Source organism: Phalacrocorax aristotelis, chromosome 10, assembly GCF_949628215.1.
Source record: "Phalacrocorax aristotelis chromosome 10, bGulAri2.1, whole genome shotgun sequence".
Classification (NCBI taxonomy): Eukaryota; Metazoa; Chordata; class Aves; order Suliformes; family Phalacrocoracidae; genus Phalacrocorax; species Phalacrocorax aristotelis.
In genome coordinates, this window is record NC_134285.1 from 5735281 (window position 1) to 5790769 (window position 55489).

The window sequence follows — 55489 nt, forward strand, 5'->3', positions numbered from 1 at the left end:
CATTCCCGCTCCCTGGAGAGAGGTGCACGGAGAGGTGGGACACACACCCCTTGGGAGGGGTTCCTGTTTTGAGGGAAGAAGAAAAGGACACGGACGTGGTGGTCAGGGATGTACTGTTGGCTCTGCTAATAGAAACCCTCTGTATAAACAGAGAGAGGATCCAACAGAGATCAGAGATGGTTTTTCTTTCAAGAAAATTAAACATTTAAAACATTCGAGAACACACGCCCTCACCCCCCGGACAGTAATTAACTTCTTCCTGTGCAGAGCATGGAGCACTTTCCAAAAACAGAGTTAGATGGATTATTTTTCAAAGGAAATGTTGTTGAAAGGATCTTCTGTTATGTCCTAAAGTGGGAAAACAGTCACAGTGACCGAGGAAGAGCTTGCTCCATGCATGTGCTATATTGTGGCTGCCCGAGGAGGTGGTGACACTGGCTGCTCCAGGTTTGGGGGCCACGTTGTGGCTGAGCAGCAGTCACTTTGTTCAACGGAAAAAACTCCTTCTTTGGCCATTTTATCATCCTAAAAATCAATGCAAAGTAAACTAGTCACCAAAAGTGAAAAAAAATCTCAAACTCAACCTGTGAGGGATGCATTGCGTTTCCCCAACGCGCCACAACACGGGAATCTTACAATGAGAGAGAGGATGTAAATTCAGATGCAGATGCAAATATATGCAGTGTTCAAGGGGATTTACATCCCACGTCCCCATCTGAGCCCATCTTCCTGTGAACTTAGGATGAGCTCAGTCCTCGTGAATCTCCGTTCTCAGAGCAGTAGCATGAAAAGAGGCAGCTGGTATGTGTGTTAAACAAGCACAGTGTGAATGACATCCCGGCAATAAAAGGACTCCACTGCTAGCCAAGGTGTTTGGTGGGAACAAAATAACTTCCCAGGCTGATCCCACCGCACTCCCTGAGCCTGCAGAGAGGCGGAGAACAGCACAGGGAGGCAGGACCGGATAGAAATATATAAGAGCTGGTCTGGAGAGACAATTGTGCTTTGTAGCAAAGTTTGAGGTTTGGATGTTTGTTTTCAGTGTTGCATTGGGAGGAAAATAAAACCCAACATTTTTTGCGACACAGGCTTGTGGGGAAACAGCCATTCTCTGGTTGAAAAGGTCAGGTTTGCTTTCCATATCTCCCTCGCATCAAAAATGTCCTGCAATCCCTGGAGCTTGGGAGAAAATTTCCTCTTGCAAAGTTAAATGAGGGCAGGCCTGTGGGGAGAGCTGATTTCTTTTCCTAGACCAGCTTGAGCCAGCTGGGAGAAAAGGGTCTGTGTTGGAGCACCCAAGTGCTCTTTCAGGTCTGTGATAAAGTGTCAGGAAACAACAGGAGCTTGAATGTCCGCCAGCACAGGGCAGCAGAAGGATGGCTGGAGATGGGTCAAAGCCAGTGGCAAGTTTGCAAAGCAGATGGTGTTACTGGGTCAGAAGGACAGCAATGGTCTGGTACAGAGCCGGTCCTCAGTCACCGCACAGGGGGGCTTTGGCCGTGCAGTCAGGCTCCTCAGCAGGACCTGCCTACCCAGCAGACACGAGCAGCCCAGGACATCACACCTGGGATGTCCACCTTGGGGACCTGCCCTAGAGCAAGGGACAGCAGGAGCTGTCATCACCCAAGGTTGCATGTGACCCATGCCAGAGCAGCCTTTGCACTTCTCCCCGGGGTATGGCATCCACAGGAGGCTCACGTGGCCTTGCAGAGCCTGGGGATGCTGCTGCATTTGGCTTGGGAAAAGATATGCTGGTGTGGGAAATCATCTGGCTCTGCTCCAGCAATTTCTCTTCATCCCTTTTACTCTTCATAATCCTAAAATCACCCCAAAATTTCTAAAACCCCTTTGGGCATCTCTCCTCTCTGACTTCATGTCACTGTCTTCCCTTGGCTAAGATTTAGCTTTTAGCATCTTCGCTTTAGTAAGAATCCCTCTGCGTCAGCATCGTGAGGAGTTTTGGCACCACTGACCAGTATCTCCCTTATAATGAGACATCCAGTGCTGAGCCTGGGAAGGCGGCAAATATGTACAAAGGAAAAATAATTCAAAGAGACAAGACAAAGAGATCTGTTGGATGGGGACCAGTGCATCTGGGGAAACATCTTTGGTTTAGAGGGAGAAGAGAGCAAAAGGGAGAAAAAGAAAGAAAGAGAGGAAAAAGGCATCCGGAACAGGGTTGTTCCTTGCCTGCAGGTGTGTGTGTGGGGAAGGCAGGGCAGCACCATGGAATTTTGACATTAAAAGCATTGCAGGCTGGTCACCTTTGGCTGTTCACTCCACACTCCCTCCCAGGGTGTTGTGTTCCCATGCCTGCAGGCAGCGCGCTCCGTCCTTTTCTCTTTTCCCCACCATCTGCCGTTGCAAATTCCCCCGAGTGTCTCCCACCCCGGCGTAGAGTTTCAACCTGAGGTAGAAAACAAGAGGGATAGAAATCCAAACCCAACCTGTGGCAGCACAGGGAGGGACAGGAGCCAGCTTATGCCTGGTGCCCACCACAGCGTCATCTGGCCTGTGCCGTTCGGTGCTTTGGGAGCACCCCTGGGTGCCAGCAGGCACTGGGGGCTGCTTGTCTCAGGCTGGGGCAGGGGGAGGATGGGGAATGCAGGGCTGTGCACACAGTGGGATCCTCTTTCCTTGTATGGCTGGGGCCGCCAGCGGCACAGTCCCCCCTAACCCCATTGTTTCAAATTACAAAGCTTCCTCCGATCCCACTGAGCCACCTCAGATCCAGGGAAAGGGCCGGCAGCTGCTTTGAAATCTAGACGGGAGTGTCTCCAGCAGGCAGTGCTTAAAACAACAGCTGGGCTCCCTCCCCATGGGACACAGCACTCTGGTCCTGGGTACCAAGGATGGGACCATGGCCTTGGAGAGGTTTTTTCCTGGGGTAAGGGAAAATGGCATTTGGATCTGGAACAGGGCCCTCACAGCCCTCCAGAGCAACCAGCACCTTCCTGCATCATACCTGGCCATTACCCATCTCCCTTAAGGGCCCAGACAAGACCCTGGGTCCTGGAAAGTGATGCACAGGGGTGCTTTCTTGCATCCCCATGCACCCTGGTCCCTTTTGCATGGCCCACACCCATTGCCATGTGAGACCTCTCCTCCAGTGCGTGATCAAGCTGTTGTCTCCTGAGGGAGAGAGCAGTCACAGGCAAAGGTCTAAAATAATTACACTTTTGACAAGCTTATCACCCTAAATCGGGCTTAAACCCTTTTGTCCCCACCAGTGCCTCCAGCACACCCTCCCAGGTCTCAGGCCACCCGTCCCTGACCTTGAGACCCTCTGTGGTGGCAGGAACTGGGAGGGTGGATGGTGAACTGGGGCTGGCAGTCCCACCAGCTGATCAGATTCTTCACACATTGTTAACTCCCCCTTGGACAGTTGGGGAGGAGAGCACAGGGCCGTCACTGGGACAAACTTGGTCATGCTCAGCCCCATTCCTGCCTTGAAAAGGGCCCAGGGTGCTCAGGCCTCAGTGGACAAGGGCCCCAGGAGATCACATTACTCAGGGCTTTTGTAGCCTTAACAGCCATGACAGCGTAGCAAAAAACCATTAGTGTGCATGGCTGTGTGTGCAAGAGAGTTGGGGAGGCACCGTCCTCTCCAGCTCAGCCTGGCATTAATTGCTCTAACAGATTAATGACGCTCAGTGCTTTGAAGAGGAGAAAAAGGAGATGGGAGACTAACTGGGGAGATCAGCAGGACAAAAGCTGGCCCGTACTCCCCCTGAAGCCCCAGCCAGTGTTTGGGGAATCAGCTTCTCCCTTGGGGAGCTCGGAGCATCTGCATGGGGGGCTCACCCTGCCCCCGGGACCATAGCCAGACAGAACCAGGTGGGTGAAACCTCCTTTGGCGTGTCCCACCGGCTGGGATGGGGTGACAGGGACCAACGACTGTAGCTCGGTGCGCACCTGGAGCTGCAGATCCATGCCCCCTGCTCCTCCAGGGATGCTGAGCTCCTGCCACACACCCGGCCTGTGCCAGGAGCCAAATTCAGACCTCAGCCCCACACCCTTAAGCCCTGGCACGCTTGTGCCTCGTCATTGCAAGCAGCCTGAACAAACGCAGGCTGTTTGCAGAGTGGCGGCAGGAATGCTGGCCCAGAGCCCGGCGCGCTGCAGGGCTGGTGGCTCCCGTCCCCTCCCCACCACCAGCTCACTCCCTCTGGCCCCACAGCCCCAGGGGAAGGAAAAAGGCTTCATGGGGGCTGGTGAGCAAAAAGGAGAGGATTTTTCAATGTGAGCAAGACAGCTGCTGTGTTTAACAGACACCAGTGAACCCACTTTGGAAGTGCGTTGTCTGCCCTGTGGGTTGTACCTACCCATACTGATGAAAGTGCAGCAGCAGCCCCATCCCTAAAAAGCCTCTTCACTGGTGTGGTCCTTCCTGCTCCATTAGCATCCCACCAAGCTGTCACTTTCCTGCCATCCCCAACACCCAGCCGGGCTCTGAAATGGGTGCAAGATGGTGGTTTCCCAGAGCCTTGGACTGGGATTAGATAGTGTGCTTGGCTCTGGTCTGAGGACCATGAGCAGAGTGCTCTGCCTGATGGCTGTCAAGGTTGATTCCTCACCTAATTAGAAACAAGCAGCCATCAATTACCTGCTTTCCCCTTGACGCCTGCAAGAGCGAGACCTTTCCCCCAGCCCAGCCTTGGGATGGACAATCAACCACCACCCTGCAAACACTTGGTGGGGAAGGAGTCTCTCCTTCTCTCCAAGGATCTGGCCAAGGTGGCTTTTTATTTGCATTCACCATCCTGGCCATGGTTACTGCTGCAAAAGTTGTCGGTATTTCCTCCATGCTTCCCAATAGCCCTCTGCAAAATGCTGGCACCAGAAGACCATGCTGAAGGCCTCCTAAGCTAAAAAGCACATGTTTCTACATCATGCTCAACAGGGCCAGGTTTCCAAGCTGGGACAGCAGCAGATCTAATTCTCTGGGTCATGGGCAGTTGATGAAGCATCCTTCACCCAAGCATTAGCTGCTCCAGCCCCCCACCCCGCCTGCCGTGCAGCATCCGGACCTTGTCAGCCCATTCCCTCTTCCCAGAGAGGTACGAAAGCTCCTAGGACCAATTTACCCCATCTGTGCGGCAGAGAAAGCATTTAAGTCTTGGAGGTGTATCAGGGCCACTGCAAACATGAAAGAAAAATAAACAGGCACAGGATTTCCCAGCAAGCCGGCAGCCCAGAGAGGACAAGCTGACATCCCCCAGTGGCCCAAGGGGGTGGGTTTGTCGGGCTCTGGGTGTTGTTGCCATCATTTGTTCTGAGCTGGCACAGGTACAACTTCAGCCTTCAAGCTGGAGACATAAACACTTCTGAAATCTGCACATCAGCCATCACATTTCCTAACCCATTTTTCGCCAAACTTTTCGTACCCCCCCATCCAGCAGGCAGCTGGGTTTGCCAACCCCTTGGCGAAGAAATGCCTCCCAGGAAGTTTGGGCTGGGCTACCTTCCCCAGTCCTGCCTTCCCCACTCATCTTGGTGCTCCCCCTTGCTCACGGAGTGGTTACCAAGTGTCTGCAGAGATGTGGGGGGGCATTTACAACCTAACCAACTTCTGCAAGCCTCGCTAACTCCTTGTTGCACCATCCGCACCTAAATCCTGGGGTCAACCTTGGCCCTTCATCCCATCATATATCTCTGTTCCCCATTGATGGTCCAGGACCGCTGTTCCCAGGGGCATGGGGAGAACCTTTGTGGGCCTTTCCCTCCCTCCTCTGATGCTCTGGTGCTTTCCTTCTACCTGGCTCCCTCTGGTCTCCCATTTGGATATGATTGTGTGTGTATCTTCCCCACTGAGCTGATGAACGAGCCTCCCGGACCTCTATGTCCCGTCCCCCCACCCCCGTCACCCTCCAAAGCTCCACCACAGTGAGCCCCTGTTTTGCAGAACTAGGAATTAAAGTGACTGGTGATCCTGTCATGCTCATCTAACAACTTCCAGAGCCTTAATTTAATTTAATTACCATCCCCTTCTTATCTTAATCATCCCGCCTGTGTTTATAAACAAAACACTGACTCCCTGCCCCACGGGCTGCAGCCTGAGCACGGCACCTCCCATCTGCACAACTCATTACATTCCTTGCGCAGCCCATCTGCCAGATGTCCGCAAGGAAGCCCGTGCAAGCCACAACTGGAAAGCTGGTGCAGAGAAGGCACTACATTAACCGCTCGGCTTTCATCCACCAGCCCAGATTTTCCCGGAATGCCCCTTTTTGCTCCATGCCCGGGGTGAGGTATTTGGGTTAGGGTTGCTCAGCCCATCCCACTCTCCCGTTGGGGGTGGTGGTTCCCGCTGCTGCCAGCTAGGCTCCAGCCCCTCGGTTGGGATGTTTATGCCAAGTAGACAGCCTGGCTGGTTGATTTTTGGGAAAACAGGGATGCTATGAGCAGCCAGAGTGGTGTCTGCAAACTGCTGCCCTGCAACTATTCAGCAGAGAACAAGTGATGAGCTGTCCAGGGCAGAGCCAGACTCCTGGGGATGTCCCACTCCTGCCAGTGAGCAAGGTGCCATAGCTGGAGCTCCCACTGTGGCTCTGCAACCCCCAAGATGAGCCCAGAAATGGAGGCAAAATCACTCCCTGCGCAAACCCGCTGCTCCTGGGGGTGCCGGGGGTCCCTCCCGTCCAGTTTGGAGCATCTTCTTCCTGCAACATGGACGTGGGGTGGACAGTGGCATGGCTGACTCCGTCATTAGCCTGTGGACTTTGAGGCCCTGTTTTCAAGGTTCTCCCTGTTGCTCCTAAAGGATGTCCATCTTTTGAAAATCTGTCTCTTCTCCTCTAGGTAATCCTTATCCTGATTATCTCAGCCACAGCTGAAGAGAGAGCTGGAAATCTTCCAGCAGAGCTGTCATTTGGTTTCTCTCATGACGTTGATTTTTAGTTCTTCAAGAGCCCAGATTCCTGCCAGTCTGGACAAATATCACTGAGATAACCCCGCTGTTATAAAAGGTGAGGTGAGCTCCTGCTAACCGAAGAGACTCTCGTAAACACCAGAACAAGGGACTTGGCTCAATGCAGGCGTAAAAACAAACTTTGGCTTTGACTTCAAAAGCCTCAGAGATTAAAAAGCAGTTATGATGCAACCTCCTTTGTATGCGAGCAGGGATGGTAATGCTGGTTTCTGCAGGAGGGCAGGATGTGCCGGCTGCCCAGGGCGGCATCTGCAGAAGGCTTTGCAAACCTGCTGTGGTTCAGTGGCGGCAGGCCCAGGGAAAAGGGCATCCCGTTCCCTACGTTCAGATCCTGCCTCCTCTGACAGGAATGAAGCTGCTGAAGGGCTGCCCAGGGCATGGAGGTATAGGGAGGAAACAAACTATCTTGCTCTGCTTTCTCTCCTTACTGCAATACTTGTGTTGCTCCCTGGGCTTTCCTCTGCCCCATCTTCTGGCCAGCTGTAGCGTCGCAGAAGTGAAGAGCATCTCTCTGCTGAGACGTGGTGTATCTGGGATGAGTGACTAGCTTAAAGCCATGTGCTGGGAAGAGGTCTCAACTAAAATGTAAAATTCAGCCCTTTCCCCATCACTTGGACTCTTGACAAATTTGCATCCAAAAGGCAGGCTGTGTGGCTGGCTGCAGTTTGTATCTGTTGGCCCAAAATGCTTTGAATAACTGGCCCCTCCTTACAGAGAAAGCAACAGTAACTTTGGGCTGCTTTGTTTTCCTGACATGCTGATCTCACAGCACATCCCAGGTCCCAGAAGATCTTAATTCATTTCCATGGCGCTGGGTCCGGGACAGTCACACACCCCAGGGACCAGGGGATGCCGACAGCTCAGCCACAGCCAGCTGGCGTGCAACAGCATCTCTTCTGAACATGCCTTGCAATTTAGACAGCAGCCAGGGAAATGTCCTGGTATCTGCCACCTCAGAAGCAGGAGACATATTCTGGAAAGTTGCACAGGTGAGGTCTGGTGCATTTGGCTGGGTAAGAGCAAGGTAAAGTTTGAAAAAAGGTAATATTTTGTATTAGGCTGATGGACAGATCTGGAAGACCAGGGTCCCTGGCAGCACTTCGAAGGAGTTTGTGCAGCTCCTCTCTGCAGCTCAGGTTGCAGCACGGATTTAGGGGAAGATTGGTTCCCCTGTGGACAAATCCTTTCCCAAGAACAGCAGCCTCAGCGCTGCCCTGTGTCCTTGGGTGGACATCACCTTGGGTGGACATCACCTTGGGTGGACATCACCTTGGATGGACACCACCGTCTCCATGAGGCAGGGGCAGGTTAAACCACTGGCTCATGGAAGAGAGCTGCATGGTGAGAGCTCCTGCTTCCCTGCAGCACCTGGAGAGCAGTCACACCTGCAGGGAGCAGACCCATGGGACCGTGAACATCTTAGAAAGACTACATAGGACCATCTTCATGTCCAACATTATGTTCCCCAGGCATTTATTGGGGTAAATGAGATCAGAAAACTCTCTAATGTGGCCACAGCATTGTCCTCTGTGCAAGAGCGGGGAGCTGGGGCAGAGCATTCATAGCGAGCTGTTCCCTGCATGTTGATCACTGGCAGGAAGGACACAGGTTTTTCCTATTAAACCTTAATCATGGGACTAATAAAGACTCTTTAATCATTGTTCATCACTTGTACACACACATACATACAAAGGCACACTCAGAGCTGAAGTGCAGAGGGAGTCAGCACCTGGCAAAGTCGTTATTGGCCACTTTAATTTATTTCTGATCTGATGCCAAAAAAAAAAAAAAGTTAAATGCAAACCGCTGCCAAGAGAAGAACTTGGCCCATGTGGGATGAAAGGCTGCAATGGAGGTGCGTGGAATGGAGAGGGAAACTGAGGCAGAAGAGGGTGCAAACCACTCTGTACGCAAGCGGGATGGCTCAGCGGGGTGCAGCAGGGAGCCCTCGCCTTGCCAAGGGTGGCCCTGAGGCATGTTATGGGGCTGAGGTGTGGATGGGGCGCAGGGGACACCACGTCCCCATGTGCTGCTTCCTCTTGCAAGGGATGGAACTAAATATTTCAATGAAACCTAATTCCCTGGTACAAACTGCAGCCGCTCCTGGAGACCTCTGGCACGGACCTTCCCAGCTGTGCCTGAGCTAGACTTAAAACTGCCTGGGTTTTACTCAAAACCTGTGTCCAGTTTACTAAGTTCAGTGGAAAGCAAAGTTGCTTAGATCCCCTCTCCCCTGGCCCAGATACCGAGTCCCCACCTCTTTGTTTCAGAGATCCCATCAGTGAGGCTGGATGCAATAAAAGCTTATCAACCCATAAACGCACCCTCCTGAGCACATATTCCTGAGGCAAGGCTGTGATAAGGGGTTCAAATACAGGAAACAGCAGAGAGAGCTCAACAGCCAAGGCACTTTAGGGAGGTCCTACATAAACAACGGTCTGTCTATACATTAAACAAGAGATGGGTGGACGGAGGCCATCCCTGTGGCAGCATTGTAGAAGTGATGGCGATGGGGCAGGCTTTCTCCTGGTGCAGTGCCTGGCATGGTATCCCACAGGTGATACATGTAGACCCAGCACCCCTTTTTGAGCTTTCGATTGATTCTGCAAGGATTCGGTCCAGGGATGCTGGGGCAAGTGCAGCCAGTGGTGACGGCGGCTGTTGAGTGTGGGGCTGAGCGAGGCAGGGAGGTTACCTGAGGGGATCACATCTGGCAGAGTCCAGTAAAACCTTTTCTTTTTCTTTCTACAATTATTGCAGAATAACACATAAAGCTCAGTAAATGTTATTCAAATATTTGTGAAGTCAGGGCTGGTGTATTTATGTCTGACAGCAGCTTCCTTGTGTCCTTTCTCTGAGCTCAGAAAGATCAACCCATCTGAAAGGAAAATACTTGTGTGACATGTTTACTTTTTTCACAGCTTGTTTTCTCGCCTGGATGGGAAAGCCTGAGGCCATCAGCGGGGTTTAAATCCTGCCAGCCTGCGGCAAGCTGGCAGGTGGAGGTACCCGACACGGCATGCAGGAGTCCCTCACCCTATATCCCAAATACTCTCTCCAGAACTTAAAGATTTCATGGCAGTCAGTGAAGGGGGACAGGGTGACCCAGTCTCCATTTAAATATTTCAGATTAACTGAATGTTTCTTCCAGCCCAAGTTGTGCCCCTTGGTATCCATTGATTATCCTTGGTAAGATCCATTTGATCTTACCCTGCTTTTGTCTGTAGGTCCAGGAAACCCTCTCCCATCTCAACCCTGACGCTTAGGGATACCATGATCCATCAGCCAAAACTCTTCAACATATAATGTTAAAATAAAGAATACTCACTAAATAAACTGAGCTTCCCCACCCTGTCTGTGTGTGCAACATTTCCAGTCCCTGAATCACTTCTGGGGCTCTTTTCCTGGACATTCCCAACGTGCTACCGTCCTCATTGGCAAGGGGACACCAGAGCTGGGGACATCGCGCTCCCTGCTCTCACCCTACTGCCACAGCTACAGCAAATAAAGCCTCCATCCTCACCCCACCACATCCGAGGACAGTGGTTGCCCTCACAGCTGCTGCGTTGCACCAGGGACACAATCAGGGTTACTGCAGTACTTTGCAGCCACAAATCTGTGAGACCCTGAGGGTCTGGATTACCTCTGAAGGAACACAGAAAGGATTTTAGAGATTGTCCTGCTAAAATAAGACTGAAACCTATGGTTCTGCCATGGCTTTTACATTATTTGCTTCCCAAGACAGAGAGGTTGTTCCATCTTATAATCACAACCTTCCCTTTTTGTTCCTAGAGGTAGGACTCTCTATGTGGTTGTACTAAAAAAGGGAATTTTGGCTTGCACCAAGCTGAGTGATCTGCATTATTCTGTAACAGCCATTTACAAATGTCATCAGAAGGGTTTTATTTTTTATTTTTTCCTGAGCCTGGGGAAGGTCAGGAACCAATTTCTGTGCAATCCCACTGGAAAGGTGGCTGCGTGACTTCACTTCCCCAGGGCAGCTGCTTCTCCCAGCCCATACCCAGTCTGTTTGCCCCTCCATCAGGTGAGCCATGATGGTTTTGTATCATTAGCGTTTATGAGTCTATCTATGCAGGACACTACACTCCACCTCCATTTGTACCATGGCCAGATGCCAAGTCAAACCACGCAACCAAGGCCGTTGAATTGACAGGATCATCTTTGTCAGCCCAAATCCTAGCCCTGTAGAAATGAAGAAGTTAGCAGAGATCTATTTGCATCATTTTCTGGGATTGGCATCAATTACATCCCTCGTTTAATTAACTACACACACGTTTGTATAAAGCCTTCTCAGTATTTCTGCTGTGATGGTTGTCAAGCTGGCAGTCTCAATAACCTGAGGTCCCTTTTTGCCCTTTCCAAAATACTGGCTTCTTTCTAGACCTCCTCCCAGCCTAAGACATAGCATCAGGTTTTGGGCTGGGAGACCAAAATGCCCATGCTGCCCTTCACAGCACAGTGTCACAGCCACACGTGAAGGCAATGGGCATTGATGAGCACTGGTGAGACCTCCTCCAGGCATGGTCCCTGGGGAGAAGGACCTAGAGGCATGTGGCAGTGTGGACAGGGTCACACTAGGCTTTTTCCAACTCTTTTCCTTTGCGAGTGGGATGAGGATTTGAACTCAGCCCTTCCCAAGTGCCGCTCTCGAGCATTATTCCAACAGGGTGCCTCCGTTTCCATGACCCTATTTCCACCCTCAGCGTTACGCTCCACTCCAGCTCCATGAGCTGTTCCAGATGTTTTGGAAACCCCCTTGCAGTTTGGTAAAAGCTCCAGAAAAAAATATAATTTCCTCCAGCAGCCAGATCTAAAGGAGGAGGAGGAGAAGCAGCAGAGGATATGGGTGGGTAGCAGAGCCATGGTCAGATAACCTCTCCCCAGGCTATGATTCACATCAAGTACAAAACAAGATTGTTGAAGTACTGGGGCAGGTCAGAGCTACCCCAGATCTCTCTTGGAGATAGAGGCTGAAACCCTGCAGCCCCTCTCCTTTCCCATCCCTGGGATCTTTGCCCCTGACTGCAGCATATGGGCATCTTCCTCTGTGCCTGCTTCCCAGACCTGAGGGGTTGGAAACCTGCCATCAGCCATAGCAGGAGGGGGGAAGGTGGGTACAGCACATTCTGGTGTTGCAGCTCTGTCCCCAGGTCCTGAGTGTGCCTTGGCTTCTCCTGAGCTGCTACCAAGATGCAGATGGGGCTTCAACCCCACTTCCCAGAGCTGCTCTATGAGCAGAAAAATTGCAGTCAAGGTGTGGATGGGTCTGGGTTGAGCCTTTCATGGATTAAACCCTTCACAGGGCATGTGCCATCCCCCCACACTGTGCTCTTGCTGACAGTTTATATCCCTTCCTCTTGCTGAAATCTTGCCCTAACAAATGTTTCATTTATAAAGCATCCCTTCACCTCCCTGCTGAAATTCTCACGCTCTGCTCAGTTCTATCCATAACTATATAGAATCAAATTATGTGTAAATCCAGCACCAGAAATAGAGAAGGACTGAATCACTAGCCTGGATTCAGCCTCCACCCAAGTCAGGAGTCACTAGAAGCTGGACCTGCCTCCACACTTTGTGGCTAGAGCAAATCTGCAACTCTAAAAGCCAAAATGAAAATAAAGAAGAAACCAAATAGCATGGCATCTTCTCGCCTTGACCACAGGCTCCCTGGGGCAGCAACTTTTTGTTTGTCTCAGGAAGAACAATTTTACTGTCTGCAAACAAGGAGCTGGAGCGGGGTCAGGGAGTCTTGCTGCGGGAAGGGGCAGAGGGGGGCAGAGCTCCTGAAGGGGAGCTGGGCTCGTTGCTCCTCCAGCTCTGGAGGAGCAGGCAGCGGGTTGGTCAGCAACAAACATGGCTATAGAGAAGGCTACACTTCCCCTTCTTCATTTCTCAGCACTGCCATGTGCCCCAAAATCTCCCAAAAATATGTTTCCATAGGCTACCACCTCCTTGGCTTCCCCCAGTGCAGTCCCAGGCTCTGGGGTGTGACTGCAAGGCAGCTATTCCTGGTACCCAGCCCTGTACAGCAGCTGGGGAGGGCGATGGAGGGGAGCCAGGCAAAGGAGATAAGCATTTGGTTTAAGGCACCTCCCCACCCCTGGGCAGGACAGGCACTGAGGGGTCTGATGGGGCATTTGGTCCTTTCCAACTGAAACGGGCCCACCCTCGTCCTGGGACACAAGGAGTTGCAATTTAGTAACTTGAACTTGCATCTCTCGGTTTGAGCTATCCTGGTCATGTCAGGAAACAAATGTGTTTGGTTCCCTAAATGGGAGGAGGTTTTTTTTGTCATCGTCGTCATTTTTCTAGTTTCAGTCTTTGTCAGCAGCCCTTCCTCTTCCTCCCTGCTCTCCAAAATAGCAGAAAGCTGCATCCTCCTCCCCAGCTGCCTCTCACAGGTTGCTGCAACACCCGGCGCTTCTCCTCAGCCACCAGCCCTGCATAGCAAAGGTCAGAGCGCATGTGGAGAGGACCAAGCCTCCAAGCTCAGGGGTTTGTTGACTTGATTGTCTGAGGCAGATATGTATGGGGTCTTGCTGGTACTGGTACCCTTTGGATATGTGCCCGGCCCTGCCAGGCTGAAAATGCCCTTCCCACTGCTCACCTCCCACGTGTCGTCCCACCTTCTCCCAGAGGCTGGGATGGGAAGCGGACCCTACATCCCCTCTGCAAACATCGCAGTCCCTTTATGCCACTGATGTGGCAGGGCAGATGGCAGCCTGTTGGCTTCAGTGAAACAGGCCCAAGAGAAGAAATCAGCAGTGGTGCAAGGAGTGGATCAAATGCTCAGAGGTGGAGGAGGGACTTGCTCTGGATCCCAAAGCTGCAAGTGTCTCAGTTCTTAAACCCTTTTCCTTGACCAAACCCAGAGTTCCTCACCCACAAATACCTCTAAAACCCCTCTAAGCTCCCTGGAGATCTCCTTGAGGTGGAGTTCATGCTTCCGTCAGCAGCTCCAGGAGCCTGGCATGATGCCCATCCTAATGTGTCCCAGCGCTACTCACTGCCAATCCACCTGGAGGCAAAAGTGCTCATCCTGGTCGGAGGCAGTGCCGTCTCTGACATGTCTGGCCACCCCTGATGGATGGTGGCTCTCCTGGCAGAGCTTCTCAGGCTGGCTGGCTGCTGGGAAGGGGCTGTGCTGCCCTGGGCTTGGTGTGTCTTCCTCCCAGGTAAATATTATTTGCACTTTTGTGTGCTTGGGAAAGGTCACACAGGGCTGGGCTGAGCAGCTGTCTGGAAGAGGCTGGAAGGTTTGTGACATTGATGGTCTCATTGTTTTCTCCTCTTCTAGCTTCTTCTGCCTCCTTTGGTGCCAGTTGCTATCTGGCCCCAAACTGGACTTTCTCTAGGACCCAGCCTGTAGGATAGCTGTTTTCAAGGCTGATAGGGATCTTAAACATGGGCATGGGAAGGTCTGTATGATGACAGCACCTGACTATGACTCCTTATGTTAATAAATCTCAGTTAAAAATGGTGGAAAAGCAAGGCCACACAAATCATAATGTCCCCAAACCCGAACCATCTGTCTGTCCTCTTGAAACCTGCCAAGCACCAGCAGGGCTCCAGCACATGGGATGCACCTGTGTCTGGCCACTCCCTGGACCCCAGAGCATCCCCCAAACCTCGCAGGTCACCTCTCTCCTTCCCCCTAGCTCCAGGCTTCCCTCTCCTCCATGTCTTCTCCAAACACACCTGGAGGCGCATGACTGCAGCCCCAACCCACGTGTGGGTCCCTGGGGGAGGAATCCAGGCTTTGATATGTGGAGCATGGCCTGCCTATGCCATGCTCAGGCCTGTTGTCATGTGGGCATCCTGGCCAAGGAGCTGGCATGAAGCTTGCAGGGGAAAACATCAGCAAGAGATGGTCGTGCCGTTACTTGTGTGCATAGCCGAGCGCAGGAGCAGAGCACGCCGCCAAGCTGCAGCCCCTCTAGTGATGTCCCTCCTCCTCCACTTGTGTTTGGGGCAGTAAATCATTCAACACAGAATCAGAGCTTCTCAGACTGAGGAAACCTGGGCCTCGGAGGCTAACCTCACCTGGGAAGCCACTGGGAAGCACCTCTGAATTGGCAAGACTTAGCAGTGAGGTGATGGGGGATGGAGGGGGCTTCAGCAACGCTGACGCTGTTCACCAGGAACCAGGAGTTCAACATAAAACTGAGCAGGGAGAGTTCACATGTATCCCCACCTCCTCCTGAGGATATGTCATTGCTTTAGCTCTGAGCCAGAGACCACCATGGAAGGACACGCAGTACACCCACAAGCTGACTCGGAGGAGCACGGCAAGGCCCAGCGCCAGCTCTCCTCCTTCCCCATTAATCACCAGGAAGAGGGAGAGAGATATCTCCCCGGGGAGTTTGGAAAGTATCACCACGGAACAGGATAAATCAGGTTCCTGCATACACAACGGGGCAATTATTTACGGATGATCAAATATTGGCCCTAGGAACCCCAGGCAATAAACAACAGCCCATGCCAGGTCGCGTGTTTACCTTCTGCCTGCACCTCTCAGCAATGAGTGAGGATGGTGGGCGAGGACCAGAACCAGCCATGCCCCAAACCCAGCACTCCTTTCCAACTGAAGCCACTGGTGGGGGCAACGGGGCCTGCTTTGACATAGTTTTATCACCTTCTCCCCAGGGAATCAAGCAAGAAACAAAGTCATGGTTCACAAAGCCTGGCTGGGTAACCACACAGCAAGTATGAGTACTGACCAGCTGGGATGTGCTGGCTGCAGTGATGTTTGCGTTGCAGCACATATAGCTGCTGTGAGCCAAGGAAGTAGGGGTAGATACAACTAAGCTCAACCATTCTCTCTGTCTTGTGCCTTTCAGCTCTGGAGGACCCTGGCTCTGTTTCCAGCTAGAGCCTGGCTGTCCCCATGACACAAGTAGCAGCAAGGTGGCAGCAAGCAACGGCTGGTGGGGATGCCCATATAAGAGCAAACTTGAGCTCCAGATCGTAAACTAAACCCTCCTCCTTCATTTACTCATCTGACCCGGTGGTGCTGGAGCTGATAATGCTCGTTTCCTTTTAAGCAGAGGCTAGTCATAAATAAAATAAACCAGGCATGCTTTGTGTTTCCACTGCCTTGCCTTTCATCCCCACTCCTCAAAGCTGCGTGAAAGGGAAGTCCTGAGCGGTGAGCGGGAGCTGTGCTGGGGACAGCAGCAGCCCTGGGCTTGGCCTCAGTTCCACTTGTGCTGGTTCATGGCGCCGGCGGGGTTGGGATCTCCTTCCCCTTTTGCCAGTGCAGAGGAAGAGCGCAATGAAAGGCAGAGATTTTTCTTGCAGTGTTTCACATTCATGGCACTGCCTGGGACCAAACCACGATCCTTTTCTCACTTACCAGCGTAAAAGCAGAACTTCATACCCAGCGGAGGATGTGCCCTCCCCTTCCCCAGCACCACGGCCTAAGTGGGAGGATGATGAGACATGCTAACAAGCGACCAAAGAATGGAAGATCTGACAAACACAATGGCCCCAGAAGCCGCCAGCACCAAGGCTGTTCCCAGTGGTTCAGCAGCTTGTTAGTGGAGCTGACACTTCAGTGAGGCACGTGAAGCTCTGTCAGCGGTGGGCTTGAGCCAGGCAGCGTGTTCCGGGGGGTGTTACCTTCTCCCTGTTTCTCCTGCCACCTTGCAGGGTGTGGTGCTTTTCTTTCCTTGCTCTCCAATGAGTGATTTTTAGGCTGGGCAGCTGCAAGGGGCTCCTTCCGCAATGCATTTTGAGAGAGACTGAAGTCTCCTTAAAGCAGTTATGAGAAGTGCAGGCTGCAGAACTGACACCCACCCCACGCCCCCAATCCCAGAGCAGCAGTAGGTGTTGAATCAGGCTCTTCTAGAGTTAGACCCATGTGTGATTTTTATAAGATTGTAATTTTTCTCAGGGATTTGTCTGGAGTCTCTAGCCCTCTTCAGGTTGGTTCCTTAAAGCATGGCAGGGTGAGATAGCAGAAATACAGAGATAAATTGGACAGATTCACTGAGATTTAACTCAGAAGGGTTGTTTTGAGTTAAATAAATAGTTTATATTTGTAGTTATAAAATATAAATAGGTTTTTTCTCTCCAGCACTAAGCCTGAAGGAGTATTGGCACCAGGATGGCCAGTCTCTGGATGCAGCTTGTAGGCAGCAGTGTTGGAGAGAGATCCTGAGCAGAGCAACCAGGAGCAGAGTCGTAGGTCTGGGGCAAAGGGAATTGGGGTGAGCTAGCAAAGAGATGTGCCAAAACCCTTCCTGGGGTAACATGTTCCCAAGACGGCATGGCTGGAGGAGAGGGCTGAGTCCTGATTGCACGGGGGAGTTTCAAGAATTCCCTGGAGGAACTGGAATGGCTGTGGAGGAGGTATAAATACCACCAAGCAGCAGATAAGCAAGTCTGGAGAAGCCTCTCACAAAGGCATGCACTGGGGAAATCGCAGCCCCTGATTTGGTCTGGTGGGGGAGACCCAGCTGGATTTGGGGTACCCCAACTCACCCTCCAGGAAAGAGCCTGCCTGGAGCACACAGCTGGTGGGCAATGCCTGGGAGGCTCTGCCTGCACTCGGGCTATTGTTTTAGGGTATGGCTTTTTTTCTGCAAAGCTATTGTCCTAAAACAAAGAGCATGGGATTTTTAGGAAAACCAGCGAGTCGCTCTGGCTCCAGAGGTGGAGGAAAAGACCTGAGTCCTTGGGCTGGAGGAGGAAGCTGTGGTGTTCTCCCCAGACAAGGTGGTGCTCTCCACCAGCCATTGCTGGTGGCTGGATGGGAAAGTTCAAAACAAGAAAAAGCGAGGGACTTCACAATGGCAGTGTTTGCAGCCTCACTGCTGTGCCCAGGCTGGCTAGTGGTTGGAGCCCACCACTAAAAATACATCATTTTTTGGCTTAATCTTAAATTATTCCATGAGGCTGCAGGCCTGGAGGCCCCATGAATAGTCCCAAGAGGGTTAGCCATGGGTGATCCCAAGAGGAACCCAACTCTAGCTGCATCCCTGTGGCCACAGCCACCCTGCCATGGCCAGTAGGTACCAAAGCAGCTTTGTACATGTGAGTTCACTGGTCACACATGGCTGTGGGCCAAGAACACTGGGCTGGCTTGTTTGCGTTGGTGTATTTAAGGAATGTGGGTTGATTTGTGATCACAGGCCTCCAGTAGGTATATATGGCTGAGCTTCAGTAGCTGCTATATATGTGTGTGTGAGTACATATATAGGTGAATATTAATAGGAGGCAGGGTTGGGCAATAACGTCTGAGGCCATATATAGCACTATAATGCAGGTGTGGGCACAGCCAGGTGTGTGTGCTGATGTTTCTGGCTGACAGAACAAGGTAGATATGGGACAACATGTACCAGTCTGTGGAGAGTACACCTGAGGCAATATCCGAAGGCACCATTCACATCAGGGCTCAGCTGAGTTAATCCTGGGATGGAGGCCTCTTTCCTACAAAAGCCCCCAGTATGTGTTACTTACTTACAAACCTGAGCAGGTGTCAGAAACCGGAGCATCACGCTGTGGGTGAACTGCAGATCCTGGCAGTGAAATAAGGAGAAAATCAACGTATGATGTGCGGAGGGGAGCACTGTGTTCAGCTCCTGAAAGTCCAGGCTGTGTGTTTGGAGACCTCTAGAGACTAATGATAATAATCACACGCAAAAAAAAGCACCTGGTTTAGTGCAGGGGAGCCCTGCATGAAGACTCCCACGGGAAGCACAGTGCAGCGCTTCTCACTGAGCATTTCTGCCACATAGTGAGCAGCGGGAAAAAGGCTTTGGGACAAACAACCAAGAGCAGGACGTGGCTAATAACAGCTTAAGAAAGGTGCAAACTCTGATGGTTGTATGACCAAATGGCTGACAAATGCATAAGCAGGTCTGCTAATAAGTGATTTTATAATCACCAAAGTGTCACACCAACGAAGATCCCCTGCAGTTAACCAACCCAGCAGGTTATCAGGTCCTTTGCTACACCAGCCTCCTTCCACCCCAGACTGTATCTGTCTTTTCTGTATCCCAGTAGCACATAATCAGTGTCTTTGAGTTTTTTTCCATCCATCTCCAAAAAGAGGGAAAAGCCATGACATTAGGAGCTAATCACCCAGTGCTGCTCCAACATCTGAGATTTTAAACATACTTCCAGTCCCTTCCTCGTCGCTAAACAGGCAGATGTTATGATGGCTTCTGAGCAGTGGCACAACAGGCAGAAAGCAAATAAAGGTGCACCTATAAAACCAGTCGGTATTTGGGCACCATTTACTGGTGAAACACATGTGTTTGCATCTTTCCCCAGCAACCTTTCTTGCTATTGCTAAAATGCCAACAGGAAGCAAAGCCTTGAATTTTGGGAGGCGTTGAGCATCTCAGAAGTTGCTGTCCCCAAAACTGGAGCAATATATATTCCTCCTCCTTCCTCGAGAGCTTTCCCATCCCTCCAAACCTGCCTTCATTGGCTTTTTTTGCTCTCCCACAGGGCAGCCCTGTGGCTCCCCGTGCTGCTCAGCCTGGTGCAGCTTTTCACAGCAGGGGAGCAAATTCAATGCCTCTTGCTGGTGGTGGCACCAGCGGAGGCTGCGGTAGGAGCTGGAATGAGACTCAGTGTGGCCTGAAATAAGACTCAGGACAGGCTGTGTGCACAGATTTGTGGCAAGCGCTGGGTTTTACTTGACAAAATGAAAGGCTACAGCAGCTTCTCTAGATGTCATGACTCACGTTGGTTTCTGCACCGCGTGGGTGAGATGCAGCCCCTGGGCACAGAAAGGAGACGCTCTTTGTCCCACCACAGCTTGCTGGGCAAAGTCCTCTGCTATCCCACTGCACCCTGACCTGCCCTGCGGTGCCCAAGCCTTCTGCAGTGTACTGATTTCATTAGCATAATTACAATAAACTTGGCAAAATTATTTAGCTTGCAGATCACTCCTTTCGTACATGCAGGACTGCACCGCTGTCTGGTTTTGCCCACCGCCATGGTGGGTGTCTTAAAAGCAGTCTCTTCTCCCCACTGTCCCTTGCCTGGCTGGCAGGTAAGAAGGGGTGATTTGGGGGGGTGAAAACACAACTTTGGGTTCAGGCTGTAAGTAGAGGAGACATGTGGCTGGGCAGATCAGAGAGGCCAATGTCCGGCACCCTACGGCAGCCCAAGGAGGGATGAGTGGGATGTCCCTGGCCCTGCCACCACCAGCTCGGCACCTCCACCGCTGGCTTGCAGCTCCCTTGCACGTCCCAATGCTGCCATCTGTAGCACATAACTCCACTCCAGTGCTCCCCGGCACAGTGCCTAGAGAGGCAGGAGCTGAGCGAGGAGACCACGGCAGAGCTCAGCTTCACATGGTTTGGTTTTGTAGCAGTCCAAACAGGCAAATCCCAGCCTGGGACTTGGCTTTTTCAGCCCTGAGAGAGGCTGTTGGCTTCTATGTCTGCTGGACTGTATTTTTAATCATCTGCCAAGGGCACCAGAGCCTGGGATACAAGCTCTTATTCTGCTTATCTGCTGAAAATAAAATAAACACATTAAATAACATCAGCACTGCGGCCCCGTACAGTGAGGAGGTTTTAACCGTGAAAACCATGGATTCCTGTAGGAGCAGCCAGGGAGCATCACAGCCTCCAGTGCATGCAGGGATGGGGTCAGCATATGTTTTTAATGCATTCACCCTGTGAAGGTGGGGGGATGAGCAGCCATCCCTCCCTTCCCCAGCTCGGCTTCACCCAGCCACATGTTAGCACATGCTGACCGTCAGTATGAAAACCCTCATCACTGAAATTCATTTCATTGCTATCCATTTCTTGGTGCCTTTCCATGACAGAAAATATCAGGTTAAGGCTCCCTCACCCTGCTCCTAAAACCCTGTATTGTCCCCAGCAGGGAGGGGAAAAGCGGAGCCAGGGCATGCTGAGCTCAGCACTGCAGCATCCTGAGCTCTGCTGGCCCTGGGGTGCCACAAGGTGGAAAAGCGGCTGTGACAGAGCTGGCATCAGCTCACTTCAGGCTGGGCTTTTACCCACAAAGAATGATCAAAAAGGAAAACAGGGAGAAAAAGAAATCTGTGTTGGTCAGGGTAAAGCTGAGCCCTTGCAGGAGCCACAATGTCTCTTCTGCCACCTCCCTTCTCTCTGGACTTTGCAGTGGATGGGACTCCTGATGTCTCTCCCCCAGCTTTGGAAGTCCCCATCTTTCCTCTATGTATTAAACACATCTGCCCCCCCAACCCCCCCCCGGATTAGAGCCTGAATGCCTGTCCGTCCCGTTGCTGCCACACACCAGCTCCATCACATCACAGCTCAGGACTGCCCGGTCCTCGCTGCCTTTGTGCGGGCAGCAGCGGGGCTGGATTAGCCCTGCATGCATGAGCAGGCTAACCCCGCCGGCGGGCAGCAGGATTTGCTGCTCCCCATCTCCCAGCCATGCCCGACAGCCTGCTCTGAAAAGGAGACCTCAGCCCACTGTCGCTGCTAATCCTGGCGCATGTGGGTGGCTGGCCGGCGGCCCCTATATAGACCCCTCTGACCGTGCACCCGGCCGGGTCTGCGGCGCAGGGGCAGGCAAGCAGGATGGCATTGCGGGTAAGTGCTGGGAACAGGATCCGGCACAGCCTGGTCTGTCTGAAGGGTGACGGCAAGCGGTGCATAAAGGAGTCAGAAAGCCAGAAAAATGTGGGGATGCTCCTTGCAGTGCTGCTCCTCTATTTCAGTCTAGTCTGGGCCGTGAGCTCCCTGGCTTTTGATAAAGGGCAACAGGACAGATTTTTCATCTCGGTTATACCAGGGCTGGTCTGGGGTGATGCTGACCTGGTGGCAGTACTTCTGGCTTGGAGGGTTTAAGCTGAGGCCAAAATACAACAGGAGATTTAGCAGAGGAGACCTGTGCTTTGCCATCCGTCTCCACTGGCACAGCCGGCAGCGAAGAGGGAACTGCTGTTTCCTGTGCATGTGGTGTGTCTTTTGCTGGGGTTGTTGTAATGATGACAAGCTAAGGGTCAAGGCAAGGTGAACCTGGGTGCTGCCATCACCACTTGCTGTTTGAAACTGTATCATTAGCTTCATCAGCTCTCTGTGTTTCAGAGTTGAACACTGGTGTGGTCAGAGCCTTTGAATGACTATGCATAGGTTCCTAAAGCCATCCTCCAGAAGTAGCCAGGCACGAAGGCATGAGGTTGGCCGTCATCATGTCTCAGCTCCTGCTCCAAAATGTACATATCCCAAATACACATTGGAAATGGGAAAACGTGGCAGAGGAAGAAGCAGGGGAGTGGAAGTCCTGAGCTGTAGGGAGGGAGAGGCAGGCATGCAGCTGGCAGTGGAGATGCCAAGGCTGGAGAGATTTTCCCAGTGTGAGCAATAAATCTGGGAGAGGAGGGTGCTCAGAAATGCGAGATCGTTAGAGTGCTAAAAAAAGTGGGGTGAAATGGCAAGCAGTTCTTATTAAAATGAGTTATTTAATAAAACTATGAATTATTCAAAGAGGAACATTTTCCAGCTCATTTTATGCAAGTTTAACCTTGGAGAAAGGGGGTTGAGTGGAATGGGGGATCAGACAGGAGCTCGTGGCAAGAGTCACCCATGTAACGCTGGATGAAGACAGGCTGGATGCCACATTACACCCATTCCTCGATCAGCCCTTGTCTTTCACACACTGCTTCAAAGCATCACAAAGTTTTCTGCTTTGGATTTTGTATTGCCCAGGCAGGGAGAGGAGTAGACTGTCTTTGTGTCTTGCTGACAATGAAGGCATTTGGGTTCTTCTTTAATTTTTCCTTGCTGATCCCACGTGGCTCTTTAGAAAAGACCTTGGGGACAGTGAATCCAACCTCCTCAACTGGATGTTGTAGCAACACCATTTCTTATCAGTTTAGAGCCCCTGAGATTATTTGGAGCAAGAAAAAGGCAAGGGCAGAGAGTATGCCTGGATTGGAAGTAGAGAGAAAGGAGAAGATGATGAGAGGGTGAGAAAGATGGAGAAGTGCAAGGAATAAGCGAGGCCGTGCACCTCTCCCACCTTGCCATGCCTCACCATCACCTCCTTGTCAGCAGTTCGAGGCCCTGTACCCGGAGGGGATGTGTCCCGGCTGGAGCGTCGTGGTCAAGGGCGAGACCAGTTCTAGTACAAGCATGTAAGGACACACTCTGCTCGCAGCTCTCCCAGCTCATGAGAGCCAGCAGCATCACCCCATGGCTCTCCATCACTTCTTTCTCTCACTGTCTTAGGTTTGAAATTAACTTGCTCTGTGACCCCGGAGACCAAATCGCTCTCCATTTTAACCCCCGCTTCTCCAGCTCCAGAATCATCTGCAACTCCTTCCTTGCCAGCCACTGGGGGAAGGAAGAGGTTAATAAAACCTTCCCCTTTGAAGCAAAGAAGCCTTTCCAGGTAACCTTGTGTCACCCCACAGGTCTCCCTGGGTGGGACAGGAGTGACCCAGGCAATATTGGGGTCGTCCTCATGGATCTAGCCCTGCCTTTCCTGCCAGCACTATACCCAGTAACACCCCCTTTCTGGCTCTGTCCCTTGATAGTATTTCTGTTATCCCCTAATTTGCTGCTGATTTACACCCAACTCTGGCACAGGCATGCAGAGCTCCAGCAATAATCCCTGGATGCTGCATTCATTTTCACTTTGGGCTTTGCTTTATCACCAGTTTCTTCTATCATGAAGTGAAGAACTCAGTTATTCCCTCCTTTTGCCCAAAATGGGGGTGAGCAGTGTGTGTGACAGCTCTGGCAGGATTTGAAGAGGGTTGCAGGCACATGTACCCAGATCCAGGCGCTCACTGACATGATGGCAGCAAGGTCCAGTGAGGATGCATGGCTACATGGTGAACCTAACACAGTCTCTCTTTCAGGTTGAAATCTACTCTGACCAGGACTATTTCCACATTTTCATCGACGAAAACAAAATCTTGCAGTACAAGCATCGGCAGAAGCAGCTTTCATCCGTCACCAAGCTACAGATTCTCAATGATATTGCCATTTCTTCAGTGGAAATCACTAAACGAGGCCTTTACTAGAGACTGGAGTTGGGATAGTCTCGCAGACCATTCCCCTTAACCTCTTGATCCAGCTGGAGATCATCTCCTCTCCTTCTCCATCCAACACAGGCCATCACTGGCCAGGGAGATGGCTATGCATGTGTCCACATAGTGGAAGGGATGGTCATTCCGATTGCATGCCACTAAGGCAGCACCTAGACATGTCGCTAACTGTAGCCCAGGTCATTGAATGCCTCCTGCCCCTAGGCCTTAGGGTGCACAATTGGATTTGTAGGTCTTATGATCTTTGCTGATGGTCAGCCTGACAGATCAGGTCTGGGCAGTCTGGACACCTGAATGTTACCCTAGAAATTGTGTTTGCTCAAGGGCAGGGTGTGAACTAGTGCTAGTCCTCAGCTGGCCATATGGCAAAGGATGTAAGGGATGTGTGGATGTTAGGGATGGAAAGGCACATTTCTTTCCAGGAGCTGGGTAAAAATGCTACCATATTTGCCAATAAAATCAAACAAGGAAATCCCTGCTGAGATGTCCCTCACTGGGCAGATCAATCAAGTTGTTCATTCCCTGCAAGCCTCCAGGCACATGGTAGGAGCAAGGGTTGGTGACTGGGCGGGAGGACACAGGCTGAGGGTTGCTTCATTTCAGGTCTGGCAAAACACTGCCTTTTTGCTTTGAGGCCTAACATGAAATGAAGTCCTATGTATGTAAATGAGGGTGATAAGATTCAATTTGCAAGATATTTCTAGAGATGCCTTTCACCAATTGAGAGATGTTTGCTCAGCCTGAGCCCTGCCAACTCCAGGCTTATTAGGCAGACTCTGAGAGTGATGTTGTGGGTCAGAAAAGGGTAAAAGCTTAAAGACACACAAAATCGCATGGTCCCTTCATCATGCACCAGAAATGCAGCTGGAATCCAAACAAAAGGATCTGAGGAAATCAGGGTCTAGAAATTATGATAAATTCAGAATGAAGGGAGTGCCATTGTTCCTGTGTATAGTCTCTGGCTTTTCTCTTTACTCTGCATTCTTGTTTCCTTCTCTCCTCTGTTTCAGTTGTCTTTCAAAATCAAAACAGTCCATCTGTCCCTTGCACCTTCTTCTCTTTTCCACCCTCTTCCTTGGAGCACAACATGTCTCTGACTCCTTGACCAGGCCATAGCAGACTAAAAGATATTATTTTTACTTTGTTTTAATTATACGCGTCATAAGAAGCATAATGCCACACTATTAAATCTGAACAGGAACTCACTCCAAAAATGCAATTACAGCTGCCCCCAAATCACTCCTTTGTTCCTCAGACATAAGACAGACCACATTCCTGATGCAAAAGGCAAAGATGATCCTGCCTTGCCAGTCCTTTCCACCAAGGACAAATCATTTGGTAAGAAGTCAGCCTTGCCTGTGGGTGGGATCTCTGAAGGTCACAACTTTGCTCCAGCCTTTTCTCAATGCTTAAATTGGCCATTCCCAACTCCTCCCTCTATTTATAGCCTCAAGGACTTATGAGGAAGAGGTGACCGTATAGCCAACCACAACACAGGATGCCACAAAGTTGACATTTATGAGTCTGCTAAAAAGTTTATGACGTTTTTCCAGTCCATAAAGAACACTAGCTGGAAACCATGCTGTTCATGTGGCAAAGAGAGCAATGGGAACACAAAATGGTCCCAAACAGCACCTCCTCCCTCCAGAATGAACCGAAAATACTGTTTGGAAATAGCCACGGTCTTGGTTGCAAGTCAGGAAGGCTAGAGATGGTAAGATTTCCTCTGGCCTGGAATACATCTGTCACCACCAGGACAAGAGGGTCACCTCAGATTCTGGTTGTCATGACGTAACTCAGGGGTTCAACAAACTTCACTCTTCTGGCCATCCCTTTAGTAAAACAGCACAAACATAGACAAAAAGACCTGCTGGGATCTGTGTGTCATACATCCGATAACGCTGAACTGCATTTGAAAGAAATTGGTTGGGGGTCTTTTTTGTGCTTCTTTGGGGGTTGATAGAGACAGATTATTTTTCATGGAGGAAAAGTGGTGAAATGATTTATAAGGGAAATACTTTGTACATATATGGCCACAAACTCCATCAATACCCACCGCTGCAGAAACACACCACTATTTCATTGTTTTCCAGAAGTGAGCACAAGTGACCACAGACAAACAGGGCAAAAATATTTCAAGCACAAATAAATAAGGAGATGCCACAAAAAATCAGGCAGCAGCAGAGATTATGCCCTGACTCCTGAACACGTTACCCCCAGCTTCTGCCAGTGGCTGATCTCACTCCATTACCATCTCTACTGAGAGTCCAATCTCTCCTGACACAACCACAGCATTGCTGCTGGCTTCAGGATTTTATCTGCTGCTTCTTCCAGCCAAAACACTCCCAAGGGTGAAGGGGTCTTCAGGGCAAGAGAGATTTGGGGAGCTACAGAGCATCTCTGGGAGGAAGACTCCAGGGCTGGCTGTTTACAGCTGTTTTGCCGTTTTACAGGGAATGAGAGATGCCCTGCAAGTCTGTGACCCTCATCTCACCCTTAAGGAGAAACTGGAGGAAAACAAAGCCCCACAATTGTGATGGTCAATTAAACTCTCAGAAGGGGCACTGGCACATCAGACTTGCATAGAGGCATTGTGGGCTGGTATTGAGGTGATCAAAGGGAACAAACCAACCCATACAAATCTTAACCAGCTTTCCTATTCATGACCTGGGGTTTGAAACTGGGGAGGGAAAAGATGAAGATGAGCTCCTGCACAGAGGCATTTTGAAGAGCAGAAGGCCTTTTGAAGGAGAAGGAGCAGAGACAGCTGGGGGTGCAACTCTGGGACGGACCAGCCTTTTACAGCCCAACCTAAATGCCAAGCTCAATAATTTTGCTGGGGCCAAGGGCAGCTCAGGAGCCGGCCTGAAATGCTTCCAGAGAGAGCAATTACCACAGGACAGGATCAGGACTGTCCCAGGCAGGATCTGCTTAGAAAGGAACATCTGTTGCCCTTAAAGCTTACACGAACTGGGGAGGGACACCCAAGAAAAGATGTCCCTCAGGAGGTGAAGCCAGGAGAGGTGGTGACCTCCCACATGTGATCTCCCTTTCCCACTAATTCTCCTCATTTGTGTTGGATCTGCAAAGTTCAGTGAAATGCTCTGGCTTCACCCCAGATCAACAAGGGGAAAATCAGGCTTATAATCCTTGATGCCTGAGCTGTGCCAGGACTCCCAGGGCCAAGGTCCCCTCTGGCAGTGTCATAGCGCTGCAGATATCCTGCGGAGCATCTGCCGATGCGTGATGAGAGAGCACTCCTTGGTGTTGCTGACACTTCTGGCAATCATCACATACCCCAGCAGCAAGCACCGGCTATTTTCTCACAGGCTAGTGAGCAAACAGCTCCCACACCAGTGACAGTCACGTCTCATCAGCAGAGCAGCAGCCTGGAGACATCTGAGTGACACTGCCTCTGCCAGCCTTAGCAAGGAACACTTGAATATCAGGGTCCTGCCTTGAGATAGGAAAGGCGGCATGAAAAAGGGCGAGGACTTGTTGCCAATGCAGTGGGAAAGACTTTTAGGAGAACACAAAAAAAAATTGAGAAAATCATGCAGGTTGCATCTGCCTCATACTGACTTTCTGGCTCAATGTCTTTTTTTTTTTACATGACCATCCCTCTACAAAAAAAAAAACAAAACACCAAAAAAAAACTCCAAAAAACTTTGACTGCTGGAGGGTTAGCTACTTACTCGTAGCTAGAGGGCAGCTCTGGTGAAGAAAGGCAGGAGGAGGGCAGTTGTTAACTATTTAACTAACAATTCCCTTTCTCTCTCTCCTGCCATTTCAATGACCCCATGAACAGCTCTGATGGACATGCAGAGCTACTCACCTCTGCACTGATCCTAAGCAACTGTGTTGCGGTGCAGCTCAGTGATCCTGGACCCATGTCTATGGCATCTCTAATTTCCCACATCCTCCAAAGCCTTGGTTTTCCCAACACATTGCCACAGAAACAGTTGCTAGAGGTGCAGACCTTATCAGCAATCACTTTCTTCCTTACGTGTCTGAGCCCTTATCTAAGAGGCTTCTTATTCACCAACATGGGCTGTCAAACTCCCTAAATGCTCACAAGTCACAGGTGTTTGCTGGCAGGACTGAGGAACATAAAGGGCAAATGTTCAGCCTTTTTCTGCAGAGTATGAGAGGGAAAGGTGGGGGGATAAAACAAAAACAACCAACCACAAGAGATAAAGAGGAGTAACTCTCAGTTCTGGCTGCGAAGAGGCATGTCAGAGGCAGCACGCAGCCCCAAATTGCAACTAGAAGGAGTCTCTGCTGGAAAGCAGAGGGGTGTTTCTTTAATTGCATTTAAGGAGAGCTTTATAAAGCCATTTTAACTCACAGAATCTCCATCCAGAGCCAGCTCAGACAGGAAAGTACACCTCCCAGCCCTGATCTTGCATGCATGGTGGCAGGTACCAGCTGCAGACATTAAATGCAGGCTGGAGAGGGATTATTTTCTGAAAGAAAGGATCTGCTCTAGAGGTTGAAGGATTGGAAGCTGATGGTATCACTTCATTTGGCAGCTGTATTATTGTATGTCACTGCTGCCTAAGGAAAGGGTGACAGAAATCAGACTGATGCCCAAATTTGCTAGCCTTCCATTTCTGCAGTCTGTTCAAGACCCTCTTGCCAAAGCTAGATGTGATCTATCGTGTTATTCCCTCAAGCTATATGAACATAGCTAGCCAAATATCTGAGTTTACCAGAGCACAAGGCAACAGCTTATGGAGATCAGGATGCTTTCTCTGCACCATCACACCATTGTGAGGCTGTCTGGGTCTTATAAAGCAACTCAAAACCATAGGGATCCAAGTAAACTATAAAGAGAAAGAAGTATCACAACACCCTTGTGCAGGTAAGGAAACCAAGGCACACAGAGAAAAGAAGCAGAGCAGAAAAGGGAGGGAACCAGCTGCATTTGCCTCCAGCCTGGTGCTCTCACCCTGCAGCTCATGGCCTGGCCAGGTAGCCCGTGGGTAGGTTTGGCTGGGACTTTTCATGATCTATCAGATGGTGCCCTGAGCCTGAGGTAACAGGCTCCATGCTGAATCCCTCTTCAGCCTGCAGTATAGCTCAGGGCACACAGATAAGCCAGCATCTTGTCTTAAATGGGGGACCAGGACTGCTGAGCAGCTCATCAGCCCAAGAAGTTTTCCATCCATCTGTACACAGATATCATTTCTCTGGTCTCAGCTACTAATCAGCATTTTTCTAGCTTGTTTCATGCTCCAGCCCAAACAATGACTAAAGAGCCACCAACATCCCTTTGTTTTCTTCCCCTTCCTTGATACACCACCTGTCCAAAGAAAGGCTTAGCAATTGCTCTGTGATTTATCACATAAAAGCTTGCTAGTTTCAAAAATTGGGAGGGAAACAGAGATGCAGCTATTTCACCTTCTAACCTCCGCCTTTGCGCTAAACTCCAGCTATTGTCAGCTTTCATTTCTTGAAGTTGTTCTGTGCTGTGAACACACACTGGAAGCAGAAAGACAGATATGGTCAGTGGCGACGAGAGGGCAGTGATTGTACTTCCAGTAAATTGCCCGAGTCTTTCCAGATGAGTCACTGCACAGAGAGAGGTGAGGCATTATTACTAGAGAGAAAAAGTTTGCAACTGATCCTGACAGAGTTTAACAACCTCTCAAAGCTGCTGCCCGCCTGATTTTCTATGACTAGTTGTGGAGATTCCTTCTAAAAAGCTGCCCAAAATAAATAACAGCTCACAGAGTGAGGTTTTTTTTTTCCCTTATCTTGCCAAAACACTAGAGCAGGCTGCCAGAGAGCATTCAGACCCAGGATCACATCTCTCCCTGCCTCCCAGATGATCCCCTCTTGAATCCACAGAGCAGAAATCCTGAGGATTTCCTGACCAGAAGTACAACATATAGGAAATCTTATTTTTAAACACATAACACTTGATCACTAAACCCTTGTTGCAAACATGCTTAAGTTCTAATTCTTGTTGCAAGCTGATCCCAGGAGCATCTGCTTTGTGACAGCTACCCGCAACATATCACCTAGGCTGAGAGTAATTCATCTTGCTCAGAAAGAAAAACGCCCTGCTATTGTTTTCTCTAAAATCTTTATCTCGTCCCTGATGCTAGCAGATCTGGGCCCTGAGAGTGCTTTTCTCAGAGCCTTTCCTTCCTGCCTCCCTGCATTTCCCCTCTGCAGCTGGCAAGAGTCAAACAGTGGCAAATTTAAAGCCTTTGTGAGAGACTTCCCCCAGATGGCAATCAGCTGGTGGAACTGAGACAGCTTTGTCATCTAAAAAGCCCTTTATTAGCCTGTTGTACCTGGGTATAGAGCACCAGGGAAGCAATATTTTTATGCAAGTCTAGCAGCATTCAGGTAGAAAGATAGGGGACCAACTGCCTAAGCACCCCCTGCTCTTGATACTCTTTTTTCTGACTCCCTTCTCAGTAGTATCAGTGGCAGACTGTTTAGACCATTAGAGTTACAACAGGATGAAATGGAGCCCCAGAAACCTGGTTAGACCACAAGATTTCCTCAGTTACCAAACCTGCTTGCTTTGAGCTTTGCTTTCGGTCTGATTCTAATTATTTCTCCTCAGGGTTGATGGTGCCTGCATTGATCAAGAGAGTGAGACCACCACACAAAACATGGACACGGAGGAAATCCCACCATTGCTTCAACCAATCCTGGGTCTCAGCTCAGGGGAGAGAAGGGCTGGGTGCAGGCAGCGTTAGGTGGTTGCTTTGTATTTCAGCTGCCACCCCTGCTAAATCCTGGCTTCTCTTAACTTCTCAAGAACTTGATTTAGTTGGTGCTTAGTATCACTTCAAAACCTTGTGCATACGTTTGGGCAATGAATTAGGGATCCACAGTACTGAATTCTCCTTCAAAAACACCCCCACTTTGTTGTGCAGTGCATCTCCATTTAGCGACTCTCCTTTTAATGAAATAGGCTCAAATTCAGTTGGTGTGGTCCTGTTTTTAAGCAGGGTCCCTCCAAGAGCACATTCAGCCCTCCGCTCCCCAGCCTGCTACTTGTCTGCACTTCTGCACAAACCAAAAGCAAAGATATCTGAAAGACAGATTTTTCAATCACACTAATGCCAAAATGGTGTTTCATTGTTCTTGATCAAGTGAACATCGTATCAGACAAATTCTCCTGTACTAAATTATCTTTTTATTTCAGCCACTACATTTCTGGGGCACTCAATCTAAGAGGCTTCCAATAAAAAGGACAGAAGATAAAGAATTTCTCACACATCTGTTTATGCAAACAGACATCAGTGAATATTTTCAGGCACAACAATGCACACATTCTTCAGTTAAAATCCTCCAAAGGATACTTGAAATAGTTTAAATGTTTCATTTTTGATTGAGAGGAAAGAATAGCAGGAGAAAAAAGGGTTTTCACTCTTACAAAAGTAATTACAAACAACAAACATCAATTCCCAGATGTTCTTTGTTTGGTTTTGATTTTATTTTCAAAGAATCTCAAGTGCATTTGGCATCTTCTGTGTATTGTCTTTGACCATGTGCAGCATTGGCCTCGTATCTCCTCCTGAATTCACAGCCGCATCAATGCACTGACATCAGCGAATGCCACACCAGAGCCATGCTGAGGACCTGGACCACAGTGCCAGAAATAGCTCGTGCCCCCCTCAGAACCATGGTGCCGGAGCAGTGGCGGCATGGGGACAGAGCAGCCACCAGCAGATGGAGCGGCAAAGCCAGCTCAGAGGTCCCCCAAACTGCTGGCACCCAGTATTTGGGGAGTTTTGTTGCTGGGTTAGAGATTTGTAAGAAAATGTCCCAGAGAACGGTGGACATCTTTTTTTGTCCAACACAAGCTAGCAAACAGTGATTGTTACTCTCTCCTGATGGCAAGTGGGACCCAGAGACACAGGTTTCAGTATTACTCCTGTTTATATCAAGCACTAGAAATGCTCACACAGCCCCTCCTGGGTTGCAGTGGCAGCAGGGTCCCTGGGAGGGAGAAGGAGCGTGCACAGCACAGGGGCAGATGCAAGGGCTCAGGGAGCCTCCCTTACCCCAGGGTCCTCCCATCTCCACACCATTGATTAAAAAGTTTGAGAGGCAGAAGGGGGAAGTGGCAATGAAAGTGGGTTTTATCCAGTGCATTTCAAAGGCAGTCCAACCAGCACATCCCAGCAAAGCCAGTGGGAAACGATTTCACTGGTTCCCCTTCACAGTGAGCTGGGTTGTGCTCCCCGATTGCCAAACACAAGCAAGTCCAACCTGGTAGCACCAATCCAGTCCCTGCTTGTCTGAGACAAGCCCTAATTTTGTTTCATCTCTGTGAAGTGAGCAGACCCCATCCCAGCCATCTGCTGGGCAAGCACAGAGGGGGAAAAGCTGCTATGTCCTCAAAACAGGTCTTCAGGTCAAACTGTGGCAGATGAGACACATCAGGCGTGATGGGATAGGCACAGGAGGACAGCTAAGGAAGCAAAGAGCCCTTTGGTTGGGTGCCAGCCAGCGCACAGGGGGTCAAGGATGCAGCTCCGTTGGGACCATGCAGGAGTGTGCGTTCCCTGTGGAGAGGCACCGGCAGGGAATCTGTCTGAGTACTGTCCCCCATGTACTCATCAGGAAGACAAGTTTAATTGGGGAGAGCACATGAGCTGCTGTAAGTAAATGCACCACTGGAGGAATTGCTCCACCTTCACACTCTCAAGGAGCTGGTCCATCTGGTCACTGCCATAAGCTGGAAAAAACTCAGCGTTTCCTGAACTTACACCAGTTCTTGGGCCTGGGGCAGTCAGAGCATCACTGCAGCTGTGTGACTCCCAGCTCGTGCTGCAGTGGGAGCAGGGAGGCTGTACTGAGGCAGCTATGCTGATTTACCCCATCCTGGGACTCTGATGTGCAGTGGACAGGGCAGGTTTGGGCAGCCGTAGCAGGTTGGGGAGATGTTGTGAGTTTTTCTGAGATTCTGGCAAAGCCCCAAAGTGGCTGACTCACTCCTCTCAGGTCAGTTCTTCACAGCTGCAACTCCAGTGAGACCAGTGGGTTGTTTCTGATGTACATTGCTGTATGATGACAGTCCAGCCCATTACCCTTGCTGGTGAAGGATGGCTCCTGTCTCCTGTGGGCTTTATTTAGCTTCCATTCCAAAGCTGTTCCGTAAGAGGGGAACCAATGTGAAAAGGGTACAGCATTTCTTTTTGTTGGACATTCCCCATCTTGAGTTATCTGGTGACTTTGAACTCATTAGAATCAATGAACTTGTTATAATCAATGCCCCTGCCCTCCCCACCAGCTGTAGACTGCATATAGATTTGTCATTTGTTGTTAGAGATGACTTGGCATTTCTGAGTTGTGTCAATAGATGCAAAAGCATATTCATTCTAATTATATTGAACCACTGATCAACTTAGTAGTCTAGGCTAGTATTTTAAGCCCTAAAGGTTCCTTAGCAGTAAATCATGCAGGTTACAAATAAAGTGCATGGGGAAGAAAAGAAGTAGTTAACTGTGTTTATTAGCTTGAACATTTGGAAGGTAACTACCTGGGCAAAATACTTTCAAAGAGCCCTGGCACATTTCTTTCCTCTCTTGTATTCTGTTAATACCCTGTTAAAACTGTTGACTTAAACACCTCCATTCTGGTTTTTTTCTGTGTGTAATGACAGGTCTGCTTTAGGGAGGCTGGGCAGCGGCTGGCAAGGGCTTGGGTGCATGGGGATTTCCAATTGCTAGCTTTGACCCTGGCCCGCGTAGTTGCCTGTTTGCAACAGATCTATTTGTTTGTGGAGCAGCTGTGAAATTGCAGCAGATTTTGGGTATCCATGAGAGTATCAGTGCATTTCACTGCATAGAATAATGTGCACCTTGTGCTCTGGGCAGCACACTATAATTAGTTTGTAGAAGTTGTTTGTCTCTGAAGATCTATAAATACACATACATAAAACTATAAGGGAATACGCAGTCACATGCTTAAAGCAAATGCATTCTAATGCAGAAGAGCTTTATATGCTGATCACATTCCCACCCCTCACCCCCAAATGTGATTCCACTGCTGATCTTTCTTTCGTTGCACGTAAGCCTGACCAAAAATATTTACTTTCTTCTTTCACATAAATAGACTAAAGTGGATGGAGAATTTCCCGCTGAAATCAAGGGTATTCACTATTCAGTGACAAACAGCCTCCACCCGGGCTGTATTTGTTACCCTGCTCTCTCTCAGAGAAGGAAAAGAAAGAACATATAAAGTAAACACCTCAGGCAGAGGTATCAGTTCCTTTTGTCAAACATTTTTTGTCAAACATCTGAGCACCTCCGGTCAAAAGCTTCATTCTACAAACCAACATTGTTCCCTGTCCAAGTCCTTCAACTTTTTCAGGTGATTTTTCCCCATGACTTCCCATTCCTTCAGTTTAACAGAAAAGACAAAACCCTGTGTTTTTTTCTGGGAGTGCTCCTTGCTCGAGTGGCTTTCCACCAATTCCTGCTGTGGTGTTAACCGTTGGTGTACTGGCCTCTGCTGGAAAGCACGGGTGGACTTGATGTTAGAGCAGAAGTAAGCACTGAAGTGCGTGGGTACCTCCCTGCCTTGCTCTAGCTAAGCCCAGGGAACCTGCAGGAGAGGAGGAGGAGTGGGGAACACCAGAAAGAGTCCGGCAAAGTGCATGCATGTCCCTGCCTGCCCGGTCCCTGCCCGGTCCTGCCCTGCCTGGTCCCTGCCCAGACGCTGCCCGGTCCCTGCCCGGTCCTGCCCGTCCCTGCCAGGTCCTGCCTGGTCCCTGCCCGGTCCCTGCCCGGTCCCTGCCCAGACCCTGCCTAGTCCCTGCCCGGTCCCTGCCCGTCCCTGCCCGTCCCTGCCCGGTCCTGCCCGGACCCTGCCCGCTCCCTGCCCAGGCGGAGCTGTCCCTTCAGCACCGCGGCGGGCGGGACGGCTGGCACGGCAAGGCTCAGCCTAGCGCGGCTCGGCACGGCAAGGCTCAGCCTAGCACGGCCCGGGCAGAGGCCGGGCCCAGCCGGCACTCCCTGGGGAGTAGAGGGCGGAGGCTCCTCTGCAGGGCAGGGCAAGAGGGGGGCGCACGGGTGTGCAAAGTGCGTGTGTGTGCCCGGGGTGCGCGTGTGTGGGTGCAAATGTTGAGCCGCACCTGCGTGTGCGAGGAGGGTGTGAGCGGGAAGGGGCGGGGGAGTGCAAAGCGGGCGCCAACAGGCAAGAGGTGCGGGAGCGGGTGCGGGGGGTGGATGTGCAGAAGGAGGGTGGTGCATGCATGCGCAGGGTGCCTCTGTGTGTGCGGAGGTGGGGGGGTGCAAGGGAGGGAGGGGGGTGCAGGGCACTTGTAGGCAGGTGCGTGCAGCCAAGTGTTTGCAAGGGGAGTCTGCTCAGAGTGCGTGGGTGCGTGTAGCGGGGGGTCTATAACCGTGCGTGTGTGCTGGGGCGGGTGTAGGGACGGGGCGGGGTGTGGGTCTGTCGGGGGTCCCGGATCCAGGGCTGCGGGCGACTACGCGGGAGCGTGTGTGTGTTCCGGGGGTTGTAGGACAGCGCTGCAAAGAGGACTGTGCGTGTGTGCAGGACTCTGCGTGTGCAGCGCCGTGTGAGTGTGCACGCGTGTGCGCGCCGCGCTGTGCGCGGGGGCCGCGCGGGTGGCAGCCGCGCGCGGTGGTGGGCGCCGCGCTCGCCGTGCTGTGGGTGCGTGTGTGCGCGTGGGTGCGAGTGTGTGCGTGTCCCTGCGCTGCCGGCACACGGCGGAGCCGCCGGCGGGAGGAGCCCGGCCCGGCGCTGCCCGCCCTCCGCCCGGTGAGTGCCGCCGCACCGCGCCGCGGGACCGGGGGAGAACCGGGGAACCGGGGAGGGGCGGGGGGGAGCGGGGGGGGGGGGGTCTGGGGGCAGCCCGAGACCGGGGTCCGGCAGCGCGGCCGCGGGGCACGCAACTTTCCCGGGAGGGAGGGAGGGGAGCGGCGGCGGGCCGCGGCCGGGGCTGCTCTCCCGGGGTGCAGGGGGGGACCGTGGCCCCTTTTCCCTCTCCCCGCCCGGAGGCGCCGTCTCCCCGCGGTCGGGCACGGAGCTCCGCCGGCTCCGCCGCCCCGGCCCGGCCCGGTGCCCGCGGAGCCGCGGCGCGCTGCCCAGCCCGCCCTCCCCAGCGCTCACGGCCGCCTCTCAACTAAGTTGCTGAGGAGCCATTTCTGACCCGGCACCATCCCCGAGAAGCGAAAACATTGCCAGGAGCCCGCGCTCACCCCTTCTCTCCGCACCCTCTTTTGCAGGCGTGGCTGGTCCCAAATAAACATGCCAGGAGCGCTGCGGGCAGCGCGGCAGACTCTGCCCTGTTAGCCCGGGGTGCCCGGGGGGGCTCAGCCATGAATTCCTCCTCCCTCGCCCCCGGGCCCCCCCCCGGCCCTCTGCAGCTCTGGCAGGAGGAGAACCAGACCCAAGGCGGGCTCTGGAACGGGAGCCAGGAGCTGGGCTGGGAAGAACTGGAGAAGATGCTCTTCCTCTTCGTGAAGGAGCCCGTCACCATCAGCCTCACGGCAATGTACCTGGTGTCCTTTGTGGTGGGCTTTGTGGGCAACATCATGTCCATCAGGGTGCTCACCCGCAAGCGCCGGAGTCGCGTGTCCAGCCTGAGTGCCACCCGCAGCCTCCTCATCAACCTGGCGGTGTGCGACCTCATGGTGGTGTGCGTCTGCATGCCCATCACGGTGGGCAACCTCATCTACAAAGCCTGGGTGTACGGGGACTTCCTCTGTCGGGCAGTGCCCTTCATCCAGGCTGTTTCGGTCTCTGCCAGCGTCCTCAGCCTGACCGTCATCAGCGTGAACCGGTACTACAGCGTGCACAATCCACTCAACGCTCGGTCCTTCTTCACCCAGAAGAGGATCCTCAGCACCATCCTAGTGGTGTGGTTGTTGTCCTCAGGGATATGCATGCCCCTCATCTTCATGAACAAACGGGATGAGATTGGGGTAGTGGAGGGTTTGCCTCTGGTGTTTTCCATCTGCAGGGAGATTTGGCCTCAGGAGAGGCTCAAGCAAGCCTACAACTTTCTGCTCTTCTGTGCCCTCTACTGCCTGCCAGTCCTGTTCAACATGGTCATCTGCTTCCTCACAGTGCGCCGGCTGTGGAGCCGCAGCAGCCAGCTGAAGGAGAGCACTGCCCTGAACCGATCTCTGCCAGCCTCCAGGCTGAAGATCCGGAAGAAGGTAGCGCAGATGGTGGTGGCCCTGGTCCTGCTGTTCGCAATCTCCTGGCTGCCTGTCTACCTGATGGACATCTGGATTGATTTCAACATCCCCAAATCCTTGCAGGATGTAACTCCTTCTCCTTGGATCCTGCAGCTCAGACCTTTTGCCCAATGGCTTGGCCTCACCAATTCCAGCCTCAACCCTATATGCTATTGCTTTGTTGGGAACCTCTACAGGTCAGCCAAGGAAATGAAGAGCAAATACCACCAAAGAATGGTCTCTCTCTTTAACTTCTCTTTGTCCGAAGGGACAACCCATTCCTCAGTCCCAGAGCTGCTCTCTTACCAGAGTTCAATGGAGCCTGAAAGGAAAGGACCCACTGCCACCCCCACCATGGGCAGGAGATGTCAGGGAGGTCACGGCCATAAGAACAAGTGTGGACGCTTGAACTCCTGCCAGCATCCACCTCTGAACACTGTCTCCAGTGAGAACACTTCCTTGTAATTCTGCTCAGGAAGGGCACCTCATACCCTCATCTGCGTTTAACGACTCTAGAGATCTTTCTGAACCAGATACTCTAACGATGGAAAAAAACTTTCTTCTAACCACTCCCACCACCAGTTCAAAAAGACTGAGACAGGGAAAGAAGTAAAACACGAGAGAAAAAGATGACATATTTTAACACAGATCAAGTTTTAAGGGAAATGATTTTTACTGGGGACACCTAGATGTGTAGCCTGTTTCCCAGTCAACGGTCACATAATTAGATAGATCAATTTCCCAACAAGGGAGCTCTCCCCATAGCTCCATCTCTGGATGCAGAGACGCCATGTGGATACAGCAACAATTTGACGGCTTGCTGCTGCTCACCCTTTGCTGATGAAGAGTAGCGATAAGAGGCACTCTCTGCTCCAAATCCATCGGTTGTAGGTGCAAGCAGTGAAGAAATGCTAGAAAGATCATCATAGAAAGTAATAGTAGCAGAGAATTTCACACACTTCACCACTAGAGATTTCATTGTCTGATCGTATTGTTTCACTCCTCCAAGCAAATAAATTCTCCTGATGTGAAGAGACAGTGCCAGAAGTACTAAAGCAACCACCACCACTCCACATTTGGGAATTCAGAAGGTATAATGTGGCCTTGGAGGTGATTTAGGAAATGCAGTAGCAAAAGACTCTTTGGGCATCAGCTCTCTTTCTTACAGCTATGTTCCTGCGGGTGGAGTGGAAAACACCAAGCGTCTATTAACATGATTTGCACTTGAAAAACCAGCTCTTGTTCAGCTGTGTCTGTACCAAACAAAGTGAATGGCATGTGAAAATAAAAATAGAAAGTGGTTTATAGCTAATAAAATCAGATTCAACTAATGTAATGCTATTTGTCTGGGAAGGAGAGAATCAAAGTGCTTGCTTTTCCTGAGGATCAGAAGTAGGTTAAAACCTGTTTTTTCCATCATCTCCTTTAAAGGAGGGAGGCTTTGATTAAAAATTTTTGTATTTTTAGTATGTTAGCATGGAAAGGCTCCACTAAAGCTCGATAATTCTATTGCACTGAGCACTGGATCTGTAGTCATAAGGAAAACTTTCTCCCAAACAGTTCAAAGTGAAAATACATCAGACCAGGCAATAGGTCTGATAAATAGAGCAAAGACCCAAAAGGCTGGAATGAAACTAGAGATCATCCCCTTCCCTGTGCCTGCCCAGTGCTAAGTGTGAGGGATGCACACCATCTCCTGAAGCCAGAAGAGGCCATGCCCTGGTTACTTGTGTACCTGCACCCAGCGCAGCAGGGCGCTCTTAGCAAGCCCCAGAACGGATGCAGGAGCCTTCCTGGGAGAGGATTCCTGGGAGAGGATTTTGCATTTAATGGAACTCAGATTTTGATGACTGGGAGCTTGTTCTTCTTCTTTTTTTTTTTTTTTTTTCATTCCTGAACAAGGGAATAATGTTCTGGAAATCTAAGTTTCAAATAAAATCCTCCTGCCTTCTAGGGAGGTTTTTGCTAACAAAAAAATTGAGACAAGAAATAGCCATTCAGCCCAACAGGATTCCCACCTTTGTAATGATTGCACAATAACATTTTATGTTACTAATGATCTGCCTGGAAAACAAAAGATTCCTCCTGATCAGGCAGTGCCACCCGCAATTTGTATTCTCTTTTTGTGTGAACAAGAAGGAAATTACAACTACCCAGATTTACTTAGGGTGAGAAATGGCTTTTATGTGTGCTGAGAGATGAGAACATCTGCATTTTTGCAGGTGATACAGGAGTGTACTGCTTGATCTTTTAGTAGCTGTGGAGAAAAGCCTGTGAAGATTTTATTTCCTCTTTCAAGGCATATTTTATAGGGCTGGCAAAATGCACCAGCCTGAGGAGCATTAAAAGCTTGCTCCGAATGTCCGTTGACTGCAGGTCCTGGGAGCAGATTCCTCCACCCCCAGACCAGATGTGAGACAATACCGAAACTTCCTTACATTGCCCTGACCGACGTATTTAATCCTGCCCTGAATAAACCACAAAGGACAGACTGTGGAGGTGCCAGACCAGCTCTGTCCCATGTGGTGGCCCAGCACTGAAAATGGCCAGCATCAAATGACACAATCAAAGGTGCAAGAAATCCACATTTTAAAGTATCCTACAGGAGATTCCCTTTTTTTTCCCTTGGTCCATGAGCTGTTGCCTGGGTCCTAACCTGAAAGCCTCCATACCCTCCGCAGAGACAGAAGTACCAGGGACTGTGTGTTCTCCTGCACATGCCTGTGCCTTCCCATCCTGATGCAGATGCCCATGCCTTTCTCCAGCCCAACAGTGCTCCTGACCGCCAAGATACCCTGTGGCAAGGGTTATTTCCACTGGGCAAGGTCGTCTCCTCTTCACACTTTTAAATGTATTTTCCAGTTTCATTCAGTGTTCCTGTTTTCCTATAATAAAGTCGAATTGCTCACTTTAACTCCTCTTTGTCTCTCTGGGTCGCTCTCTTTCCCTATCCCCCACGCTCCAACCACTTTTCCACTGTTTCTATGGCAAAATATCCCTCTGCCTCTCACCATTATCACTCTTTGCCTGCAAATTCCCCTCACTCTAACAACCCATTCATGTCTTTACTCCTCTGATGAAAATCCCTTCCTGCCCTGCTGATTTGAATGGCTCCTTTTTTGCTGCAGACACCTGTTTGCGATCGAGAATGCTGATTTATTTTGCACGGCTTACCCGATGGCTGCCAGGTAGTAATGAATTTCGGTCACTGTCACCCAAGGGTAAATGAGAAGCAGTGACGTCAATGTGAAAGCCACAGAGCATCCCGTGAGCCACCCAGGGTCTGGCAGTGATTTTATTAACCTGAGCAGGTCTGTGTAACACAGCAGTGCCTGGGTGACTCACGCTGGCTCTGAGTGAGGTGAAACCTCAGCGTTTGGGAAAGTGACTTTTTTCCCCTCCTATCTGATAAAACATCTCTTTATATTTAGGTCTGGGAAGACATCTGAGGGTCCTCCATGCCACACAAGATCCTTGTTTCAGATGCCAGGCATTTTCATAGGCATTCATGGGACTCCTGGCCCTTCGAGGAATCAGGAGCAGACATGGCTCTGGCTGGTGAACACAGATGGTTTCCTCAAAGGAGCTCAAGCCAAACATCTTGCACTCAGCGTGTCATTGAGGAAATGTGTTTCTCTCTAAATGTGCCCAGGCAGACTGGAAATGTGAATTTTAGAAGTCCTGAGGACAATGTTTTCCCACAGTAATGCTGCTAATGCATCTCAGTCTCACTCTTACCCCCACAGGTCTCTCTTCTCTGCTTTGCCATTCGAATCAATACAGGTATTTTACCACATTACCAAAATAGGATATTTGAAACAGCTTTACTTAAATCCCTTTGCTGCAGTAAGGACTTACAGAGAGTTGCTGTTCAGTAACTCTCTCTGGGAATATCCCATGATCTGTTCTTTTGCTGTCAATATTGTCTCAAAGATGCTACAGGTTTATTTTCTGCCTGTGAACCACTGGAGAGATGAAAAAAAGCGATAATCTTTCATACAAGGTATCATAGAGGTACTTACAATCATGACTGATATGTAGCCCTCATGTGGAGAACGATGAATTACTGTTTCTTATAATAAAATACTCAGGGAAGCCAGTGAAATGGTTAGACAGCATGTGTAAGTGCAAGGCAGCACCTTGTCTCATACCATGAGCAGCAGCTGAGCTCACAGTGGTGGGGGCTGAAAGCAAGAAAAAGGGTTTAAGAGAAGACTGGACTGTTTGCAGCAGAGAGGGCCATCAAGAGCTATTAAAACAACGCTGCAGCTTTTGGCTTAGAGGGCACTGTGTATATAACCTATAATTTCCACTTTTCCTCCTTCCCAGGACATGTGCTACTGGGCACCTTTGGGAGCAGGCTGCTGGACCAAGCATCATTTGGTCGATTCAGTATTCTTGTTCTTACATCCCTACACAAAAAAAAGCTCCAAATTAGTCTAAGTCCTATTTTAAAGAGTGAGAGGAAAGCAGGTGATTATTTCAGACCTGGCATAATTTGATCAACAGTAAGACTTTGCAGGACGCAGTCATCTGGAGGTAGGCCACGTTAACGCTGACGCAGCGCAGGCTGAGAAATGCTCACTCAGTCACTTGCAGAGCGTGAGCTGAGGAGTCCCAGCGGACGGTGCACGGTGCCCACTCCAGGGCAACACAACAGAAATAACAGGTCTGTCCCTCTTTTAATATTCATCAGCTCTCTGGATGGGTCAGCACCTTCACTGCAGCAACCTTGAGCACCCCAGAAAGAAGAATGTCACAGAATCACAGATCGGTGGGGGTTGGAAGGGCCCTCTGGATCATCCCGTCCCACCCCCTGCTTGAGCAGGCACACCCAGAGCAGGGGCACAGGACCGCGTCCAGGCGGGGTGTGAATGTCTCCAGGGAAGGGACCCCACAGCCTCTCTGGGCAGCCTGTGCCCCTGCTCTGGCACCCGCACAGCAAAGGGGTTTGTCCTCATGTTCAGGTGGAACTTCCCGTGTTCCAGCTTGTGCCCATTGCCCCTTGGCCTGGCGTTGGGCACCACTGAAAAGAGCCCGGCCCCATCCTCCTGACACCCGCCCTTTAGATATTTGTAAATATTAAGATCCCCCCTCAGTCTTCTCTTCTCCAGGCTGAACAAGCCCAGGTCTCTCAGCCTTTCCTCATAAGGGAGATGCTCCAGCCCCTGATCATCTTGGCAGCTCTCCGCTGGACTTGCTCAAGGAGTTCCACGTCCTTCTTAAACTGGGGGGCCCAAAACTAGACACAATACTCCAAATGTGGCCTCACTAGGGAAGAGTAGAGGGGGAGGATAACCTCCCTCCATCTGCTGGCCACACTCCTTTTAATGAAGCCCAGGATACTGTTGGCCTTCTTGGCCACAAGGGCACGTTTTTGGCTCAGGGTCAGCTTGTTGTCCCCCAGCACTCCCAGGTACTTCTCAACAGAGCCACTTTCCAGCAGGTCAGCCCCCAGTATGTACTGGTGCATGGGGTTGTTCCTCCCCAGGGGCAGGACCTTGCACTTGCTTTTGTGGAATTTCATCAAGTCCTCCAAGCGGTAAGTCCTGCCCATTGGTATTTTACATGTTAGACTTATCGATGCTGGGATTCAAACTAGGATGGAAGCTGGCTGGTGAGTCATCTGCAACATCAGCAGTCTCCAGCACAGTTCCTGTGTCTCCTCCTACACTCCTCCCACCACAGCACATCCCATACACAAACACCTGAGCTCTCCTGACTCAAAATATCTAAACGAACAGGAAGAACACAGGAATTGCCTGGGTTTCCAGCACATTGTGATGTCCTTATTGTAAAGAACCAGAGAATTATCTGTGAATTTTCTAGGAAAACTCAGTGCAGCTCAGTTTACCTTTGTGATTATATTCAGCATAAAAATAAATCACAGAGGCTGCTGGAAGAACTAATGAAAGAGCAGGTACTACTGAAGAGATCGCTGGAGCCCTCCAGGGAAGAGTCAGCCTCCAGGAAAGTACTGCTCGCCTGGCATATATGGGGAACACATAAGACTTTCCCAGACTTTCTGGGAATGAATGACTGCTGCTAGGTCAGCCCCAGGGACACAGGAATTGCAGAGGTTGCTTCCTCTGCCTGCTAAATATCTTTAGGCAAAGTCCCAGGACTCAGAGCTGACACAATGCAGATGGAAAATCAATGCAGCCTCGTGCAACTGCATACCCCCAAGCTTCCCTGCCAGCCCACGATGGAGGCTCCTGCTGCCCTGATTTAGGGATTTTTTTCATTCTTAGCTTGAATTAATTGGGAAAACCTGCTCTGGGGCAGAGGAGGAGCCACACCAACACAAGTGTCTGATCTGGAGAGGGAAGGATGCTGCTTTCCACCTTACAAGGGTACCCCCTCATTAAAGGTTGTGACGCAGTCATATAATTTAATTACTTTATTAATATTTTAATTAATAATTTTAAAATATTTCAGCAGCAAAGATGGATCCAGCACTTGCAGAAAACATTTTTTCAAGAGAGGGATCTACACCAGAGTCTTCCTGTTCGGTGTCTCTTGCTGATTGCAAGAAACCCCCTGAAGAAATTAGTGCCTGGAGCACACTGGTAAAGAGCTAGCTCAGGACTGCCGGAGCAGGGGGCACTGATTACCTTGTGATTATCCTCACGGCACAGGGAAGGGAGAAGTCTCATGGAGCTGCAATGTGACCTTTGATTTTAAATGTTTTGTATGCCCAACCTTCTCCCTCTTACCTCATTGCACCCTGACTAAGACAGCTGGTTTATGTTGCAGACTTGGGGGGAAATTATCAAAGACGACTTTATTTTTAAAAATACATATGAAATATTTCTGTACCTGAAAGATCCAGGAATTAACAGCTTGTCCCTGTATGCCTTACTCCAGCCTCTGTGAGTTTTTGCGATAACAGGCAGATACCGTGGAGCACAAAATCCTGTGTGCACTATAGGATAAAATCACCAAACTTTAATCATTCCTTAATCAGCCATGCACTTCCCAGCCGCAGGACTCTGCCAGGCTCTCTGGGTCCAATCTGCAGAGAAGCGAGGAGCCAGCACGGCTGACAGCCAGGCTCTTGCTGTCCCATCTGCCTGTCAGCTCGGCCTTCCCCGTCTCTGCAGGAGGTGGCTTTTCGGTGCCTGGCAAGCCAAGTCTCCCAGCTCTGCACCTCCAAACGCCGTAGACCATGTCCTCAGCAGAGCCACCAGCGAGGATTCCCAGGCTGGTTCCCAAACTCCATGAAACAGGCTTGGCCACAGCCTGGGGACGGTGCAGGCTGGAGGGACTGAACTATTCCCATTTCTAATCACCGCAGTGAGGCTGAGCTTGCAGAGAGTGGCCATGAGGACCCTCCAACTGTGAGCTGGTGATGCTCTAGCAACTCTGGGCGGCTGCATGGGTGTGCTGCTACCCCAGGTGCCGCATAGTCTTTGCCTTTCTTCATTTTCCACTTGAGGTGTTTTCAGTCAACCCCTGCTTTCCTCTCCCCAGCCATTCACCATGAGAATGGAGCTGCTGAACTAAAGAGCTGTATGAATAAGTCTTTAGGCAGAGGTATCCCATTACCTGGTGCTCACAAGTCATGAGCTGTTATTTCTTGGTGTGAGGAAGGAAAATGTGGCAAAACATTCAGGGAACAAGCTAAAGAGTAAAAAGGGGAATGAAAGAAAATCCAGACAGTGAAATAAAACCATCTTAAGGCAATTACCTGGGAAGAAATAGAGCTGCCAAGGATATTAAAGCTCTCATGCACCTGCTAATCTCTTCTGATAAAGGTCTGACTGGCTAAACTAATAACACTATTAAATCTGCAGTAATCATTACCAGAGGCAGCCCAAGGATCTCACAAAGCCACGTGCCTGGAGAAGACCGTATCCAGCACGAATGTGCAAAACCAGCAGCAGGTAAGTGGTACCTGCACCCGAGATGCCAGCTTGATCGCTGAATGGCTGTGACTCAGTAAGCTCTCTAATTGCCTCCCTCAGCTCAGAACTGAACCCGGATTTTCTAAGGCTCCATCCAGCACTTCTGCTTTTTTAGACTGTTCTTTTGGTCTCTGGGTAGCACAGGATAAAACAAGAAGTTCCTACACAGCCTCACAGTACAGATGAGTATTCAGAATGGGCTGACTCATAAAGTCTCCACAAAGGCTGAGATGTTCTCCTTCAAAAGCTAATGACCTAACACAGATTCTGGCAGAAATACATCAAGAAAAGGATATGCAACAGCAAAAGCATCAAAAATCCTCCTCCTAAACCCTCATGGCAGGGGCAAAGCCGCAGTCTGCTCCTCTGCAAGCGTGAGGAGAAACAGGCTGGGGTGGGACAAGCAGCCCCATGAGGTGCACGTGATGACCCCAGCACATCAGGGAGGAGATGCAGAGGTCCACCCATGCAGCAATGTGAAAGCATGATCAAGACTCTGTGCAAAAGCATGGTTGATGCCATCACTTCAGCACGGTTCCCGAGTGCCCAGCGAGGTGGTGGGGATGCTGCCTTCGATGTGGCAGGAGTGTGCACAGGTTATCTGCTGCCTGAAGTCATGCAGATCCTGCTTCTCTTTCATTCCCTCTCCACCACTGTTAATTTCAGCAGAGTTTCACTGATTCTGAGTGAATGAAATACTGTCAAGGTGAGGCTGCTGTCAAATTAGCTGCTGTAATTCCATCGACTTAATGGATCTATTCCTAATTTACAAGTCAGAGCTGAAACCGACATGAGGCTGAGTACAAAGGTGTCATTTTTATATAGTCAAATTTATATCTGAAATAAATACCACATTAGATCTTTCCAAGAGGTCTGAGCTGCAATGTATTCATGTTTCTCCCTGAAGAAAGGTGAAAATCTCACTAATGTTTTCAGATTACCTTCAGGTCTCAAGGTTGGATATTTTTCAGCCATTTGCTTGTTCCACACAGACCCTCAGGGGCTAAAATGGGCAGCTGTATCCTCCAGGGAGTCCTCCAGCAATTTGCTGCAAGGGGTGTTAAGCCCCTTCTGAGGCTGCCATTTGCCGGGAACAATGCAGCAGCCTGATGATGTGCAGCCTCTTGCAGTGAAAAGGAAGATAATGAAGAATACGCACGTTTACATCTATACAGGCTTTTCCTGTATACTTCAGAAATAAGGAATATTTACACATAATTCCCAGCCAATAATAGCATAGGCATATCAAGTTCAAAACACCCTGGTCCCTCCAAAAATCAGCGAGTATCTGTGTGACCACAGGCTGTGAACGGGAATTCATGGCTTAACCAATATGTCACACAGGACCGACTGCAGGAGAATGAAATGGATCTACACAGACACATGTCCCAGAAGAAAAATACATCCACAGCAGCCACATGTCTGCAGCCAGAAGCACAGTGCAGAAAGACTGTGTAGGGTGGGAAAGTCTTTGCTAGCAAGTAAAATAACAAAATACTCTTCTTGATCTCGTGTCCCTAATTCCCTTCCTGAAGTCCAGGCATGACATCCCAGAAGCCAGAAAGCTGCCAAAATTGTCAAGGAAACAGCAAGGCTTTTCTGTGAAGCACGGTGCCAGAACTGGAAGCCAGAATTCCTAGCAACAGCAAACAACTCTTTCCTGAATCTTTTGCTCCATGAAGCAAAAAAGTGAAACTTGGTAAAATAGGGGGCAGTGATGGGTGCAGGGGTCTGGACGGTAGTAACAGAGCAGCTCCCCTTCCTCCACACCCACTGCCAAGGGGAACCAAGAGAGACGCTGCTGGGACACGGGGAAAGCTCCTTGCTCCAGGTTCAGTTGGCTGCAAGGGTACAATGCAACTGGAGACCAAGACCTTAAATTTCTTATCTGCAGACTTGAAGCTGTTAATCAAAGCACTAAACCAGACAGGCAACCAGAGACATTCCTAGCTGCCAGCTCTTGTGGCATGGCAGTATGGCCAATAACCCATCGACTGTTCTCACATTGGCAACTGGAAGTGACTGGTGGAAATCCTCAGGGCACGGCCCTTTCCGATGAAGGTCCATATCCTGCCTTGTGGGAGCAGAAATGTGCTCTGCTGGTGAGAAGGACTCAAAATGAGTGAGAAAGAGAAAAGTAGTGTTTCATTTTTGCTGATAAGCCCAAGCGTGTTTGGTCAAGAAGCCCTTGCCCATGGGAAATGTTTTGATAGATTATTGTTGTTTGTTTTTTTTTCCCAAGTCCTTTCTCAACTGTGAGAAAAGTTAAGCATTAATTTTTTTTTATTCCTTGGCATGCTCTACTAGAATAAGAGGAATCTGCAAATAAAGGGGTGAGATGCTGGAGTGTGACCCTGAACAAAGAGCTGGACATATACAAAGCTGAAAAGAGCTGAGATTGTGAAGCAGCAAGAAAGAATGTAAATGACGTATCCTTTGGTGAGCACATGTCTGTACCTCCACTGCTAGGAGAGGCTGCTCCAAGAACCAGATAGCCAACATGGGGACTACCTGAATTTGTCTTAACCTCTATGCCTCTCCCTTTAGTAGGTGATGGTCTGTCATCCTCCCAGGGGAAGGGGAGGACAACTGGCTCTGGCAGTCCCTGCTGTTCTTTCCATGGCCCCCTCAAATGAAAAATGCCAAGCAACTCTCCTCATGCCTCCCTTGTACCACTGCATGAGCTGGGACTTGACCTTCCCTCAGTCCTGCCATCCCCGCAGAGATGCCGGGAGCCTGGTTCTGCAGGCTCCACAGCCCAAGGCTTCAGCACAGGAAAGGACAGCCTGGAGCTGTACAGACTCCGTTGCAAGGACTGGGTCCTCAAATACTATCTGCATACATTTGAAAGCATGGTTATTTAACTTGTCCTTTCTTTGCTCCTATTTTTATTGCTAGCTGTTTAAATTATACAAATGAAGTTTTCTCTTGTCTTGTCCTCAGAGAGTCAATGCATTAAACAAAACATTAAAATATACTCATAATCACGGAAAAAATCTCATATTTATTTATAATCTCAGAATTACTGGCATTAATGCAGAACTGGTTTCTATGCACTTATCTCTTCTCACTGCTTCTATATCCAAAATATACAGCACACAAAAGATAAACACGTTGAAACTACCCATCCATTAACACATCTGCCATGCAGAAACAAATGCAAGGAACAAATTTACAAGGAAAAGCCAGTGAAGGAGACAAACACAATTACGGTGATGTGCCTCCACCGCTGTCTGATCATTAAGGATGACTATAAGAGAATTAAGTGTCATTCGAAAGACTCTGGCTACTTGGGGGCTGTTTCCAACATGAGAAGCACTAAGCAGAGAAAAAGAGCAAGGTGGAAAACCCAGAGTGACCCAGGGCAAACAGGCTGGCTTGTTACCTGTGTGTAGCGTAGGAGTCCCCCAGAAATACTGAGGGGACAACCAGTAAAGAAGGCAGGAGCTAGCCCATATTTTCATATATTTCACATTTGCATTTCAATAGTTGCACCCAAAACAATTCCCATTTTCAGAGAGAAACAAGACACCAAGAGCAGCCCTGAGCCATGCTCTGCAGAAAAGTGGGGTAGGAAAGGACAAAGGTCCTCAGTGCTTCTCAGCACCAACAGACAGAGCAGCAGCTACCTGCTCCAGCCCCTCCATCACTCTCAGGCCCTTGAAGATGTGCTTAGCCCCGTCTCGGCCAGAGTCTGGTGCGGCTTTCACAAACTGAGCTCTGCCCTGGCAAGGCACCAGTGTCAGGATGCCTCCCCGAGAGCCATGAGATGGTGGCAGACTGTCTCACAGCCTCCAGCAGCTGTGGAGCCCCTGGGCTCTCTCTCTCTAAACAATCGACAAAGTGGTGGAAAATGACCTCTGCTACATGTGAGTCCTGCTCCCTTCTCATACTCCCCTTGCCTTTCTGTTTTTCCTGGGGAGGGATCCCTGAAGCTTTATCCCAGGGTGGGAAGAGTCAGGCCTGGAGTATCTAATCAAGGAGCCAGCCTCTTCCTTGTGCTCCAAGCACCAAAACACAGACACAAACCCTCCAACACATACTGCTCAGCTGGGGCATCTTTACAACCCCATGAACAGCCTCAACAGCGTACAGCTTTCCTTCTAAGATCTTTGAACTTTAAGGCAGGAGTTAATTCCCAGCACACCGGCTCGATAATCTGACTTATTAAGAAGCCCTCAGCCTCCAGTTTCCATTTCGTACCAATGCTTTGTGCCGCCAAAGTGCTGGTTTGTAGGTGTCCGGCTGTCTGCTTGATTTGCGAGTACCCTCAGACCGCTCACAAATTCAATCAACTGCCCTTGTGGGAATCACTCCCACAGTCGCACGAAATTCAAGGGACGATAAAAGGAATGGCCAGTCATGAAAACTGACCTTCAGCATTGATAACTAATGTTGCTGAAGCTGACTCCTTAGATGCTAGTGAGACTGACTGCTGCTCCCCATAAGATGTATTGATGCCAAGTGCACCTTGAGTGTGTATTAGCAATAAGTTACTACTGTAGGTACCTCTCAGTTTCTTCAATCAAAAAGCAATAACCCTCCTCCCTTCCCCATGGCAACCAGGGTTTAGTAATCACCTCATCAGCTGTTCCAAATTGAAGCTGAAATACATGTTCCCAAAGACTGAAAGCTCCAGTCTTTATTCAACTGCAAATATTTGTTACTTGCTCAGACAAAGCATCTTCCAGTCTGCACATGGATAAATGTTCCCTTCTCCCTTTTGAAGTATGGTGGGATGGGAAGGACAGAGAAGGTAAATATTTAAACAGCCTGCTAAAGGAAAGCCATGCTTTGGGACCCAGAAAACCAAATGCTCCACAGGTGAAGCTTCCAAAAAAAAAAAAAGAAAAAGAGAACAAGGGATCAAGAACTGTGTATTGCATTTTGGCCACAGGGAAGCCTTCTCTTGTATCCTTTTTTTTTTTTTTTCCTGGCTTTTGCAGACAGGTTCACAGCCTGAATTAACAAAGCATTTGTGCTACACAGAAACTATTCCCATTTTAGGGCTGATGCAGTGGAAGACATCTAAGCCAGAAATGGAGAGCACCATTTGTTTCTTTGCTGTCAGCTCTGGTTACAAGAAATTAGCTACTATTACTTCCAGCCTGGCCAGAGGTAAAACTTAATGGTGGATCTCTCAGCGCTTGCAAACATGCTGCTGAGGAGTCTGAATGGAGAGCTAAGACTCTCCTCAACATGTGGCCGAGGATGCTGAGCACTCGCAACATTTCTTCTCCAAAACCACTTGCTTCATAGGGTTTTTCTAACACTAGATTCTGGCCCAACACAAAATCTGACCTCCATCTGACTTCTACTCAAAAACCATGAAAATCCAGGGAAATTATATCAATTCAAACATGAATGATCACAATTTGGGTTTTTTTTCTAAATATTTGTATTGTAAAAAATATGCTAAATAGATTGCATAAGGAAAATAGGGAAAATGTAAAAGCATAAATGCTTTCTGGGGTCGTATTCAAGACAGGGGAAAAAACTCTTCATGGGGGGGAAGGAAAGAATTCTGCTGGATAGTAAGACATCTGCAGTTCTTGAAGGAAACATAAAAAGCCTCCGATAAGAAACCGCTCAAACAAATGTGCTACATGGTGGCACCATCTACTGGGAGTCAACAGAAACAGCTGAGAAATGGAGGAATTGAAATCTGAGTCGTTTGCTGTATCCTACGGGCACAAGCAAACGATGTCTCGGGAAATGCAGAACCGGGTCAGGCTGTAACAAGGGACTGTCGACACGCAGGATGCACAAAAGCATCTGCAAAATCCAGAAGAGCTATTGGTTCCATCTCACAGAGTCTTCCCTACCATCGTGCAAACAGGTGAGAGACCCTATTCCACAGGCTCTTTCTTTCTGTAGGCTTCAAACAGTGCTCTTCCTGGTGAGAGCATGTGAACCACATGCTAGCTTTCAGACAGGAACACTATGTGTACATTTCTTCTCCTACATCCAAGAAATATAAACCTAAGAGAACATCCAACAGAAATGTTGAGTAACTGCTTTTGAACTAGCTCTCTTTCAATCCACACAGTGGAAAGGGTGTGGAGCCAATTCAGAAGAGTTTAAATTAAAGCACACAGCAAATACAACACCTTCATAAAGGCCTCCCTGCTGGACTCACCCTCAGTTGATGTGTTCGGCTTCCAATATGCCTAATCCTTGTGATCTTTGGTGGCTTCAGGCCTATCTTTGGCAAGCATGAAAGCACCATGTCATGGAGGTGGCCTCCGATGCCCTTGCTGCCCCACATCCCCACGGTCAGCATGGATCTCCAGCAAAAGTCCTCCTCCCAAGCCCTGATTGCCCAGGCACTCCAGCTCTGCAGGGCATGGACTTCATCTCTGCTCTCTTCAAAGGCAGCTTCCTTCAACTGGAGTAGACCCTACAGTATCCTTATAAAGAATGCACATCCTTAATCTTTTCCTTCCATGTTCCATAGACTATATAAAGATTTCCCAAAAGCTTGCACCTTGCTCCTGGAGAATTATGTACTGTGCTAGTCACTGAATAAGATAAAGTTATAAGCAACTGTAACAAGAAGATGCCAGTTTGGTATTGTCCTCTGTGAAATTGCTTGACACTAATCCAAGTTTTTACAAGGATGCTTTCAGGTATTATGCCCGGAAAATTTGATATCTGGATTTAATCTCCACCATCGCATGATTCTGTGGCTCTTGAAAAAGTAATAAACTTCTCCCTGACGTAGTTGGTCCAGAGATCCTTAAGATGATATGAAATCAATAGGAACTCATGCTTTTTCCTAGGTCTGCTGCCGCAATGCGATACCTCGTTAGACCTACTGGGAAGCTATTAGCACTTTTGTCATCCAGCTGTCCATGACGGTTGGGCATGTCACTGTGCCCTAGAGACACTCCAGTGTCCTGGGAGTGAATATTGGGATATCTGAAATGATGTTCATCATATTTTGTCTTGTTCCAGCTCTGCAGGAAACAGCCCATCCCTGAATTGCACCACGCAGCCATTCCGTAAGCATCCCAGTTTAAAAAGTAATGTCAAATTTTAAAAAATCAGCTTGAAAAGAAACCAGCATTAAAATTACTGAGACTCTGGACTCTACAAAGAAAGGCCATTAAATTTAATTGCCGTGCTTCTGTAACATATGTCAGATAGACAAATTGAGAGGGTTGGTTTTTCTTTTTTTAGAATTCAGCTTTGAAATCTAGTTGATGCCTCAGCAGAATCACTGCCCTGCATTCCATGCCAGCTTGCATCAAGACTACAGCACCGTGTCTAAAGGAAGAAAAAGGGGATTTCTACAGGAATTTTTGATGAAACGGTTTACAAGTTGTTAATTTTCTTTACGATGACTCAAGGAGATGCTGGAATCTTCATTCCATATAAGTGGAACTTAACTTATTCATAGGTATATACAAAAATACCAATTTTGCAAGGTGTGAGGAAAGTCTAGATTTCACCACATTTCCCAGCTGGAGATAAAAGCAGCTTGGAAAAGATTTTCTGGTGACTTCATGGTAATTTTGAACTGTAGCTTCCTCCTCATGCACCAGCTCGGTGTCTCTCACAGGTCAGAGACATGGATTTTGTTACTTATATTTATGATGTAATCATTATAATTTATGAGGAGAAAGGCCTTATCGCTGCACTGAACTAGACTCCTCTGACACCTGAGCTTATAAAGCAAACAGCAACACTGGATTTTATATGACCTTTAAGCTTGCAAAATAATTTTTTAAAAAAGCATGTAGTGATGGTTCTATTTTTGTTCCAGCCGTTGGTGATGACTATGTTTTGCAACCTTTTATTTCCATTTAAGACCATCAGAAGGATACTACTTGAGACAATTCATGCATCTGCTACAGTGATATTTTGGTACTTTGCTTTTAAGATAAATAGATGGAGTAAGCCGAACTCTACAGAGCCGCATTTTGCAAACTGGAGGAATACAAACGAGGGACTTGTGAAAACACTTGCCAAGGATGCTTTTTTATCAGTTGCTGTAGAACCACAACAGAACACTGTTTAGTAACGTATACTTTACAATACCAATCAATAAAGTAATTGAAATATTTCAGGTACTTCTTTCAGGTTTTTCTTTTCATTAGAAATGAATATTAGACATTAAACATATTCTTTCAAAACACTTGAGAGTCGCAGCTTTTATTAAAATGATACAAAGCCCTGAGCCTTCTCCTGTCTTTTCTCACCCCCTTTGTACATCTCAGGTTTGTTAGAACATAGTCCACTTAGGAGCCATTAGTCACCTATTGGCATATTTAGGAGGCTAATAGCTTTGAAAATCTGATCCTTGTAAGCACAAAGCGTTTGGTCATATCAGATGCAGGCAGCACCAGACTACTTGGCCGTGCAAATACAAAGTGGCAGAAGGACATGAATGCAATTGCCCATCCTTGCTGTTGACCCATCCACAGCGCTCAATGCTGGGAGGATGCTAGCTAATGCCGGGAGGATGCTAGCTAAGGCCGGGAGGATGCTAGCTAAGGCCGGGAGGATGCTAGCTAAGGCCGGGAGGATGCTAGCTAAGGCCGGAGTTGGGCAGACTGGTCCCCCAGATGGGAAAGCACCTACCCGGGGTGCCTGTCTCTCCAGAAGCATCCTCCAGATGCAGGTGGGAAGCTTGTGGGAGGCTTCTTTAGAACAGGGCTTTCTCTCCTAAATCAGCTCCTGGCTAGGAAAAGCACCACGCCATCACTCAGGCTTTGTGATGTTTGTTCCTCAGCAGTTTCCAAGTGCCATTTTAAGGCTGCATCTCATAGCAGCAGGAATTCACCTCTGACAGTGGCTCTCCAAGTCCCCCTTTCCCAGTGAAACCTGGCAATGGTGAGAGATGCCAAAGATGCCAGAAATGGCTGTATGTGCTGCTTGTGCCCTGTCTATACGAGACGTGGCAAGTGAGGGAGCTGACACATTGACTAATGGACAATCAGGATGCTCTGACAGGCTTTGCTTACCTGTGATTCTTCAGCTCCATCTCTGCCATCTGCCTTCTCACCCTTTTCCACCAACAAGGCATTTCTCCATCATCTGCAAACTGTCATACAAATAAGAGAGAGAGAAACCATCATAGGTCTGGCTTCCCAGATATTATTTGCCTTCTGTGCAGACAGGGAGTTTGCTCTGGTATTGCATCTGTCTGGGTCAGTAGTGCCGTTGTTCTCCCTTGCTTGACAAACCTCCTGCCTGCTACGCACAGACAGGTCTCATCCATCACCAGCATCTCTTCAAGCATCTCCTCAGCAGCAGAGGAACAGCAGTGAAACATATTCTTGGGCAGCTGAAAACAAGGCAGAGGGCTTCCTCTTCAGAGCTTCAGTCCCACCATCAGCTCCAGATCTACAAAACACCTGGACAGCAGGAGCAAGCTGCTGTCTAAAGGATGAGGGAACCAAGACAGATGCAGACCCGTGACTGGTGCAACTTGTTTTCTTGCCTGATGTTCTCCCAGGTCACCCTGTTCTTTCTGCCATTTCTCTTCACATCCAACTCTACTGTCCTTTGTGATACTCATCCCCCAGGTCAGAAGGTATTTACTCCTCTCCTTTCTTCACAACCACCTTTTCCCAGATGCACAGGAATGACAGCAGTGGAACAATTTAAGATTTTGAGGTCTACTGTCAGAAGAGAGATACCAATAAGTGCTGTTGGCCACCAATGAGTCTCACTCATAGAAGTCCCTAAATCTAGGCTCCTGCATCACCTTGTCCTCATAAAAAAGTCATCCTGATGCTTTTGCCTCCACAAGGACCCAGCCTTGCCTGCAGCAGGCTGCTGGCTAAGATTTCCCAGCTGGGCACTAGGTGGCAAAACATCCTGAGAAAGGGAATTTCCCATCTCGGCCCCTTCCAAAGGGGCTGTGGGAGCTTTGGGGTGTTTTTCAAAAGCAGCTGAAAATGCAGAATTTGAAAATCTAAATGCATAGAGCCCAACAGAGACACGAGTTAATTTGTATTCCCATCCTACCTTCAGGCAGAGGTATTTGCGTACGAGCGTCTAAAGCTGTTTCCTTCACCGCTGTTCTCCCACTGACAGATTGTGGCCATGGTGCTCCAAATATGGAAACAACGGTGCCCGATTAGAGCAGAGCCTATCTAGTTACAAAGATACGTTGGCTTGTTTGGCAGGCATGGGACAAGCAAACATGCAGCACACGGTCCATGGATGTCTGCAAACCTTCTGCATGGGCAGCACCACTGGCATCTCTCTTTAGCAACTTCAGAATGAAGAATGGACTGTTTTGGCAGCATGGTTCCCCCACACCTCTCCATGCCAACCGTGACTTTCCCCTCTCCTCCTCCCACATCCCTCTGGGGTGCAAAAAGTGCAGCTGCTGTGTTCATTACGGCAGATCCCTGGAGGGGCTGGAAACCAGCCTTGGGTCAATGGGAGCTCACGGGTAAGTGGAGGATAACCTGGAGAT

The 55489-nt window shown here is 49.6% G+C and overlaps 2 protein-coding genes across 2 annotated transcripts; both read left to right on the forward strand.

The window, feature by feature from the left end:
- The first annotated feature begins 21489 nt into the window (after positions 1-21489).
- GRIFIN (galectin-related inter-fiber protein) lies at positions 21490-23942 on the forward strand. The gene is made up of 4 exons (XM_075104478.1): positions 21490-21501; positions 22969-23048; positions 23143-23305; positions 23778-23942. The coding sequence occupies exons 1-4, from the start codon at positions 21490-21492 to the stop codon at positions 23940-23942; spliced, it is 420 nt and encodes a 139-aa protein (XP_074960579.1).
- An 11653-nt stretch (positions 23943-35595) lies between these two features.
- On the forward strand, positions 35596-38431 carry LOC142062961 (galanin receptor type 1-like). Its single transcript, XM_075106220.1, has 2 exons — positions 35596-35723; positions 36191-38431. The coding sequence occupies exon 2, from the start codon at positions 36284-36286 to the stop codon at positions 37610-37612; it is 1329 nt and encodes a 442-aa protein (XP_074962321.1). The 5' UTR covers positions 35596-35723; positions 36191-36283; the 3' UTR covers positions 37613-38431.
- Positions 38432-55489: the final 17058 nt, after the last annotated feature.

Excerpts from the sequence above, each read along its gene's own strand:
- GRIFIN (XM_075104478.1), top strand. Across the intron at positions 23,049-23,142 it reads ACCAGTTCTAGTACAAGCAT|GTTTGAAATTAACTTGCTCT; the intron begins GTAAGGACACAC and ends TCACTGTCTTAG. Across the intron at positions 23,306-23,777 it reads AAGCAAAGAAGCCTTTCCAG|GTTGAAATCTACTCTGACCA; the intron begins GTAACCTTGTGT and ends TCTCTCTTTCAG.
- LOC142062961 (XM_075106220.1), top strand. The coding sequence starts at position 36,284 with ATGAATTCCTCCTCCCTCGCCCCCGGGCCCCCCCCCGGCCCTCTGCAG.